Here is a 71595-nt window from a genome sequence, read left to right as displayed (position 1 = left end):
TTCTGCGAGCCGGTGGTCTTCTTTCGGAGCTGCTCAGACATTCCGGGAAGTCTGCTGAAGTATATCCTGGCTAGGGTGTGCTTGTTCTTTACTTTGTGAATGAATACATCTCCGTAAGCCTGAAAAATGCAACGCGTTTTCAAAAATGTTTGACAAAGCGGTAAGCTGACTCGCATCAAGTTGAATTATAATTCTTTGTTACGGCGCCAATGGTTCTCAATAACTACCTGTCTACCCAGATTATGGTGGTTTGTGGTAGAATTTGTTTGTTCTTTACCGGATCAAACGTAACTGGCATGTCAACTCACGGTACAAGAAACAAAAATACAGAATAAAAACGTAGCTTTGCTTGCTTACCTGACGTGTCTTATAGTACCGTACAGAGGTTAGGATACTTCATATATACTTATAGGTTATAGCATTATGTCACAAAACTTTCACATTCGTCTTCAAGACAGCTGACATCAATGCTTACCTCATTGAGGTGATCGAGCCGAGTGTGTGACATAGCTTCATCTTTGGTGAGGAGGATGCAATTCCAAGGGGACCACTCTTCATCTTTATCCCATCGAACCAACACAAGGTCGTAGAGATCATCCCAAGAGCTAAGGATGCTCTGACACCCCCAAACGTTCTCGATAAGATACTGAAGATCTTTCTCCTGCAGTGTTAGGAGATTATTAAATGATCTTTTTCCTGAACATGTAACATTTTCAAATCAGCCCGCTTTTTTATTCCTCTCCACGAAGTTGGTGGGAAGACAACACCGTGACGTTTGATATCTCTTACCTGAACGAGATAGGCGATTTTGCTATTATCGCCGAGAGCTTCCTCGTCGCGACGTAGATCTCGTAGCATGATGCGGTATCGAGAGAAGTCTTGCCTTGCCCGAGCAATGTTGTCAGTCTCTTGAACTCTAAACAATCAAACGCAACATTTGTTTGTAAATTCAACTGTAATTTTTGGTAAGTTATAACATCGACGCTAGATAGGCCTATATTTCTGAGATAGGCCATTGGTTTCCCGTTTCAAATCAGGATGGGTTTGGCCATCACCGCAAACGAAATCAAGTCATTTATTGAATAAGCATCATTACATGTGAAATAACGACCTAAAAACATCACAAACAATGCTCTTATCTGGTTCCGACGTGGCAAGCTATGAGTGACATGAAATCAGGACTGAACTGAAGTTAAACAGAAGGCAATATCTCTAAACGAAAGGTCTTTGGAAAATATTTTCTGCACGGATTGAAAGTAACCTGCCCTATGAAGTAAGTTGCCTTTCAAATTGACAAGACTGACTACAATAACAATAGTTTCATACTTCCTGCACTTTCCAACCGATCTTGAATTGGACATGATTTTGAACTCGGTTGATGGAAGATATTGGTTGGCGCTTGTGCAATAGTAAATGTCCTTGCGGAGTGTACTCGGATCTTGTGGAACCTAAAGTGAAAAAATAGTGCGAAGTTATTGGTTAATTGAAGCGTTGTGAACCCAACCCCCTTCTCTCGCATTGTCCCTAAATACGAGTGCACCCGTCAATTAGCCACTGCCTGGTGTCATCATTATTTGAAAGTAGGCTCACCTCACTATGGAGAGGTCTGTACAGAGAGCATTCGCATTCACAGGCGGTACTCTCTGACAAGCTCCAGTGCAACATATCTGCACTAAACGCCATAAACCAGTGAGCAGGCGGGTGAGCCTCGATGAGGCAAGTCTAGAAAGGCCACAACCCGACTGGCTCAGATGGAGATCCGGTCACGGATGTGCTACCTGACCGATACTTTACACCACGCCACATGACACTCTGTTTACTCGAACTAGAGCATCCACTGGTGACCGCCAGGAGATCGTGTGCAGTACGCAGATACAATTGACTTTCTTAACTTTAATAGCTGCTTTGGAGGTTTTCTCGATATGGTACAAATGGTCAGGGTTTTGGGTTTTCTGCTGAGCGATAGAGTTGTAACCCAAAGCAAGTTTGGTTAATCGTAATAGGCTACAAAAGCTGCCTTCGCGAGAAACCTATCCACAAGTGTTTTTAAAAGTCCAATACCTTGTGACGTTCACACTATTTCGCACCGTTCTATACCACATAGCATTCTTGGATTTTCAGAGAACATGGGGGAGTGCAAGAAACAAGAGTCATGATATTTGAACAGCCTTTTATACCGCGTAGATTGTAAAATTTCGAGGAGCAAATTACTTTCCTCGCTGAATCGGTTGCAAGCTAAAGGCATCAGTACCCTATTTTCTCTGCCGACCTATGGCGCAAACAGTGTCAGAATCTGCCTGGCGCATTGCTCACCTTGAGAAGTCGTGCAGCTTCTGGATTAAACAATGGATTCTTGCAATATTGCAAAAACAAGGTTGATATCCGCTTGCGCAAACCTTCGAGATGCGCTTCAGACACTCCCCGCATCAGAAGATCCGCTTCCCTGTCAATCAATTCAATGATCTCTCTGGTCAGCTTGCAGTCGTGTTCCTGTGTGTGAGAAGAATATGGAGATTGTATAGTTAGTATAGTTGTATAGAGATAGCCTATTATACATACCGCAATGATGACTGAAATTAGTTTGTCTGCAGAGTAGCCTACAACCAAATAAAGCAAAAGATGGTGGTTGTCTGTTTGCGACAACGTTTTAAGGACAAAGCCAACTAACCGACTGATAGGCCTAACCGAATAAAATAGTGATTTTGGCCTGTTAACATTATAGGCTACTGTTGAAACTATTTGAGTAAGATAACTGCTAAATCCTCGGTCAGCTGGCCACAAATGCGTGGAACGGTAGACGTCCTCTGGGTGGTTGAAATTTAGGTAAAATAAATCTAGACACAAATTTTCAAACAAGCGACACTATGAACCACAATGAACGCTGATGTTTCTGAGACTGTGCTGAAAATTATAAACTGCTGCATGTATTAAGCCAAAATAAAGATCTACAAGTGTAAAAAAAGCAACCGCTAAAGCATCAAATCATGTAGTAGCCTAAATGAAATCAGCCAGGTTCAGAATTCAGAAACCTATCCCAGACAGCAAATCAATCGCTTTTTACATTGATTCAGTGTCTGCAGACATTGAATCAATGTAAAAAGCGATTGATTTGACTTGACAAGATTTTCATTGACATTGACAAGACATTGATTTCACAAGATTTGCCGCATATCTGGGATACGTCGCAAATCTTGTCAATAAGCTTTCGGTATCGTTTAAAAGTGATTTCCTCGGGTAACCTTATTCAAATACAATCCGTACTTTGACGGTGTGTTTGAGGCTGAGCAGGACGTCCAACCTCTCATCTTGTGTCAGATACTTCATGTTGATGCTGTTGTAAATATCTTTCATTTCCTTAGCTCTGATGGTATACTGAGTGTCCATCTCAGTGTAGCGACCGTCGTAGGCTTTCCATCGCTTTGGTGCAGCAGCCTGGATAAAAGAGTAAGAAAAAATGCTGATTTTTTTTTAGTTTTAAAAGTGAAAGGCGAGTGAGTTTAAAAACTATACGTGTCAATTTTGCTTTATTTATTATTGTTATCTATTGTTTGTTTTTTCAGTAAATTTTACATCTTAATTTAGTCTGCAACTGTGGTTACCCAGACAGCAAAATCCGTCGTTTTTACCCTCTAAGTCTAAGACATGTAAGCATCGCTTCAAGTTTAAACTATGATTTTAAAAGACAATCTCGTGACCTATCAGTGGACCGATCCGTACCTTGCTGAGGAATCGGTCGATGCCTTTTTCTTTGTTCTCTTTCGAAGCATCAAGTTTATGACGACCGATAGAGGCCAGAAGCTGAGTCTCTTGTTCAAGGAGAGCGCACAGAGCCGCTTTTCTTTCGGGACCATCTAGCTCGGAATTGATGTGGGCCAATTCTTCCAACCTCCACTCTACCAAAAAAATGCAGTGACAAAAATGAAAAAGTGACGTGCAGGGAAAAAGTAAGCCACATTAACAGACTAATTTATAGCAGTATTTCAAATAGCTTCAACTAAATAATCAGACAGAAAAAGGGTGGAGAAAAGCAAGTGCTACCCAGGTCAGGGTACTTTATTTTATAACATTCTCTTCACACTTCTGTCATGAAATTGGAACATTGTTTTCAAGCAAGTGATCGACTCGAGTCGGGTATTAGAAGGTTTTGCATTGAGTGTATAGCAACGTGGCTACCTGGAAACGAGCACTGACACGTAAAACGTTTCAGGCAACACAAGGGTGTAATATCACTATACAATACAGTGAAAAATGGGAAATTTTGCATTTTAACTGTTAGCAACAGTCGGCAAAATAGGACAAATTAAGCAGTATCTTTGCAGCCATGCCAGCAACAGTAGGGTGGTGATTTCTGTTTTCTTTGCCGACGTTATTTCAGCAACCACGCTCACCCAATTTATGACAAACTGGCCCAAAATATTTTTATCAATATCACGCTTTACCGGGTGTCAAACTAGCTGTGCATGGCTCTTACTCAAAGGTTTTATCTACTCGGCGATGCCATAGTCTGGAGATAAAACGTAATAAGTTTTCAAATCAAGACTGTTAAGAATCTTTTCTTTGAGCTTACTTTCCAAAGCCGCGTAAAGAAGATCGAAGTCTTCTTTTGTTTTCGGGCTCATCCTCCTCTCAAACTCTCTCTGAATCCGCATTTCTTTTTCTCTTCTTTTTCTTATTACCTCCTGCGCCTCCCACTCCAGCCTCCTGTCTCGATCTTGTCTCAGCTCTTCGACAACATTTCGAGCATGCCACCGCCGGAAGTAAGATTGGAGGACAATGACCTAGAAAAAAAATTGCGAAAAAAAGATCATCATTAGACCAAACCAAACATGTAATCGTCGTATTAGTTTTTCTCTACATGGTACTGTGAAGCGCAAATGGTGCGAAAAATGCTAAAAAACGTTGTTTTACCATCGACCTTCGTTGTGGGATCACTAAATGAGCAAAATGATTCTACTAGTCACACCGGCCGATGGCAACATTCCGTACTAGGCACCCAGCAAAAATTTGACACAAATTTATTGATTTGTCTTACCGCCTTCCATCTCCGGTCGAAATACTCGTCAAATGTCGTATAAGTTCCAGCAGTGATGACTTTGTCTTCGACGATTGATACGTAACACCCGATCTTTGTCATTTGCGTTGAAGTTGTGTTGGTGGTTTGAGAAGTGCGATTGCGTTCAAATACAGTCTGGAAAAACAGTTTTTAGCACATTTGAAGAAAAGTCTTCAAAGAAAATAAATTGTTCCACTAGCAAGAAGAATTTTGGCTCGTCACATAATCGTCAACCTTCGTAAATTGACAATTAAAAAACCACTTCAAATATCGCACCTGGCAATCTCTGTTGAATCGCTCCACTGTGGATGGTATTTTCGGCTTCTCTTGAGTTTGTGCGCTGGCGTGATGGAACTCAACCCCAGTTAATCTGTGTCGGTAGCCACCCAGATACGGTTTCCTTTTATTAGTTCGTTCAATTTCAACGACAACATCGTCGTATTCATTGTTTTCTAACACAATCAAAAACAAAAATGAAGTTCTCATCAAAATGGCCTCGCACAAGTAAGAAAAACCAGGTTAGTTCGGTTTGTTTCTATTTCTGACCATCACAGCGAAAAACAGTATATGCCAAGCATGGTAGAGATCTAGAAAAGGGCAGAAGCGACAAAACGCGAACGTTATGACGTGCTTGAGACCGAAACACAATAAGAAAATTAAAATTTGGCAGGGTCGTAACACCAAAATATTCATCAAAAGACATTTTTGAACGTGAGGAAATGTATCACTTTTTATTTCTTGTTGTAGAATTTCAAAGCAAGTAAAATGTGAAATTTAAAAACGTGATATTGACTTATACCATCTGACACTTGTCATGGACTTCTAAATAGTAGCACCTGGACTGGACACGCAGTGACCAACATGAGGCCAAACAGTTGGTACAACAGTTGGCCAACAGTGGGCCAACAGGGTTAGTTACTTGGCTGTTGGCCCACTGTTGGTCAACCGTTGTACCAACTGTTTGGCCTCATGTTGGTCACTGCGTGTCCAGTCCAGGTGCTACTATTTAGAAGTCCATGCACTTGTTAACTAATGCAAGTCAGCTTGTATCTTTTTTTGGATCCTTCTCTTGCGGTATGGACCATTCTCTCTTTTTCTTACAAGTGAAATGTGTTTGAATAATTAAATACACCCATATGCTACTTTAACGTTGTTTCAACATCAGCTACTTTTAGTTACCAACCTTTTATCAACCGCACCGTTATGACATCAGATGACCCCAACTCATTTCGAGTTTTCGAACTTCTCAACGGCGCTTCGTCGGGGTTATTAGAGGTCACGTCCAACTGGATCGTTCCGTTCGGTTGAACATTTAACTCTTTGAGTGTCAGTGCATCGGACAAAATTTTACCTAAATAGAATGGAGGCACACTTTAGGGAATGTTTCATGCATGCAATATTCATAGTTAAGAAAATATACAGGCAACATTGTAAGATCAATCATCCATATCGGCTATTAATTATTTATTCTCGACCAATAAAATAGTTGTAAAGATGATCAATTAACAAATAGCTAACATGACCAGAAATGTATCAACTTAACCATCTACCAAAGGCATGCTTCAAACAAATTTCCGAAAGCTTACCATCAAATGCGAACGTTAGGGCAGTAGCAGGCACCTTTAGATCGCCAGCAAGTTGGAGTCTTAGACGATGAATGGACTGGAAGATGGAAGAAGCCACGGTGACAACTTGTTTGCTTGGTAAAAGCAAAAATTTCACTGCGACAAAAACAAAAATCTATCAACGAAATCAATGCGGCAAGTCGGAGTACAGCTACTGATCAAACAATGGCTAAACAAGACCAACATTTTTACGGAAGTTTCTCTTCTTTCGCGAACACAGCAAACAAAATGAAAGCACACACATAGAATCAGTGATCCCTAAATATGGGTAAATATGTTTCACTATCTTAATTTTGTTCATGTATGTACTATGTATGTTGACTTCTGGTCTAGAATAAAAAAATAATAAAACGTAACTGTCGTATAGGCTGAAAAACTAATCAGTCCCTACGTACCACTTGCTGTGGCATCTTTTCCTTCTGAAATTTCAGACTCCGGCTCCTCGTCAGGTTCAATAGGGTCATCAAATCGTGATATATCAGGAAATTCTGTTGAATACACAATATATATCATGAACTTGTGAAAAATGTTTATAAAACGTGGAAAAACATATCAAAACTACTACATGAAAACGCTAAAACGCTAAAACGCTGCAGAAACTTTGAGGATTGCTCATCATCATTTCATTTTATCATTGAAGATGAAAGCGGTAGCCTATAGCTTTCGAAACGTTTGCTGAGCAATGAGTTCAGTTTTTGTATTATAGGAGCTGTGGTTTTTATTAAAAATCTATTTATAAACAAAGCAATCAAAATAACAATGATGTCACATGCAACTTAGATGGTTAAAACAAGAAATGGATTGTTGAAATAGGGATAAAGCGGTAGTGGGTAAAAGGTCTACAAGGCATAGTAGTTCATGCGCTTCTATTTCAGTTGGAAATTGATTTAATTGCATAAGGATATATGTTGCATAAATACTTTGGCCTACAATATACAACAGTATGAACCTGATCTCTCTGTAGACACTGCTTCCGTTATGGTTGATTCGATTACTTTAGCAGTGGTTTCATCTGCACTTTGAGAAATAGATGGCTCTGCATCAGCCACAACTGGATCAACTGTTTCCTTATCTTTACTTTCTTGTGCAGGTTCTTTCTCAGAAGACGCTTTTTCAGCAACTGAATCTTTTTCCGCAACTGAATCTTCTTCAACAGCAGCCTCTTCTATTGGACGAAGTTCTGCAGGTTTTTCGTCACTTTTCTCTGTTGTTGTGTCCAGGGAACTAACAGGGGGTTCTGAAGAGGGCATAGTGTCTGTTGGTCCTGCATCTTGTGGGGCTTCTGTAGTGATGACACTAACTGTTGCACTGTCCGCTCCAATTGTTTCAATTCCTGCTAATGTCTCTGTCGTTTCAATAGCTATAATAACAAAATATGGTTATGAGCATAATGCTACATAGTTTAGGTTAGCTCGCCTAAAAACACCAATAAACACATTAACTGGATTTTTGTATGCAAGCTAGAGCTAGGCTGCTTGACATTTCCTAACTAAATCAAACATCATTACCTTTATTGCATTAATGAAAATAAAGCTTTAGTATATAACTTTCAATGTTTAATATAAAGTTATATGATTGTATTGTTAAATATGCCCTTTATTGTGAGCAGGCCACTACTGTAACTAGCCTACTGTAGTAGTGTAGTAGGCTAGTGTGTGTATAGTCGTACCTGAGGCCTCAGCTTCTGTTGAAGTCAATTGCTCAGAACTTGATATTACATTGTGACTTTCAATTTCAGTTGCTGCTATGTCTGCAAAAGAATTAATCTTTAAACAAGGAACAATCTTTAAACATAAGGTGTCAACTCACTATTAGATCATATAGTCCTCTACCATTGCATAAGAAATAAAGGATAATTGTAATTATGCCAGCAGCATTGCTTTGCAAAACAGGGCTCCTGAAATTTCAACAAACTACAAATGCGCATTTTTGTGTGAAAGTTGCAAAATCGACACTACTAAACGAAGCCTTCAAAATAATTGTAGAAACAATGCAGCTTTACCTGTGCCAGATGCACTTGGCTCTTTGGGCGGGTCCAATTCATCTGTTTTGACCTCTTCAGACATTTAGCACAGTTATTTCACAAAAAAAGATTTTGATGCTGACTAATATGTGTAGATTTTACAAAGAATATAATCTTCATAAAATAGAACAAGTAAGTATTCAACTTCTCCCCAAATGCAGATTAAATTAAATCTACTCCTATAAAATAAGCAAGTATCACAGTTACTGGTTGCGTGGACGAGTAGTGAGAATATCTGCTTGTGTGCTTGATATTTGAAAAAAACACCGAGTTGACACCACTTCCGAGCATGTGGCTGTGTCTCGGCAAGACATGCAATAACATGCCCAAATAATGGAGGCAGCTGACATGATGACTAACTGTTCTGTATGCTGTCTAGTGTCATGTTAAAGCTATAATAATGATAGAAATAGGCTAGTCATCCACACAAAGCATAACTTTTATATGGGAAGACATGAAGGTATAACTTTTAAATGGGAAGACATGTTAAAAATTGAAAAAAAGAAACATTAATTATCCCAATAAAGGTGAAGCAGGCTGTTAAGGTTGTCAGGTGAATGCAACTATATTTGATATAATTTGCTCTGATTGGCATCATAACTATTTTGTAGTATTGATAGTATTTCTTGTAAAATAATATTGTATTGAAATTTCATATTTGACTAAAAACTTGAAAAAGGCTGTTAAAGTTTTTAGGTAAATAGTAGACTAGCTGTATGTAATATAATATTATTTTATTTTAGAAGTGCCAACCTACATTACATTTCATTAAAACTTGTAAAAGTATGGGTGACAAACTGACAGCACTGCATTACAAAAAATGCCACACAATGCAACGATATGATATTCTGACAACGGCCAACAACTGTAAACTGCATACGCAGTACGCAGGGGGACGGGGGTCCATTGAGCAATGGATTTAGTATTTGCTTAGTTTATGACAAGATTGTTATTTGCTTTGACAGCGCTTTCTAAGACATATCAAAGGCCATCTATACTTTGTTAAATTACTGAAAACTTCCTTTAAAATGAGAAGCAAATACCAATGACCCCTGCATATGCCACTGACTATATCACTCTCATCTCACAAAGCAGCCTGAAACAAAAAAGCATAAAGAGATAACTCAAATAGCATTACAGCAGCCATAGATAGTATTGTGCACACAGTAAACAAACGTGTGCAGATTGGCATTGGGCCAAGAGTGTAAGTGATACAGTATCATTCCTTCATTGTGGTCTTACAAAATGGCATCAAGTGGTTGGTAGGCACAACCAAGTCCAATTAGCCTCAAATTTGGTGCATGGCTTTAATAATGGCATGTACAATAATGCGACAAGCGGTCACTGAAATGAGTGACAAAATTTAACTTTGCAACATGGCATCACAGATCAACTGTCTGATTTGCGTTTCTTCTGTGCTGTACAAGTTATTCTGAACCATGTCTTAAACAAAAACTTGATATAACGTTAGAGTAATTAATAGGAAAAAAATATGACTATTCTTAACTTTCAACAACTGGCCGAGTTTGTCTTTTGTTTGCCTGGAACATCTGCACTTCTCTGGTGATAGAAACAATTTTTTAATTATGAAAATTGTGTGGTCTGGTAGTAGTAGTAGTCCAGTTTTAATTCAGTGATGTCCCCGTTACCGAGGGTGGCCGGATTCACCTCCAAATGCCGCAATCGCCTTCACACCCTGCTTCCACATCGATCTGTCTAACGCGTCCTCTCTTGGTAAGCCCACCTTGCTGCTTTCTTCCTCAACTTGCCTTTTCCACGTTTTCTTGGGTCTTCCTTGTTTTCTACGACCCTCCACTTGCAACTCCAGCGCTCTTCTCAAAACATCATCTTCATCCCTTCTCAAAACATGCCCATACCACCTTACTCCATTCGCTTTCGCCAACTTATCAATGTTTTCATTCAACCCAAGCAAGTTCATAAGTTCTTCAGTATTCCTTTTGTCCATCAGCTTCACACCACACATTGCTCTCACCATCGCTCTCTCAGTTCTTCTTAAAATCGCTAATTTGTTTTCCCGTAAGCACCATGTTTCACTTCCGTACAGAACTGCAGATCTCACACAACTAGCACTTATAAATTCTTCCTCTCATTTTCAACGGAAATCTTCTACCACATAACAACTCTCGACACTCTCTGAATTCCACCCAACCAAACCTTACTCTTGCAATCACTGCCGTTTCACAACCACCACTTGTATTCAATCTATCTCCTAGATAGCAAAAGATATTCATGGATTTAACTTCGTCATTCAGCTTTTCAACAGGACCAACCATTCCTTCTTCAATCTTCTTGCATCTTTCACATTCAAAACCATCTCCGGATCTGCATGTCACTCTCTTCATCTTTGCACATCTCCCATGCACCCACTTCCTGCATTTTGTACACTTAACGGAATTTGCCATCACTCTTCTTCCAAATACACCACATGGGTCAATTTTGCTCATTGTGATTTCGCCTTCCGTTCCACTTATTACGACCTTTGTCTTTTTGATGTTCACACACATACCTTTGCATTGAATTTAAAGTGACTCCTTCCACATCTCAAATTTCTCTCTCAGGTCTTCTATTGTGAGATTCTGGTGATAGAAGCAATATGATATATACTAGAACAAAATGTTAAAGGTCTCCTCATATGCACAAGTAACATTGATTCAACATGCAGTGAATACAGAGATATCTAGAGAAGGGGATATGAAGGCTCACAGCGATTGCCTTATTCTCATGACACTACCAGGGCGGTAGTTTGTAGCGCATTAAATATGTGGTTCTTTTTAAAATTGTAGAAAGTTTTGTAGTGCAGCTGGTACAATGAGCTACAAAAGACAGTTAGCAAATGTTACGTGGAGCATATTTAAAGAACACTTGTTTACAAAGACAGTTGAAAAGTTACCAGTAAGCTGTTTTTTTCAACAAAGCCTTTGCAGTAGGCTAAATATAAAGCAAGTATATGGGTAGCTGAATTAACAAGCAACCATGAGCATGTTGTGAATATCCAGGCCTGATGCTAATAGCGCAATGCAAGTTATCATAACAAGATTTATTAAACTACTATTGATGCCAATTGTCATTTTACGATAAACACAGATTATTTACGATAAACAAAAGTCCTTCTATTATCAGACGTAATAAAAGCCTTCGTATCCCCTTCTTTAGATATCCCTGAGTGAATATCATAAAAAACCAAACAATGCATTTTTAATGAAAGTGCTTGGCACAGACAAATATCATTGATTTGTTATTTTAGTTCAGTTTCATTTTTTATTTCCAAACATCAAGGCAAAAAAATATTACTTGTCGCAAAATACACAAGCGTGGAAAAATATAAAAGTGTGCTTGAAACTGAAATGATTTATTAAAAATTAAAATATTTGGCATAGTTGCAAACCTTGCATTGTTGCACAGTTGTATTGTTGATAAACATACCGTACGTACCGTAATTTGTCTTCTTTTTGTTGTAGCCTACTGGTATTTAATAATTACGGTACTGTAATAGATAATTAACAAAAACCTAACTTTATTGCGTGTTAAAAACCCACATGTAGTTCAAAATGTGGTTCAACTATAAATATAGTACAGAACGAATTCAGTTGAGTTTGCACAATATGCCTCCAGATTTGGTATTTTGAATAAAGGCAAGCCTAACCAGTAGTAGACTAAATGGTGACCTGCACAGTTCTAAGATACTAAAACGAAATTTTTTTATTTAAACAAATAGCTAGCCTGCTAGTGCAGTCTTAAGATGAATATTTGTATAATTAAGCAACTCTTTAAATTTAATATGCTATGTTATGTAAAGCTAAAATGATGGCTGAATGAAGCACATAATATGATCGCGAACACTGTCAGGAATACAGGAACTACGTTGCCAAGTTACAGGCTCAAACTGGTGAATATAGCGCCTTGAATCTATAGTGGTAAATTCAATTTATTTTCTTTGTCTTTAAAGATTAATAGCGTTAAATTAAAGGGAGTTGTCTAGTCCAGTCTTGTTCAAAAGTCTGGTCTTTATTGAAAGATCAATTTTGCAACAGCATGTGTATGATAATGTATTGTGTGTTTTATATGGTATGATAATCAGACATGAGTTCCTGGATATGCTTGGGAGGGGGTCTCAGCCCTAAAAATACAAAAAAGTTTGATAATTCTGTGAAAGTTGTAGACCAAACCATTAATATTTCATTGATCCATCGACAAATCAATGTCACTTTCAAAAATCCTGCTTGATTGTGCAGCCTATGTAGGCCATGCCATGTGTGCGGTGGTGAATCTCCAGAAAGCCATTGCCTACTTTTGGATCTTTGTTCAGAGAACTTAATGGCAAAGGTTCAGTCTCTGTTTATGAGCTGTAGGGACCCATGATGAATATTTACTGCTTTCAACCTTGTGCAAAATGTAATTCTCACATAACATTTACGTTTCTTAAAAACTCACTTGTTGTGCACAAATATAGTTGGATAAATAGTTTTCTACCCAGGAACCCAACAGTGAGAATAAATAGTTGCGTTTCTTAAGAAAACTCACTTGTTGTGCACCGGGATAATTTTGATGGATCATTTTTTACTCAAATAACCTACCACCCCCAGCTTTCCCAAGTGAGGCTGTTAAAATGGCCATTTATTGCTTTCAATCTTATTCAGTATACCCGCAGTTCACCTCTGTAATGGAATCTCACTAGCAGGAGTTCACCCTAGTTTGTAATATTGTTGGAATTTGCCAATTTTAAATTACGTAGCCTAACTGTTTGCTTTTTCCTTTTTCTGAAAGTGGTTTATATACCTCTGCACAAAACAATTTTAACAGAGACTCATAATATTACGGAAAATTAACCCAGACTCAGAAGATAACTTTTCAAATTCAAAATCTAAATTCAACTCGAACTCACGAATAAAAGAACTTAAGACTCATTGTGTTATCTTTACGCCATCGAAGCTTTGTTACGCCAGCAGCGGTTCTGCTGTCATCAGGGGAATAAACATTATAATATAAATAAAACCACGAACCCCTGCAGAGCCATTAGAGATAATGAAGAACAATAATTTCACTAAAACTGATATGACACAGCAGTTGGTTTGAACAACTGTCACAGGCCCGGTTACCGATGATTGGCAGGCAGAGTGAAGTTTTCACTTGTAAATTACTCCATTGAATAAGTGCCGCTGAATGAAGACCAGTCCTTGAATTGTTCAACCGTACATCCCGAAGACCGACAAAGCGCCGCTTGATCTTGGTTTCTTCATTCACAAAGTCGAACGCTTAACCAATTACGCAAATTAAAAATAATAATTTTCAAACACTGTTTCAGCGATGCATATTTTAAACCTTTTGGTTTTGCAATCTTCTCCTTTTGTTGGTGCCAAATATGTGTGTTTACTTTATCGTTCTTTTTATTTTCGCGCCAGCAATGTAAAATAAAATTGAATTATCTCCAGTTGCTTTAGGTACGCGGAGCCAACTGGTTCTTTTAAGTTTTAACCAATTCATCTATTTTAAACTGTTGTTACGGCCAATCTCTGTACAAATCAAACGTCATATAAAACCGTTCAGGTCTACTGAATCTTACGTCATAGAAATTCCTAAAAAAATGATACAAGATTGCACCATCGTTCGTAAGACCTGATGAAACATTGCATCACCACCTTTGAACACCTGTTGAGGATGGCTTCATAATGATTATCATTATTACGTCACAGTATGAAAGTTATGCGTTTGAGATATTGAAATCTATTCTCGTCATTTTAAAATTGTTGATTGGAAGGTTGGTCGCATATTTAACTGTTTGCTTGGTGCTTGCCAGCTGGACGAAATATCCGTCTTTATCTAAATAGTTTGGATTGTAGTGACAAGTTTTAGTGGTGTATCGCGTTGCACCGCATTTTCGATAGCCGCGGCTAATTTTACAGGAATACACTTTTTGAATAGACGTTTCAAAAGAGTGTTTCTTTTCGGTCATTACATACAGACGAACGGATCCGGGAATTTTATGTTACAATTTTCCCACGAAGAGATTATGGTTTACCGCTGTGACCAACTGTTAGGCTTAATTTACTTTTATCTGCGTAACCTTAAAATCTGCATCGCATGCACGTTTTAAACTTCTGTGCTTTTGCCACCTTTTCCTTTTGTTGGTTTTGTTCCCGTACACTATTTGTAACTTTATCATTGCTGTTGTTTTCCGACGAAGAAAAAATAAATTGAACAGCCTAGCCCTACATTGAAAAGAGTAGGTTTGATTTCCAGTATGCAATTGACTGCGTCATCACATTTAGCAATAATGCGCTGTGAAATATTTTTCTTATAAAACTGCGCAGCTGCCACAAAGGAGTGTCTTGACTTAATCTCCGTAACATGGACCCACAGAGCGCTGAAAGAAGCTACATCACAATGTAGTTTCTATTCGAACGTGGCAATCAGCAATGGACGTTGTTTCTGGAAAAGTTACACTAAAGTTTCATGAAAAAAAAACGACAAAGAATCACTTCCTGTTCAAGTCTGTAATATACGAAATTGCACAAATCTAGCAAATAAATCACAGCTGCTAGTTGTTGCAGCGCTCATCAGAACATTTGCAAAATAATCCACTGTCACCGGAAATATAATAATACAAACAATAAAAAGCAAACTTTAGGGTTGTGTGTTAAATACCTGGGACTGTTACACGTCTCAGCCTGCAGCATTCAATACAAAACGTTTCGAAATAAGCAAAAACTATTGCATCAAATAAAACAGCAAAAAGCTCTATTTCTGTACCATAGATGAACTTCTGCACTCCCTAGTCACCAAAGAAAATCAGAGTCACGGCAGTTTATTTCAAACCGAAGTGGATCGCTCAATTGCTCATAGTATCCGGTGCATTGGTTTATGGCCATCGACAATCTTAATAGATTGTTATAGCAGAACAAATGGTGTAATTTTTCACTTTGACGGAAAGCTTTTCCATGGAATAGGAAATGTACTAACAAGAGTTTGCAAATGGTGAAAATAAAAACATGTACAGTTGTACACTGTACAGTATGCATAAGGAGTGTAAATTCTTGTACGGGAAGATGTATTCTTTGATGTCACATACATTCTACATCAGTGCGAGAAAGTCGTTTGAAGCCACGAAGGCATTCATATATTGCAAGACAAGAACGTCCAATGGGCGAAGTGCTTTGAGAGTGTAAGTATACTTAGCTCGAGGATTGAGAAGGCAAAACAGGTAGCTGGTGAAATGAGGAAATTGGTAAACAGCTCGATAGATAAATCAATGCGACAGAGAAGGCCGTGATTTGATGTATTTTGTTATACAGTTCAGAAAAATGAACGTTAAAATGAGATATTGGGAGACTTCGCAAGCAAAATGTGGCTGAAGAGGAAAACAGGAAATTGTATTGTCCTAACAAGAAAGTGTTAGAAATGGTGGATGAAAGAAGATAATTGCTGAAGCAAAGAGATCCGGCACACTCTGGCATGTGGGATCACTAAAGATGTAACTGGATGGGACATAAGACGAAGAAGAAGGAAAAGGATGGAGACTTTAGATTTGTGATGATAATTGAAACATAAAAAATTTATATGAAAAGGTTAGTGATGAAAGGGGTTGTGTTGAAATGAACAGGAAAGCAGATGGGAGGATGTGTGGAAAAGAGATCAGCGGACTTTTGCCGCCTGACTTTCTGCTTGACCAAAAATCCAGCAATGACATATTAACCGTTGCCGCCACTAACTGTAGAGATAAGTGAAGAAAAGATGTTACTTATCTCTTATCTCAGTTGAGTTTTCAGATGTAACACTGGTTATTGCATACAGGTCAACTGTGGAGTCATCAATTAACTCAATTCTGAAATATTTAAAATCTACAAAACAGATTGTTACGTAACAAAATCATAATTGATTAAACATCAAAGATTTCATCAAACAATAAATAAGCTACTCACAGCGGTATATTTCTGTACCTCCACTTATTCTTATGCTCGAACATTTATAGTAGATCGCTTTAATTCATTCCTGAATTTTCTATTCACACTAAAAAAAAATTAGCACAACCAAGTGTACATCAGCTTTATAGCGTTATTTCCAACTCAATCGTCTTGCATAATAACGTAGCAGAAACCAACAGAATTCAAGAAATAAAGCGCCAAAGCAAGAAGAATCTTTCGAGAGCTACGTTGATAAACGTTATAAATAATAAAAACAAGCCCCAAAATCAACACATAGCACAATCTCCAGACAACAAATCAGTCGCTTTTTACATTGATTCAACGCCTGCAGACGTTGAATCAATGTAAAAAAACGACTGACTTGCTGTCTGGGGCGACACCACCAGTCAGAAGTTGTAGATTTGCGACCAATCAACGCTACATCATGATATGCTATAACTTGGTCGATTGAAGACATTGATCTCAGCAGCAAAAGATAAACACTAATCTGAACTGAAAACGTAATTCTTATCATTACTGCAGAGTACTTTGGTTGTTTTTACGTCTGTGTACGTTATACCGACCACAAATAACGGTGTAATTATCACGAGGTGGGGTACGGCAATCCACGAGCGGGTCACAGTCCAATATGTTACGTTCTGTTGACAAAATCATATGAAGTAAAAATTAAGCATCAAGCATGTCGTCGTCATCATCGTCATGGTAACTAGCCACTTTTTCCCCACCGACACCGGGCACTCTGGCGGTTCCGGCATGGTTTTTAAGAGGGAGAAGGCCGTCGGCTTCATCGAACGGATTCGACGATGGAGACGGTTTGTGTTTCGGTTTATCGTCTTTTTTACGCGGTTTAGCAGCTTTCTTTTCGGTGCACGTCATCACGGTGATGTCAGGAAGTGAGAAAATGTCATCATCGTCGTTGTCGCTCAAAACAGCGCCCCCGATCGGTGTATTGTTTGACAAGTTACCTAAAACACAATCGAACATTTCTTTTCAGGTAATCGCTTCCTTTGAAGAATTTATCTTGTTCCAAAACACTTAACTTACTGTAAGGTAAAGTTCCAGCAAAGCGAAGCCAGAGAGAACCAAAAATATAAATGAACAGTTTGCATGTGACGATTGAAGCATTCGTTTTAAAAACATGATTTTGTCGCATTGGTGGTAAATCAAAGCTGCCAATTGGAGAAAAAATGTTAAAGTTACCAAGGCCAGTTCTTTCTGTTCTACTTGGACTTAAAAGCGACGTTTCTTCTCTCATGACGACGTCATCATCATCAAACAATGACGTATTCTCGTCCCTCGTACTCCCGCTCTGCAAGTAAAGAACAAGATGACGTAAAGTAATAAACGACTGCGAGGAACTTATAAAATGATAAAAAGTTTCATTCCATGGGTGCAGTGACGTTCGGTGGCTTAAACCGTTGGGAAAGCAACTTGTAAATATGCTGCAGCAAGGTAGTAGGCACGAAGGGCGAAGCCCGAAGGCGTGTTGCCGAATGCAACAGTTCCAGCGGGGGGTCCGGGGGGTGTCCCCCAGAAATTTTTGAAAACCACTTCCAATTTGGTGTGCTCTGAGAGCATTTCCAAAACAAATAAAAAATAAAAATCTGTCAAATTGTGCTTCGCCTATGTCGTGATCATACATCCATTTAATGTTTAGAAGTCATGAACAATCTTAATTTTAACGTTGCAGGACCAAAATCCAGTGTTAGACATGGAATAATAGTTGTCTAAATATTTAATTCGTCATGAATGTTCATTCTCAGATATTCAGTTAGGCCTACACTACAAAAACTAACACTTAGGTCTAAACATTACAACCGCAAGCAATTTGTACAAAAAGCTGGATAAGTTTGCCTCTTGCGTATAGAAGCTTAACAAACTAAATATTGCATCCGCACCTGAACGTTCATTGGCGAAGTAACGTTATATCAACGCTGTAAAAAGGGCAGTGACTATGAAAGCTAGTAGGCTAAAGTACATGGCGAGGAGACATACAAAAAACAGCAACAATTATTTCGGCATTATGATGCTTGTGCTGTGTACCGTGACGAGAGACCATTCTGACGAGTTAGTCTAGCCGCTCTAGCGAATGTATGCATTGACGTCACTGGGAAAGCAAGACTCACCTGGTCTCACCATAACACATCTGATTGGCTAAGCAACTGGTGACGTTTGCAAAACGAATTGGATAAAACGAAGGCGTTTTTTGACATTTTTCAATCTGGGTGAGCAACTTTGATAGTTGCTTCCCTGGAGCCTCAGTGATTGTTTCTGACAGAAGCGTTTGCGTTAATTGGCATTTATAGGCAAGACATGCGGTTTGGTGAGGATTTAGACTACTCACAAGCGTTACGAGTAATTCTAGTCACGAATACAGTAATTTTCAAGTTAAAATAGACATGATAAAAATAATAATAAGTTAAACCTAGAATTCAGTCATTATATTTTGCATAGTTTTCGCTAAGGTAAGCACTGCTTTCCTTGCTTTCCCTCACCGATCGTCACTGCATGGGTGTTGTATTCTACTCTGCCAGCGGTTTTCGTTGTATGTTTTGTTTTCAAACAATCACACATTTGCCTTTAACATTACCTTGATATAGCGATATTGCGCACCGCCTTGCCCGGTGCAGGCCGAACAGAAAACTCGCTTCAGTGTTTGCTTGGCGGCAATTCGGCGCTCTGTTTTCCGCAGATACAAAACGAGAATGCCAACAATCAAGATGGTGAACAAGATGGACAGCACAACAGTGGCAGCAGAGTTGTGCTGAGTATCGATGGTCCTGGAATCAACAACGGACCCTGCGTCGGTGCCCGGGACCGCATTTGGAGGAAGAGTTTGTCTTAAAAATGAAACATCAGTTAGTGGATTAATTTTATTTGTTCTCCAACACAACCTTAATACAGCATGAGGTGAATTTATCTATTAATTAAAACGGGTGGTAAGAATTTAACTGATCGGAAGAGAGAGAGAAATCTTTTTTGTCAACGTTCAAAATGTTAAGTGCCTCTTGCCAAGATACAGTCACTATTCATGGCAGGAGTCGAACAGATGACCCTTGGGTTTTCGGTTGCACGTCTTTATCACTCAGTGCACAGATATAATCACACGCGGGTGTTCATCAAACGACTCAGTGGAAACAACACCCGGCATACAAAAGTGCACATGCAGCGGCATACAGTTTCCCACCTCGACACTGCAGCACACATGAAGTCGGTGTACCACTCGAAGAAGTATCCGCATTCGTTAGATTCGTAGACGAATGTAGGCGTTCCAACGCCACTGAAACGAAACACAACGTGCTTCATTAACACTGAATCGGAGACAAGCACACAGGACGCTACCCATGCCGACCAAAGCGTTAGATCAATATTTGAAGCTCAAGGACCGGGCTTTGATACAAGCTAAGTTTAAAGAGACATTTAAATGCAATAAAGAACCTCTTTGCAATGAATTGTCAACAAAATAATTTCTACAATGGACTTTAGATTAATATCAACTACTTCTGTATAAATTAGATTACGAACTTGTATTCGGCACAGCGCATTGAAACGACGACGTGAGAAGTCTTGCTTTTATCTTTGTGGCAAGTGTCGCTTGAAGTGAAGGTGATCTCCAACGATTCGTCTGTGAAGAAAAAAACATCAACCAGGTGAACGAGAGCCAAATACAACATATATGCGATCTAGAATAGACGTAATTTTATTAGCAGAGCCCTATTTAGAGAATTCAAATAGATTCTATTTGAATAAGGCACTAATGATGCTCTACAGTAGTAGAGCGAAATGCATATGCCATAAATAGGGCTCTGCTGATTCTCCATGCATTTTTAATAAAAAATACTGAACTGATACTTGATGGAGAATCGCTGGCCTGCTGATTCGTAGTCAAGAGATCCCCTAGCCTATCCTTAACCCTTTGAAGGTTGGGGGGGGGCTGTCAATTCAACTTTTTTGTATCAACAGTTGTATTTCTAAAACCACTGAGGTTGCGACTACGAGATTGTTTATTGTTAGATTGTTAGGTGATATAATATGTTTAAGGCTGTTTGAGTATGAAACTCTTTCGCATTGAATTTTACCGATGGTTCACGTCATTTAGGTGCAGACAGACAGTACCTGCCAAATTGGTGCGCGCACTGTGGCGTCAGGATATTTAAGTGCACGGCGCCAGATCATTTACGTTCTGTGACATTCATAATCATTTATCAGAATACTTGATTATGGGACAGTTCTCCCGCTGTGTTACAAAGTAAATTTCAGTTTGAAATATATCAGTGTGCAGTGCCTGACTATGCAAGTACAGCCAAAAACCCACTTAGCAAACTCGTTTGTTTAATGGAAATCAATAAACGTAATTTTATTAGGTTTTTGCAAAAAATGGCTTCAAGGCACAAAAGGAAACATGAGCTGCAATGAATACATGTAACTATGAGATGACTGACATACTAGCACAAAGTCAACAAGAAAGAGCAGGAACCAATCATTTATTGAGTGGAAGACACTTGAATTCCATGGCCACTGCTGCCAAAGGCGGCGTCTTAACATACACCCGAAAGCCTTTGTATCTTTTTTCAACCAGAATGAAACTGAAGGTCTGCGCCTCCCGGATGAAGAAACCAAAGATTGACCTCTCATTGTTGCTCTTTCAGTGTAGTACGGAATGCAATGAAACTCCGGGTGGTTGAGATAAACCTTCAAGCCTAGTGGTTCAAATAGCAACAAACTTTTTCAAATTTTCTACCTAACCTCTGTCCTCTAATTCTGCTACCACCATGCCAGCACTGACCTGCCATAACGTAAGAGGTAGTTGTGGAGTTGTATTCTGCAATCGGGCGCGCAAAGTCTCCTGTGGACTTGTACTGGCATACAGCTGTCTTCCCGGTGCACTTTTCTTGAACGTTCGAATTTAATCCGTCAGTCTTCAACTTGCCAAGGAGATTTATGGCATACAAATATTTGCTGGGTCCAGTCTTCTCTTGTCTTAGGTCACCACGGGCGGTCCATGTTCTACAAAAGTAGAGTAAAATTATCTTTCTCACTATTTTATTTAACAAATTAAACCGCCCATAATACTCCCGACATTAATTTGGTTGAGCAAATGAGCAATCGAAGTTTTTGACTCGGCAAGTGACTAAAAATAGGCTATCACAATGTTACGACGATACAAAAGCGTTAGATTTCAAACTGACGCCAGTTTACTTACTTCTGCAACACTGCTGAAAGATCAATCGTTGCTCCAGACTTTGGTTCGAGAAACTTTCCATTGCGGTCAAGTGTGACCTTCTCTGGTTCGTCCAAACAAGCGATACGTGACTTCCACGTGACGTGGAATACGCAGTTGCCTTGCGTGAGGCTAAAAATCATAACGCCACAAAATAAAAAAATTGGAGAATTTCATAAAAATTCACTATCCCACTGCATGCCTACAATGTCAAAATATGGAGGCCTTAAAATAGGACTCTTCACGAGAGGTAAATACTTCGCAATGAGGGTAACACTTAATGAAAAGATGGATTTTCGTAGCGAGAAACCACAACTGGGTTGAAATAGACATACCTTGCAAACTGTGGGGCTCCGGTGACAGATCGATCACATGTGAAGGAGATTTGTGTCGATGCTGTCATCCCTTTGTCTTCACAAACCTCTTGAGATCCACCAGAATAACTCAGGGTCAAGGTTGTAGGAGAAGTGACTCGCATCTTTTGAGATCTCAACACTCCCAAAGATTGCGTCTGCAGAAGGAAACAAATTGCTGGTCCTCATAAAAACACACAAGGTTTAACTGCAAGTGTACGGAACACTGAACATCTGACCAATAATATCAATGAAAAAATTTTGGCGGCTGAGTGGTGAGTTCGCCTGCACAACGTTCGGAAGGATGTTGGTTCGAGGCCTGTCCAGAGCACTCGGCTGTTGCTTAACTCGACATCCAATACTTGAAGGTGGACATGAAGATTGGATTCCTTACCAACTAGTCTATTTACGGTAAATGTTCAGCCACCAGACACCAACAGTCCAACACGGCTTCGAAACGACAAAGAAAAAATATCTCAGCATCATGTTCATGAAAAAACGCGCTCAGACAGAAAGTCTGGAAAGCAATAGTTGTTCTGGGGAAGTCGGCTGCAAGATTAGTTTTTTCGCAAAGCATTTGACAACTAAAGACTCAAATGTGTAAATTGCAGAATAATTATTGAAATTTGAATCACAAATGACCAATAAAGTAAAAAAGTGCCTGCATTGCAGCTAAAGACACTTAGGTCATCTTAACAAACATACAAATACAAACATATAGCCACCAACCTTTTTTCCTCCCTTCATCACCCTGCACACCGTGGCATCATCTTTGCAACCGCTTATCCAGGAATTGGTGGCAGGAAGGGGCCGGCATATGTTTATAAAGTATCTGCCATGAAAACGATTCGTTAAGCTAGCAGAAATTTCTAGCTTCTAGCCTTAAGCTACAGACACTTTAGCGATAAGTGAAAAGGACTTGAAAAATAAAACGTGCAATTCAAACTGAAAAGTGGTTGAGCGACAAATACAGAACATCACATCCCCTGCATTAGTAGAAGTTTTGTTTGTCATTTTCACACTTGAAGCTCGATGTCTTTTAGCCATGTTTGAAATATACGACCTGGGTCGACACGTTGTCGTCGTGTGGAATTTGTCAGGCAAACAAGGTCATGGAATTCCCATATTTGACTTGACTACAGATGAGCTGCCAGACTATGATTGACCCAACCCCGGCATTACGCCAAAGCTTATATCTTCTGCATTAACCAGGCTCCTTTAAAAAGCAATCGTCGAAACCCAGACAGCAAAACCCGTCATTTTTACATTGATTCAATGTCTGCAGACGTCTTCAGGCGGATTTGTTAAAATAACAAAGTTTTCTGTCTGGAAACCTAAGGAGACAGCAGCCAGGAAGTGTCTGCAGAGGTTGAATAAACGTAAAAAATACGAGTTTTCTGACCAGGAAAGTATGTCACCAAGCGTTCTGTTAAATAATCGAAGCGGTCGACTCACGTGTTGCCGTCTTTGTCGTTGAAGTTCCACGAGTGGGTCAATGAGGACAGGAGGGAGAGATCGTAGGTTGCACCGGTGGAGGGGTACGTTGCAACGCAACTGGTACACAACTCGGTTAAATTAATAACTAACAGGAAGCAAAAAAAATCCAAAATTGCATGCAGCAATACGTAAGCTAGGCCTGTGCAGTGTGTAAGTTATTGGACATATTTTGCTTCGTTAGAGCAGTAAACCTAAGCTGATTGTTGCAATGACATAGTGGTTAGTGTGTCCACCTCTAAATCGGTAGGCATGGGTTTGATACCCTGAGTGTCGGGTCATACCAAAGACTTTTTAAAAATGGTACTAAATCTTTTTTCTGCTTGGCACAGCAATGGAATAGATTCAGTATAATGCACTAGATTACGCCTCTATGCGGCTGCACTGATACTGTCTGCGTTGTAAAGCGCCGAGGAGCAACGTACACCCAAGATGGATGGATATTGGATAGCCTTCAGAGCAGTAAGCCAGCTACAGAGCTATATAAAAACTCACCACTTTGCAAAATCACATTATTGAGAAGCACGACCAACAAAAAGCTACTTGACCACATGAAAATAGAAGACCTATTGACTATAACGAAGCTACACCCAATTGTAGCAATTAAGAAAATCCAAAAATTCTAAAACTGTTCGGCCATACTAAAAGATCAAAATACAGAGTCAGTAATATCTGCATGGAAGGTAAAGTTAACAGAAAGAGAAAAAGAGGCAGATCACCAAGGCGATGGCATAACAACATCCACGCATGGACCGAACTCAATTTGACGACTCTGGGCGACCTAGCTAAAAACTGTGACTCGTGGAAACAGATAACCCATGTTGATGCGCAATCTGCTTCAAGCAAAGATGGCCATTGAATAATAAATATATTATTATGATAAAATTTATGTAAAATGGTTGAAAATGATTCTGATCTCACCTTTCGCTGAGAGGGGGGCATGTGTAAGGTGTTGGCCAGTAAAGGGAGTAGTGGCATTGGTCAAGTTTATTGTATATCATCTGCGGCTTGTTCCCGGTGGCGAACTCTTGATCCCGGATGCAACGGAACAAAATGTCGAGACTTTTTTTCTGAGAAGCTAATGGAAAATAAAAAGCGACTTGCATTAAGTCCAATGGCGTTTTTGGAATACTAAACTTGTCTATGGAAAACATTTACAATCTATATCCGTGTTTCTTAAGCTTTTTAGCTGACGGAATCAAGATTTTAAGTATGATCTTCTTGAATGATCTTCCAAATGCATCCTTTTTCTCAACTGCACTCTTCGCTGATGATTCAAACTTTCATATATCAGATAAATATTTGTCATCTCTCCAAAAAAAATGTCAATAAAGAAATAGAAAAAATTGAGGTGTGGATGAAATCCAATAAGTTATTATTAAATTATAGTAAATCGTAGAATATTATTAATCTTAGAAAGCAGCTTACAGAGGTCTGTGGCATTGCATTTAAGCTAAGATGCATTGCTCCATTAACAATACTACAAGCTTTATATTATGCTTTGTATCAATCCAAAATTCAATACTCGGTTATAAACTGGGGAAAGGGAAAATTCTACACTACTTGCAACTGTTACAGAACAAGTTTGTCTGATCGTGTCTGTTTTTGCCAAGATCAACATGTACATTGTACAACTATTCTTTATCATAAATGTAATGTGATCACAATTGAAGATTTTATTAAATTAGAGATTGCAAAGTTCATGAACAAATATGTGCACAAAATGCTGCCATGGGCCTTTGCTGGCTGCTTTGCGTATGTAAATGAAATTCACCGGTATAGCACCCGTCCAAACAAAGATAATAATTTATATTTGCCATCTATAAAGTCAAACTATGGCAAGAAGATGCTATGTTTCAATGGAGTGTTGCTTTGGAATGAAATACCAAAAGAACTAAAAGAAACATCTTACAGCACCTTTAAATTTAAATATAAATGTTTCTTGAAAAATTTGTGCAGGAATCACTCCTGAAACATATCATCTGCTTATTTCCTTGCGTATAGTTTTTATTTTGCTTTGTTTTGGTTATTTCATTATATTATGTTAAGTACCATGTTCCTTAAATTTTGTGTTTTGCTTATCGGGTGGCAGTTGACTTTGGTGACCTTTTGGTCTTTCGCTGCCATCCTTGCTGTGCCAATTATTTTTGTTTCTTGTGTTACGTATATTTTTGTTTATTTGCCAGCAGAAAAAATAAACTGAAACTGAAAGTAAAATTAAGAACGTCCAATTTAAAAAAATATTTTCAAAAATGTAGCCGGTTGGATCCTTTACAATGTAGATATGATGTCACTACATGAAAAAAAACAACGTTATATTTAGCAGTTGATACTCACAGGAGGGGCATGTCGTTCCGTTAGTGAAAGCTACTTGGACAGGGAAGGTTTGAGAACCAAAGCTTGTTTTTCTTGTGCTTGAAGCTCCGAGTGAAAACGCTCGACCACTGTTGGCTGTAAAGCATCCTGCAGCGTCCTTGCACTCACCGGTGGACACGCTGTCCAGGCAAGGGGACACTTTAAAAGTCCCGGTCGAATCGTGGATCTGCATGAGATTGTTGGTAAGCGGTTTCAGAATTTCGGCGGGAAAAATGATCCAAGAATTTTGCTCAGTTCAAGCAGATCTGATCGAGCAGTTTCACTTTTGAAAAACTATTCAAAAGCTGTGACAGTAAACGAATCAGACTGTTGCAACAATTTAAAATCAATTCACTTTTTTCAAATAGAAGAGTAATCGAGTTTTTGAAAATTGCTTAGCAACGGTTGTTTCGTACAGATGACGTCAATTCAAGTCTGACAAGCTCAGCTGTCTTGTAAGATAATAACGCTTCGACAACTCTTCTCACGTTTTCAGCCATTAAACATCATATTGCTGCAATCGTACCGTGACAGGATCGATCTTGGTGAGGTCAAACACTGCTCCGGTGGAGTCGGTGTAGGAGCATCCCTCTGTGGTCGGTGTGGGAGTGGTAACGGCGGAGGGCTGCGTGGAGCACAAGAGATCGGTCCCCCACTCGAACAGGTACACGCAGTCCGGTGTGATGGCAGTCAAGCGAGGAACACTCTGAAGAAACATACGTCATTTCCGTTTAGCGAAAGATAACTTCAAAAAGAACATCGGAAGGCTTCACGCTTTTCATTGGCACGTGCTCCAAGGTGTGGGATGGTGACATCCGTAATGTTGGGTTGGAGCGTGGCCTACGATATAACACGGCCGGATATCGTGCCGCGAAGAGAAAAAATTAGAGGGGTAACGCTTTGCGTCTGGCAACACTGTCAGTTCAATTTTCACCATTCAATTTCATTCTCTGAAGTTACTAAACTGTAGCCTAAATGTAAAGTGTTGCTGTTGCAGCACAGCTCCTATAAAACCAAAGCTTTTAAAATGGTATCTGTTGCAAGAGTAGACAGCACCAGTAATCATACACCATTTTAACATTTTTGGTCTTGTTAAAAACTTTGCTGTAGCAAGCAGTATCAATTTTGCTGACAAAACAGCAAATGTAATTCGGAGTGGCTATTTTTACCCACATATTGCCATGGTCACAAGCAGGTTTTGCCAGAGTTAGGATTAAAGTTAGGATGGGTTAAGCTAAGGATCTTTTCCCAGGACTAAAAAAATTTCCAAAATACAAGTTCTGTTTTCAACAGCTTTGAACTTTTCTCAAATTAGGGCAGAATTCCTTATCTGGCAATGCTATTGAGCCATATCTAAGCTAGTTTGAATTGCTGATTGGAGCAGCTTGTTTATGCTTGAAGATAAACAATAACAATAATATAGCGATAACTTTTTGCACAGAAAACATTACTTAGCAATAGTGACTAACAGGTTAAGGTTTTAGTGCAGTGATGACACCACAGGGTAGACGTATATTGTGCTGCAGTAGCCTACTAAGTTATGCTCTATGTTATAATCTGCAATAATGGGTAGGCATTACATTATTAGTCATTAGATTATTCAGTTTTGTGATGTGATCTAGGCCGTAGTCAGGATCGAGAGCAGCAATTAAATAGTTTGCTTTTTTTCCAAAAATCCTTTTATTAACATTTAGTAATTTATTGTCGAATTTTTGTAAAATATCCTGGTACAATGCCCAGAAGCAACCAAACTAGAGGAAATTTTGGCTGATATTCCAAAAACCACTTGGTTATAACCAGTATATATTTGTCAAATGTCACAAGGTTGAACAGACATAATCATGCACATTAAAATTTTTCTGTGGAAGTTAAGTGCCTCATTTTCGTCAATATAGCTACAGTCTTGGTTTAGATAGTTTATGTGCTTATACTGTAATTGTACATATTAATTATAAAATATGTTTGTAGCTTAAGCAATATTTGGAATACTGTTAATGTTTATGTGCTTATACTGTAACTGTACATATTAATTATAAAATATGTTTGTAGCTTAAGCAATATTTGGAATACTGTTAATCGGGGTGACTTTGACAGTCAGTGTGACTTTGACATTGGTTATCAAAGTCACACTGAACGTCAAAATTGAACAATGGTGTCCAAAATTCTGTATAGTTGTGTTTTTATGATAGTAAATTTGTATTTTGTTTTGTCTTTGTAGATACTGATTTAGTTTGATAGTATACTGTAACAATTGTGCCACAAGTCTACAAACGGAAAGCTAGGTCGAGGGGGTATCAAACTGCATATACTCAAGTAGACCTAGAAAATGCTGTGCGGCAGGTGCAGAATGGACGATTGATCATTCATGCTGCATCGAAGCAGTTCAAAATACCATACCGTATGGAACGGTTTGGAACAAGACACGTCCAACAGTGAAACATGCAGGAAAACCAGGTGGACAATCAGTGTTATTGGCTGCTAAAAAGACAGCACTCGTAAAAGTCATCAACCACCTGACTGATTGGAAATTTTCATTAGATACATTTCATTAGATGTCAGAAGACGATATCGTCTTCTGACATTCGCTACCTTGTACAAGATTATGTTAATCGACAAGGTAAAACCATAAAAATCTTCCGGGAAAACCTGCCTGGTTGGGACTGGCTAAAAAATTTTAAGGAACGTCAACATCTTACACAACGACTTACTGACAATGTGAAGCCAAGCCATGCTGAAATTAGTTCAACTATCATGAAAGAATATTTCAAAAACATTTATGAGGAGCTAAATGGGGTAGGGCCCCACAATATGTACAATTATGATGAAACCAATGTAACAGACAATCCAGGGGCTAAACAGTGCATTGTGAGAAGAGGACTTCGAAGAGTGTAAAGACATCATACTCCAAGCAAGCCGTGAGCATGATGTTTTGCGGAAATGCAGTGGGAGAGTATCTCCCTCCGATGGTCGTGTATAAATCAAGGAATCTCTATGCTGGTTGGACGGAAGGTGGCCCACCTGGTGCATTATACAATCACTCAGTTAGTGGTTGGTTTGATTCCACTACGTTTGAGGAGTAGTTCAAGTTGTTTCCGGACCATGTAAAGGAGAAGCCTGGGAAGAAAGTGCTTATTGGGGATAATTTGGCATCACATTTCAGTACACAGGTGATAGCTGATTGTGAAGAAAATGATTTCAAGTTTATCAGTTTAGTACCCAATGCAACCATCTACTTCAACCACTGGATGTTGCCGTATTTGGGCCAGTAAAGAAGATGTGGAGAAGGATACTGGAGGACTGGAGAAAGGAGAGCAGAGTGAAGGGCAGCATACCAAAGACCGTGTTTCCATCGCTTTTGAAACGACTGTGTAACCAGATGGAGGAGAAAAAGGATAACCTTGCAGCTGGATTCAAGGCTTGCGGTCTAGTACCTCAGGATGAGCAGCAGGTGCTTAAGCGTCTCCCTGATGCAAACAACAATCCAACTGAGACAGTCCAAGAGGCCCTGGGAGAAGTTGTGGCAAACATGTTGAAGGAGCACCTGTCTCCACCAGCAACAACACGTCAAAAACGTGGCCCCAAAGTAGCAGCAGGGAAGGCATATACGTCTGAAGACATAGCTGCACAGAAAGAAATGTCGAAGATGCCATCTGGAACAGGATCTGGAAGTACCAGTAGTCAGAGAGGCAAGAAACGCAAGGTCATTGAAGTACCATCGAGTTATGAAGAAGAAGATGAAAGTGACAATGACGGTAGCTGTGATACTTTGCCACATCGAATTTTCAAGTTTTGACTGACCAGATTAGCAATTGAAGCAAGCTTATCAGCGTATTATGTTGAATGCTTTATTATGTTGTATTATGTTGAACAATTTTATGTTGAATGCTTTTTAACGCATCATTATGTCTATAAATTGTTCATTAATGTAAAATATTTTGTCTGTTAACCATTGTAAAGCTGTTAGTATATGCAACTTTGCAGAAAAAAGTTACCCCTCTAATTTTTTCTCTTCGCGGCACGATATCCGGCCGTGTTATATCGTAGGCCACGGTTGGAGGAGCGTAATACAAGATTGTACTACAAGATAAGACTGATTTGAAGAAAGGAACTTCAACTTTCATGGAGAAAATTCACGTGAATAACATACGCACAAAAAGAAACATAAACAGATGACGAAAATTGAACGTACACTTTGCGGGCTTGCTCCGGCTACACAAGAAAACACAATGTGCGTGGACACGTTCGTTTTTGACGTTCCGCATGGTCGGCTGCTCGTGTAACGAAGCGTGACGGTGTTTGATTGGTCATCATAGGTCAAGATATCTTCAACAGGATCGATGTAACCAAGAGTCTGCAAATAAGAGTAGACCGTCAGCGACGCCTTCAGTTATCACAGTTATCTAAGCACAGCACAAGCAACAAAAATTTTTGAAGAACATTTGATTCGCACATTCTATGCTCTAACAATGTTTCAACCACGTCGTGAAAACGCTGATCACTAACCAAAGCACTTTCCAGGCTTGCAAGCTCAAGACAGCACATTGTACCTTGGCACCGCGATCGGGTGAGACCTCACACACGGCAGATCCTGCTGGACACGCTATCCCATGGATGGGTTCCAACGGTCGACACACGTTGATGTAGTAGGATGATTTTGTTCCGGATAACTCAGACAGTGCAAGGTAGTGGCCGGACTCCGAGATAAGGGAAGAGAAGTCGATAACGCGAGGAACTAAACGAAATCGAAAACATCAATACAGTAATATATTTGTGTATGGAAATGCTTTACTTTATTAACACACGTCACAAAATAATGTTGCCACATTAAAAATCCAAAACCAACTTGAGACAGTATTTGCCACAATACCAACCTGGGGTAGTCGGTCCGGCGTTGACGACAGCGCATGGTTTCTGTAGCTCGCAGGCGATGTGGGTGTGCCATGAGAAGTAGTGCGTGCATGTGTGAGGGTCATCGCCGATGTAGATCGGTTTAGAGGCGGGAGATGTAGGACCACTCAAAGATTGCGAAGCGGAACGATGGCAGACAAAACTTATCACAGTGGAGTGTCTGAAACGACGGCAAGAATTAGACAAACGTTAAATAAATGTTATGCTTGCGTTATGGAAACCATCAAAGTGAGAGCAGCAAATTGTTATAGCTTACTTATGCTGGGCGTCCGTTTCGCAAACTTTCCCGTATGAGTAATGCAAAGACAAAGCTCCATCTTTGTATGAAAGCTCCCCCGATGCCTCCCCTCCAGAGAAACGCTTATCGCCGTGGTAGACACAGTTTCCTAGGTAAACGTTTGCTCACAACTAATCACATGAAACATTTAACAGCCATATTAATATAATCTTGTGCATCATCTGTTTATGGAATTACTTCTACCCTGAAGCTACAGTGTTTTGTTTACTGAAAATTTAAATGCAGTGAATAAACATTCACAGAAAGTCGCTGCATGGATCAATATTTTGACGGTTAAAAGAACAATAATTGCTGGAAGCAAAGTGAGGTCAAGGCCTTGCTTCAACCGAAAGGTGCAATACCTGTTCCGTCGGCGCAGTTTGTGTCTTTGACTTTCTTGCAGACGTTCAAGTGATAGATGTAGCCATTCTCTCCCTGCACTTCGTGGTATGTCGAGGAGGCGAGAGTAGATAAGTTGAATATGTGACCTGCCGAGGTATTTCATATCACGTTAGTGGCAAGTTTTTGCTTCAACCCAGCTCGCAAAAGTTGTCATTTCTACGTCATGTCAACGTCTGGTAACTATCAGCTGGTTATACCAATTGCCTCATATTGATCTTCAGAATTGTGACGTATTAACCGACTGGACAACGGCAACCAATCTTCTTGTAATCATATCACTCTGTACCAAACTGCGGTCATTCAAGCTATGGCGTGTACACTTCTCATTAGAAAAAGTATCACAAGCACAGAAAATAAAATCGTGAAGATTGCACCAAAAAGGAGAAAGGTTTGGAAGGATATTTCATCTTTTATAGGTGTGCAATCCATCAACATCAATAATAAATAGCGTTCAAAGTCAAGCAAAGCACAAACCACTGACGTGTCAAAGTATTGGCGACGGCACAAGAGGTTCCGGTTTCCGGTTTGATGTTGGAGGAGGGTGGTTGACTTCCAACTGGGCACGCTCTCCTGGTGACCCATAGCATCTCAAGATCACATGAATCTCCTCCTCCTCCAGTCAGGACAGGAGAAGAGCTCAAGGGAGCGTTGATGTCACATTGGAAGGTAATAGTGGTAGAATATTTCTTGGATGTGTCATGGAGACAAGTATCTCCATTGCTGTAGGTCATAGTCAACTTCTTGTCTACAAAGCGAGGCCCGCTGGTGACCTGGCCAAGGTTATAGAACCTGCAAATACAAAACATTAACTTTAAAATAACCACATAAAACGTTCAGTAAACGTACATATTACTTGTTGGAACAGCGGGAATGCACTATTTGTGTAAAGTTACAAGAAATTTCAATCAAAGTTAGGAATTTAACGTTTGAACAAGATTTATAGAATAAACAAAACTAAAACCTGTTCATTGTTTATGATCCAACAAAGTTATTTCTCATGAATTTGTTCCAAAATTATAAAAAAAAAAAAAAAAACTTACTTATTTCCTTGAGTTTTAAAACAAGCGGCTGAATTCGGGGGGCACGTGACCCCTGGCCGGTGCAGAAGGGAACGACAGACGTTGATGTAATAGACGCGTCCGTCAGTATCGCCATGTGTTGAAGCGACATAGTTGTTATCCGCCAGCGACAATGCTGACAAGTCATATTGCTTGCCGCTGGTGTCTCTGTAATGGAAGAGATTTCGTTTCGTAGACTGAGTCAACGGCAAAACCTAACGTTGATAGAGCAAACTCGTGGTATATTAAATGTTTAGAACACAGTCATAACTTGTTGGGAAATGGTCATTTCACAAAACGATATAATTCAGTCCTTTCACAATCTTAAAAAACTTTTGTGGGTTTTATCCTTAAAGCATCAATTAAAATAAAAAAATACATGCAAAAGGTTACTTGAAGAAGTTGATTAAAATTGCAAAACTAACTTAAAATCAACACATGCATAATTGCATATAGTATATAAAATTTTAAAAAAAAATCGATTAAGCGAACAAGTATCTTACTGCGCCAAGCACTCGACCACATTAATAGGGGGGCAGACGTGGGGGGTCGGCCAGTCTACCATGTACGTGCAATCTCCGGTCTCTTTGATAAAACTTGGCTTTTGCTCTTCATGGTGGCAGATGAACCGAAAAGTAGTCGATCGCTCGTACTTGTCCTGATGGCAAGCTTTCCCTAAACAACGTTACCAAGATGTTGTTGGACGGTAATGCAATGAAACAAGCACCAAATATTTACACAACGTTTGAAGAGACGGTTGAAAGATGAAATGGGTATTTGTGTGAGTACGCTTCAAGATGATCATTGACCAAATATGGCGAAGGTACAGCACACACACCCAGTCAACAGTTGTCATTTTTACATTGTTTCAACGTAGCCATATGTAGAAAAAACATACCATTTGCGCTTTCAAGGCTGCAACAAGACCTACCATGCAGATATGAAAGCGTCACCACACCGTCCTCGTACACCAAAGTACTGTTAGCCCTCCCAGCAGTATTCATAGTCGAGGGGTTTGAATGTTTAACCTGAAATAAAAACACAATTCTATTAACTCCTGCTTGTGCTGCTACAACCGTCGACTGGAAAATGGATTTCCAGAGCAAAATACATCATTTTACATGGATTCAACGTCTACAAACCTTCAATCAATGCAAAAATGACGGATTTTTCTGGCTGGGATTGACTCTCCTATTGAGTGGTGTTAAAATACGTTTAGCTAACGTTAAAGTAACGTCGTCACTAGCGACTATGAAGATGAAGCATCGCACCTGACATGAGCCGAAACCTTCACAGTCTCCTGTCGCCTGCTGCAGCTTGGAGCATATATTGACGTCATAATCCCACTCGTCACCTGTCATTTAAAGTATTTAACAATCGGTAGCACTGTTCTTGACACATAACGCAAGGTTACTGTACTCAGTGAGCAAGCCAGTCTCTTTACTTTAATTTAGCGTCTGTGAACGTTATTTCAATGTAAAACGGATAGCATTTCTGAATGAGTAGAAACAAAACAGATCGAAAACGCGATTGTGTCCAGGTGACAGGGTGATGATGATTCAAATTGAGTATCTTGATGTAATGCTTTCGACATTTCTTAGGTATTCCTGGTAGATAAAGAGTTAATATTAAGTGGACGGGAAGGCACGGAAGCCAATCTTCGTGTCCACCTTCAGGCATTCCTTTAAATGTTTACCAAAGACACAGCCGCATGCTCTTGAGCGGCGTCGAACCGGCGCCCTTTTGAGCGTCGTACTAGAGCTCTCACCACTCGGCTATGCAGTAGACCTCCCCAATCCCCGGACTTTTTTTTGTTTTCATCTATATTGTGACTTTTCTGCATGGGTTTTCAATGCTGATTTCAAAAATATGCATAAAATTTTTTTTCGATCAACGTCTGGGAAGTTATTTGCTGTTGCTTAGCAACAACTTTTCATAAAAATTACAAAAATCTCCTTTAAAACCCCTTTACTTTTAACCTAGTATCCTGATATTTAGATTATCTGAAAGCATTTCTTCTGCTGAAGAATTTTAAAAAAAAATATTAAAATTGGACAATCGGTACCAGAGTTATGACCGTTTAAGTACCCAGATTATACAGTCACGCATGACTGATTTTTGTTAATTTATTGCCAAATGATACTAGAAAAATGGTGAAAGTTGCTGTCAAGGGGTTTTTGGGGGTAAGGAGTTCAAAAAATATATTAAAAAGTGTCTCAGAGCAACAGAAAAAAAGTTATTAAAAAATTGATACAAACAGTCATGCATGAATGATTTTGTCGCAGTCGCTTCATTCCTACAACGAGATGTATTCCTTAGGCACCACAAACGTTAAATGCCTGGAGTCATATACAGTATAACGTGGAACCGATCATCTCAATGTAGCTAATATCTGGGTACTCATTGCACTTGATGTTAGAATACACGCTTCATTGCTCGGAAAGAGCTCTGATCAAGTGCAAGATGGTCACAGTCCGCCACAATTTCAATAGCATCTCTTACCCAGCATAATGTAGTCTATGTATCTAAATCATGTGGCAAAAAATGGATTAAGTCAGCTGAACTTAACGATAACCTTCTGTAATGCATTTCAGGTTTCACTATTGATCAGTTAGCATTTTCTACTTGTATCTTGTATGATTATATAACGTATTGTATACACTTCTGCTGTCTAATATTCCGTGTGTATTCATGTATCCATCATGGAGCTGAGGAAGAGTAAAATAAACAATGGTGGTTTGCTTGGTAATTTGCAGCCTTTAAAACATTTTAAGGAAGGACAGTTTAGACCAACTACTGGAGATATTCTTCAGAAATACATATATCATCTTCAATTAAATCCTCGTGACCACCAGAGTGGGAAGCTCGCAGCTTGGGATACAGCAGTACGTCCAGCAAAAGTATGGCAGCCTGCTTGCATTCCACTGATGACAAAACAAAATATCCAAAACAAAATTATTCGTTTGGTTGATGAATACAAGAAATACAAACATGACAAAAAGGGATTTGCTGCCTTAATTAAATTTCGAAAAACTCTGACAACAAGATTTATGATATCTGCTAAGAATGCCGAAAATCTTATTAACAAAAACAAAACATTGCTACCAGAAGATAAGGCAGAAGATATACAGTTTCTTAAATTACTTGAAACAAACCAACCAGCATCTCTTGGACCCCTTGATAGAAAGAGGTTGAAACGCTTCAAGAATTATGCATTGAAGAATCGAATAAAGGTAATAAAGTATGATGTATGTTTATTCCCAGTATGCTTAACAACCCAATGATTTTTAAAGTAACATACCTATTAATTTTTGATACGGATGCATAAACAAGACGTTTTTTACGGATAAATGCAGATTCTCAGCCATCTACCTCAGGACTTAATTTCCTCTCCTCGTCATTTTCCCAATAAATTAAGTCGAATCTGCACTGAGAATCTGCATTTATCTGTAAAAAATGTCTTGTTTATGCATCCGTATCAAAAATTAATAGGTATGTGACTTTAAAAATCATTAGGCTGTTAAGCATACTGGGAATAAACATACATCATACTTTATTACCTTTATTCGATTCTTCAATGCATAATTCTTGAAGCGTTTCAACTTCTTTCTATCAAGGGGTCCAAGAGATGCTGGTTGGTTTGTTTCAAGTAATTTAAGAAACTTTATACCTTCTGCCTTATCTTCTGGTAGCAATGTTTTGTTTTTGTTAATAAGATTTTCGGCATTCTTAGCAGATATCCTAAATCGTGTTGTCAGTGTTTCTCGAAGTTTAATTAAGGCAGCAGATTCCTTTTTGTCATGTTTGTATTTCTTGTATTCATCAACCAAACGAATAATTTTGTTTTGGATATTTTGTTTTGTCATCAGTGGAATGCAAGCAGGCTGCCATACTTTTGCTGGACATACTGCTGGATCCCAAGCTGCGAGCTTCCCACTCTGGTGGTTACGAGGATTTAATTGAAGATGATATATGTATTTCTGAAGAATATCTCCAGTAGTTGGTCTAAATTGTCCTTCCTTAAAATGTTTTAAAGGCTGCAAACTACCAAGCAAACCACCATTGTTTATTTTACTCTTCCTCAGCTCCATGATGGATACATGAATACACACAGAATATTAGACAGCAGAAGTGTATACAATACGCTATATTAATCATACAAGATACAAGTAGAAAATGCTAACTGATCAATAGTGAAACCTGAAATGCATTACAGAAGGTTATTGTTAAGTTCAGCTGACTTAATCCATTTTTTGCCACATGATTTAGATACATAGACTACATTATGCTGGGTGAGAGATGCTATTGAAATTGTGGCGGACTGTGACCATCTTGCACTTGATCAGAGCTCTTTCCGAGCAATGAAGCGTGTATTCCAACATCAACTGCAATGGGTACCCAGATATTAGCTACATTGAGATGATCGGTTCCACGTTATACTGTATATGACTCCAGGCATTTAACGTTTGTGGTGCCTAAGGAATACATCTCATTGTAGGAATGAAGCGACTGCGACAAAATCATTCATGCATGACTGTTTGTATCAATTTTTTAATAACTTTTTTTCTGTTGCTCTGAGACACTTTTTAATATATTTTTTGAACTCCTTACCCCCAAAAACCCCTTGACAGCAACTTTCACCATTTTTCTAGTATCATTTGGCAATAAATTAACAAAAATCAGTCATGCGTGACTGCATAATCTGGGTACTTAAACGGTCATAACTTTGGTACCGATTGTCCAATTTTAATAATTTTTTTTTTTTAATTCTTCAGCAGAAGAAATGCTTTCAGATAATCTAAATATCAGGATACCAGGTTAAAAGTAAAGGGGTTATAAAGGAGATTTTTGTAATTTTTATGAAAAGTTGTTGCTAAGCAACAGCAAATAACTTCCCAGACGTTGATCGAAAAAAATTTTATGCATATTTTTGAAATCAGCATTGAAAACCCATGCAGAAAAGTCACAATATAGATGAAAACAAAAAAAAGTCCGGGGATTGGGGAGGTCTACTATGCAGTCTAAATAAAAGTTTAAAAAAATTGGCCTTTCATGAAAAATTGTCACGCCGAACCTGTAACTATGTGATAGTCTTTGCTTTTAGTGAGTGGTGACAGGTCAAAGGTCATATGATACAATGGGTCAGTGACTACGCAGTTTTGTGATGATGAAGCAGTTTTCTTGGTGGGACAAGCGGCAGGTGTTTGCCAGACAAAATAAAACTCGCACGGGTCAGAGTTGTCATTCTGCAGCACAGGGGCAGCGCCTTCTTCTTGAGAACATTGAAACAATATGCTGCAAATAAGTTATTATTTAAAGTGAAGTGAACTATAATAAACGTAAAATCAACACAAAGTCTACATCTTCATATAGAATACGCCGTGAGACTTTAGTATGATTTACGTTAGTGTAGAAGAGTACTACAGTATACGAAATGCTTCTCAAATACGATCCGAAACCGCATATCATACAATGGACAGGAAATGAAAACATGAAAAAGAACAGAAGACAATATAAAAGTCATGAATGAATATATTTTAATATCAGTCAAAGTCATGAATGAATATATTTTAATATCAGTCAAAGTCATGAATGAATATATTTTAATATCAGTCAAAGTCATGAATGAATATATTTTAATATCAGTTCATTTCTAATTATAAAGCGTTTTTGTTGAACAAATAGAAAAATACGTAACCATGAAAACACAGTGTACACAACTATCGTACGATAGAGGGGAGTAGAATAGAAATGCATGCAATCACAATAGAACAAACAGGCTTCAAACCACTGATGCCACATATACCGCGTTGAATAACGTCTTCCTTTCTCATCAGGACACTTATCGCCTCCCATGTATGTGATGGAGACAGCGGAGCTCTGACTCCCGGACCCACCACTCATTGCTTGGGGGTTGGACTGGATGAGGCCCAGGTTGTGGCCTCGCAAGGTCCCATCTTTGTCGAGTTGGGTGTAGCATGAGCCACTGGCAAGTCCTGGGATAAAAATGCAAATCGTGTGTTGGTTTTGTGATGCAAACTATTTCTGTTCCACAGATAGCAAGTCAACCAATTTTTACATAGATTCGACGTCTGCAAACGTTAAATCTATGTAAAAAAAGGTTGATTTGCTGTCTGCGTGACCTTTTCGCGTTGATTTAACGTTGGAAGACATCGGTTTAAGGTAAAAAACACTTGTGTGATGAGTTCACCTTGACATCCAGCTATAGGAGGCAATGGACGACACACGCTGAGATGGAAACGACGAGTGCGGTCATTCCCAACCACGCTCCATTGTTGGTTGTCAGCTGATAGGGGTGAAAGGTCATACTGATTTCCGTAGTTATCTGCAAACGTTCGAACGCAGTTAGTTTGGTTCCGTCACATTCCATGCACTTGGATCGAGCGTCAAGTGAATGATAAAAATTTGAAAAAGGCGGGAAAGTTTAACTCTAAAAAGGTTTAAATTTAGACATAAAAGCAGTTCCTAAATACAAAATGAAATGTCTCGTGGAACAAAACTAGAAACAAAATTGAACTACTTCCGGTTTCATTTCCCGTTTTTGTGTTAAAACAAAATTTATAAAACAATTGCTATACACAGCCCTACCAGTGACCAGGCAATCCACAGCCTCCGGTTGGCAAGCGAGTGAAGTTTGGAAATCGAATCTGGTGATGTCATCGACAACACTGTTGAACTTAGGTTCGCCCTTCGCGATGGTTCGGTTGCAAATGAAAGATAGTTCGTAGGTGGGGAAGTCACCGCTGGTGGGGTCTCTACAACGAAACGACGGAACATGCATTTTTGCGTCCAATTAACGTAAACAAAATAAAGATTAGGAACATTTCCTGTAGTTACAATCCAATCAGCAAAATTTGCCATCATTCTGTGTGCCAGTGAACGTTTAAACGAAGAATATAGGAGCCCTTGTGAGCCGACAAACTTGTACAATAAAGTAAGTGAGGAATGCTGGACGGCATTACTGTGGTAACTTCTCCCGTAATTTTACCTTTTATCTATTCAAAGATCAGAGAAACTCGTGGTTACATGGCAACATGCAATTTTTTTTTAAAGTGCAAAGATATGCAAATAAGATATTATAATACAGCAAAAGCCACCATAAAGAACTCGAAATGGAGACAAGCAACGGGGTAATATTACCTGGTTTTGGCTTGATAGCTGATAGTCAATCGCCCGTCATCGGAATACACTGGAGCAGAGCCACCGTCCACTCGTTGAAGGTAGCCACCGGACGCTTTCTTGCAACCGGCTGAGTTACTGTGTTGCGAGTCCTCGCAGTCGGTGACCCTCCCGCAAACGTTAATCTGTAGGGAGAAGAGGGTTAAAGGTTATGACAGCGAGACGAAGAAATGCATTTTTTTTTCAGCACAATCTCGTCCCTTATCTTAATTATCTCAAGCTTGGCAAAGGGCACTTTTTCCAAATGAATGCAGCCTATAATTTAACATAAAAACTATTTCGGCCGAATGGTAGTTTATGCTGTGTAAATACCCTGCTTAAAAGTGCTTATCCTACCTCGTAGCTGGAACTGGAAGGACCAGTAATGACGTATGGGTTGTTGGGTAGTCTCTTAAGCGGCAGTAGATTAAAGATGTACTTCGAATTAGCGCCCTCCACCTCACACAGGCTGCTGTTTGCGCCCTGGCTCTGCGCAATAGGACACGCCGCTTCTGTTCGCCATTCGAATGAAACTGAACAATTTCTCCGTTCTAAGAATCTAAGAAGTAGCAAGAGATTGTAATTAAGGTTTTATAAACGTCATGTCAAATCTTATTTCAAGCCAATTCGTAACTGAAACCTTGCTACATGAAAGTGACGACGAAAAATGTTAAGCACAAAACCGCAGCTCTTCCATGTTCATTCGAATCTTATATTTTAATAAGAGTTTGAAAATAATGAAGTGCCAGAAATATATTCCATTTCCATGACAATAAAAATGTAAGAGGTTTCACTTCTCACAGTCCATGTACATAACTTCAACGCTGATGATAGAAGGCAGAAAAACAAAACAAAAAATATTTTTTTATATCTATTCACACACCATCAAGGAAAATGTTTCGCATGGTTAAGTTGAAACAACTTTTCCGGCCAGCGCTAGCATTCAATCTCAAGCAGAGACCACCAGAGATAAACCCTGTGTCACCTGCAATCGTCATGGGAACAGTAATAATTGGAGTGGAATACGAGATACTATCTCTTGGAACTGCAGAGCAAAACCGACGGAGCAAAACATTATCCTTGTAGCCAGGTTCTGCACTCTCTCGCGGTACGGAGTTTCTGGAGGATTACAACTGAGCTTAGGAAGAGAAGATCCGATGATTTTCAGACATGACGGAAAAGTTTTCTCCTCCAACGCATCCATAAAGTGAAGGAGTTTTGAAAGGCACGTGAAGTTTGCACTCACCTTGGTGTGCTCGCCAGTGCTCCTTTCTCGCAGACAAAGTGGATCCTGGTGCTGAAGTTTTTGTTCACTCCATCTTCCGTGCATGGACTGCCACCAGAGTAAGTTAGTATGAGGCGATTTGTTCCTTCCACTTGCGGCCCGGTACTTGGCCGGCCCATGCTGGCAACACTGATACGTTCCTGTTCAATTAACTAATTATCGCAAAAGCACAACACAACACTCTATTTGTGATAATTTTTTAAATAAACAACAACTGTAAAAAGAACTTTAAACATGACAACTAAAATATCAACAAGAGCTATTGTAGTGACTTCTGACGTAGAAATTGAGCAAAAAAAGATGCAAAACAAACTACTGTATAACATGAGCATCCAACCTCTCCAGAAGATGCAACGATTGATGTTTCGCAAGCTCCAGCCAGCGCATCGCAACCAACATCCTTGCTCCCTGAAGACCGGACATCATTGACCGGACGACAAACGTTGAGATAATATTTGCGTTTATCCTAGAAAAAAACGATGCGTTCATTTCAACCTGCTTTGTGAATGTTTGATGGAAGTTGTAAGATAACACTCAAAAAGTTCAACAAACACCTAATCTATGTTTAAATATTCAGACATAAAATTCAATAGTCAGGGTACGACCCGAAGAGATAAAATATTAAATGCTTCTGCAGCAATTTTTGACAGTTAGCCATCGAAGTGTAATGCTCTAATGTTACAAATTCATCCAAAGGCGGGGCTCACATGACCAGGGGTACTCTCCCCCAGAACAGTCCAGTTTTCGTCCTGGTCATCTTCCGACTTGGCTAAACTGGACAGGTCGTATTGGTTCCCGTTGGTATCGGTGACCATGCATTGGGTGGACGCGGCAGGACACACGTGGGAGGTGTACCTGAGAGCGAGCGGATGAATCTGATGATTGCGACTCAATAGTGGAAGAAGTAAAACATATCGTTTCAAGCTGCCACTGATTACAACGGTTGATTAAAAAAACACTAATTGAGCAAAGGGCTGTGGAAAAAGAAGGCACCGTCTTGTCTGATGGTGCTGTTCACAATTACTTCTGCCAGTGTTTATGACATTTCTGACAACCCAATTCTTCATTAGACACGCCATACTGTATATGATTAATTAGCGCAGGGACGCAGCAAAATACCAGTTGAAGACGTAAGTGTGGTTCCCTTCCTTGACAAACTCCGGATGCCCAGAACCTGCCTTCGTGTCACATAGAAACGATATTTGAGTCGATCGGTTAAAAAGATTGCCTCTATACGGGTCGCCACCGGTGTATAAGAGCTTGATGAAGCCGTTGTAGTACAGTAACTTCCCTGCACGAATGGCAATGCTGGTGTTAGTTGTCAATGATCAATCTCAAGAAAATAGTTAAGATGTAAGAAAGCATCGGAATCAGGTAAGTTGAGAAAATCTCAAAAAGAAAATCTAAAATGGTCAACAAAACGTATAGACCGGAAATCTTGGTCATCAATCATCATCATTAATCGATTCGGTTTCTACTTTGCAGACGATTGCTCGAGAATCGTCACTTCGATCCTTGAAAATTAAGGATTGCAGGGTCATGAATCAAAGGATGATCAAAACAAGACTCACTTGACTTCTCCCCCAGCGTGTAGTGATTTTCATCCCCCGCTAACTCGATCTGACAAGCAGATGCTGGTCTGTTGTCATGGTTACATGAGGTGCCTGACAACTTCTCGCACACGTTCAAAAGATACTTGTACTTTGTCGTGGTCACCTGGAAAGGAAACATAGAAATATGGCAACACTGGGAAACGCATTCCAAAGGAAGATGACACAAAGGGAAAATGCTACGTTCTTTCTCAGTTCAAAGCCACCAGTTTATAATGAAACGAAGCAAAGCCGTCTATTCTTAAAAAATATGCCAGCTGAAATAAACAGAAGAGCAAATGGCTGTTATTTTAGCGAGATAAAGCATTATTTTTATCAATCGCTTCAAAAAAAGCGCTTTAATGCGGTTTGAACTAAACTCAAGCGTTAACCTTATTCAAAGTCATGTACAAAATAGTGTACACTGTACAGTCATGCGCTTTATCCAACGCAAAGCGTGCACAGTGGTACCATCAAGATCTTTCAAGCTCTAAATTGAACTGCCTATGAACGACATGGCTTCATAATTGCATATTACAAGTTATACTGAAGAAAAACAATCTTTGTATGCAACTTTCGATGCAGCAGATATCTTACGCTTCAGAGCCATTTTTCTATGAGCGCTTGATGACATTCAGAGGCCGAAAAAAAAACAGTAAACCACCAAGGCTGTTCATCGACAAGCGGTGATACAATCCAGAAGAAATTGAACCAATATCCGCAACTGGATCAACCTTTACCTCGTATTTGTCAGTACCAGACTTAGTGAGGCTCTGCAAGTCGAAGGTGAGACCCGATTCCTCGTCCGACACCATGCAGTTGTCGCCGGTCACCGACTTGACAGGACAGGCGGCGGCAGTGTGCCAGGTTAACGCCAGTTCACATGAATCCGACGACTTATATTTGATCACTGGACTGCTTTCCAAATCGCCTGGTGTTGTATCAGAGAGTAGTTAAGATTTATAACCTATTTACTTTGACAACGCTTGTTTAACGCTGACGCAACGCAAGGCGACATAAGATAAACGGAGGCTGTACGGTTTGTGCGATTACCACATAGTTCCAAAATAGCTGAATGTGAAGACAATTTGCCATAGGAACACAGACGTCAGTTTTGCTGTGTGTTGCATAAAATAGACTCAACTTTTCTAAAAATTAAACCTTTCCTCAATGACGGAAGCTACAAACTTTCGACCAACAAATTGACTAATGTGAAAAGTATATTGAAAATCATGCGTCGATTTGCGTCAACACTGAAACTGGAAGGCTAGAACGTAGCTGACGCAAGTGTCAACAGTTTTGTGATAAACACCGCATGGCGGTGGAAAATACCAATTTGACTTATTCCTACAAAAATGAATTCGTAATTGTTCAATTACCAAGTCGGCAGTAGAATGTGATAGTCGTTGTCTTCTTTCCATTAGGACATGCACTCCCGCCATGGTAAGTCAGTATCAGCTTGTTATTCTGCAAAGCAAATACGGAAAACTGGTCTCAAGCACAAATCTCACTCTCAAAACAACAAATAAGCAAATGTTTCTCGGCAGCCGATTTGTAGCAAGAATTGACAGCGATAGACACGTGTCCATGTCCTCTGCCCTGGCGCCTGCTGGTTTTGTTGGCTCTTTTCTTTCCACAAAGATAAGAGTTAAACTGACTGGCAAAGCGGTGGTCGAATAAATTTGCGGCTAGAATACGGTGCGATACTGATGAGCCCAGCCTCATGGGCGAAACACGTGTCTATCGCTGTCAATTCTTGCTACAAATCGGCTGCCGAGAAACATATTGTTGATTGGATGGTCTGAATGGCTAGCGTGGAAGCTACACCGTTATGGTTGGCGAATCGCAACTGCTCGCTGTACTAGTGAGTGCTCAGCCTTGTGCTGATAGCCGGGAAGAACGCCCCTTTCTTCACAAATAAGCAAATTGTTGGATCATAATGATCTCTTCACCAATTAATTAAACCTCCTGTAGTGACAGGCGGACCTTCAAACACAAAACCTTGAGCTAAAATTTATGACGTAATCTTGGACATAAAAAAGTATTGAAGTGGTGCAAGTGCCCTGGCCATAGGCACACCATCTATATCATACATTTAATACAGTAAATCAAATGCAGCAGAATTTTTTAACTTCACCTCCATGGTGAAATTACTTTCATTTGCCATGAAAATGTTCTGACTGGATCAGAATTGAAAAGACTTGCAACTCCAGCGCTCTTCTCAAAACATCATCTGAGAAGGGATGATGATGTTTTGAGAAGAGCGCTGGAGTTGCAAGTGGAGGGTCATAGAAAACATGGAAGACCCAAGAAAACGTGGAAAAGGCAAGTTGAAGAAGAAAGCAGCAAGGTGGGCTTGACAAAAGAGGACGCGTTAGACAAATCGATGTGGAGGCAGAGTGGGAAGGCGATTGCGGCACTTGGAGGTGAATCTTGCCACCCTCGGCAACGGGGACATCACCGGATTAAAGCTGGACTACTACTACTTGTCATGAAAATGCTGACTGGATCAGAATTGAAGACAAATAATTCGATTACCTTACGAATGAGACTGGAGCTGGCAAACGACCCAAACGAAGTTGGGGTATCTCCATCAACGACACAAACCGAAGAACCAGGGGCGCAAGAAGATGTGAATTCCTTCCGCAACACCTCCCTGCAAAAGGTTGTGAAAGAACAATGGAATGAACATTTTATTTATTGTTTAAACTTTTGGGAAAAAACAACAGTTTAGTCGCCTGAGCTGCCAGGCAGTGGTGTGGGATGGCTATTGGCAAATGTAGCAAAAGTGCAAATCACTGCTGGCTTGCTGCATGTTAGAAGTCAGTGCGTGGACAAGACCACTTACCCACAAATGTTGACAAAGTATCGCGTGGTTTTTGCTGAAGGAGATTTTACTTCACCTTGTGACGTAGCCGCTTGTCCGTTCAAAGCTTCCCAGTTGAGCGCACCGGGGCCTGAAACAAAAAAAGAAATAGAAAAACGAAATTCTAATTTAAAAAAAAACGTCATTTTTTGCAATGATTCAACGTTTGCAGACGTTGTCATTGCAAAAACGTCTGCAGACGTTGAATCCCTACCAAAAAATAATTAATTAGCTGGTTGGGAATGGCTGCCATTTCGAAACCCCAAGACCTTCTTCAAATTGCATGGGAAGATGAAACCTTTTCGTGAGTCATTGCGTGATCCAATCACGCAAATTGCAACCAAAAGAAAAAATCAACGCAAGTTCGTTAAACTCGACTGTTACGTCTCATGTGGAAGTGGGCAATGTTTGCTACGTAGTCACTCAGACCAGATGGAGAAAACAGAACCAAAGCAGCATGATGCTTCAAAACTGGAACAATCTTGCTCGTAGAGTATGACGTACTCTTAATGGGTTGTTATGTCATATTTTATGATGTCAGAAATTCAGTGGGTTTGTAAAAAATTAGAACTCTACGGTGATGGTTCAAACAAACGATTCCCAACCGCAGTTTTGTGTTACGGCATCAGTACAAACCAGCAATTCTTGTGAGAGGTGAAAGGTCATACGTCAGCCCAGCATCATCAGTCACGTGACATTGAGGTGGGGTTAAGCAGGCGTAACTGGTTTGCCAATCAAAGTAATAAGTGCAATGGAGCTCGTGGTTGAACGTCGGTGTTCCCTTTCCTACACAAACAACATAAAAAAGATGTTCACTTCAACATTGAAGCGGATTAGACGACCATAAATTTCAAGCGTTGTAAAAAGGGCAACTTGTGCTAGCTGCAGACCAGGCTGCCACAAGATGTTCAAAATAACGAAATATGTTTCTGCGTTTTGCCATTTCACTGCTAAAGAGATTGATGAAGTCAGTCGTGCTGACTGACGAAACGTCGGAAATAAAGCTGGTTATTATTTTCAATATCTTGTGGCAGCCTCGCGTGCACTTACCAGAAAAACGCAAGAAAATATTTTATAATCAAATGCCTGGTGAAGAGTCTCATGCTGTATTATGCTAGCTGTGAACTCACCTGCTGTTTCATTGCAGTGGAATAAAATGATGGACATTCGCCGAATTCCATTGCTGCATTTTTCACCGTTGGAATAGACAAGTGACAACTGGTCGTCGAAGTACCTCACCTTGTAGTCAACAGTCTCCCCTGCTATGTAGCCCTTCGGGTTTGACTCTAAACATCAGTAACAGCAGAAATCATCACCAGATAGAATGTTGGTTTGAGGAGGCATGATGTTGTCATGGAAATTGTTTATATTTTATTGGAGATAAGTGCAAGTGGGGTTATTTGGAGGCTTCCTATGTTAAATTTCACCCTGACTAGTCCTGTGTTAAAATCAATGCAAAGTTAGTTTACTTTGCTTTACTTAAAACGTATTTTTTGCATTGGTGCTATATTAAGGCTGAGATAAACTAAAAGTTTTCGCATGCCGAATTCAACACTGCTGTCAGCTTGATCAGCAGTTTTCTCTAAAACAAGTGGGTAGATAAATGAGAAAAATTTTCAAAAACGTTACTCCTAATCAAACTTAGATACCAAGCAAATCAATCAATAACGTAGAGCAGACGTCAAGTGATGCATTTGCAATACCTCGCTTTCATCTACTTACTCGTAGTTTGACAAACTGCCGCTGTACGGACCGTTCCATGGTTGGTACCACAATCGACCTCGGTCGCGGCACACACGTTTATGTAAAAACTGGTTTGAGGATCATCATGGGTGGCGATCATGTCTGCGGTTATCAGAAACAACGATAAAAAATTGTGTTGTCATTAGAATATATTGAGTCACCCAAGCGTAACTCTCAGTTGTTGTTTGCTGTAGGCTGCTGGCCTTGGGGTGCTGTGCCGGAGCTTAAATTAGTTTTTTTTATTCCTTATTGAATGTGTGAAGTCAGCACTGATATCTTTCAGTACGTTGAAGAAAAATTGTGTCGGGTATTGTGAAGCAAGATTAATAGCCTACGTTTTTTAATATTACAGCCAAAGCTAATAATTCCTGAGTGCGCAGTTCTGGTCATTTAGTGATGAGGAAACAGCACAGTGACTGTGATAGCAGCGGTTATGCTACAACATACAGTGGTGCTACTATAGCGTGAGGTCCACTGACATATCCCGCCTACACAGACGTAACTTGAAATCTAACGCGTGACCCGCTTCCCACATGTGACCAGACCTGCCCAACACCAAGCAGCCGTGCGATTGGGGTTGGACGCCACAACGAGAATTCTGAAGAAAATATTAATCGTCAGCGAATCCAGTTTCATCTTGGACATCTTGATGATGTGATGGTGATGAGAAAAACTTCCAATGATCTATTAAATCTATTCGTATAAACTATACAAAACTCATGCAACGTAAATCTTACACGGCGGTGTTTTGGTGAGTTGTGACAGATCCAAGTCGATCCCATGACTGGATAAATCCAGACCACACGTTTTGCTGGTGTGGTGATCTTCCGGGCAAGCCGCTTCAGTCCACCATTCGATATTGTACTGGCAGTTCAGCGAGCTTGTCACAATAGGCAACCTATGCAATAATCGCAATTAAAGTGACTTCTGTGTTTGGTCGCGATTTCAAAACAATTGCGCAACTGCTGACGCATGTTTTACTGCAGTTGGCAGTATTGCTCAGCAAATTTTTAGTCATGCGACAAGTTGCATTAGCAAATCCTATTGTCATCCATCAGAAAACAGCCGTTTCATGTGTAAAGGAGGGTTTATAGGTATTACTGCTTTGAAAAATTTTGACACTGATTCACCAAAACTATCGAGAATAAGGGGCAAAAAACTTATGACAAAGAATAGGCATCAAACTCAACAAATACACAACGTGAGTTTCATTACAGATGGTCTGGCTTGTTGATTATAGTTTGATCATTGAAGGACAGAGAAAATACTTCCTTGAGGTGAAGATACGCACGGCAGGCCTTTTTTCAGTGTGATAAAACTATTTGGAATGATAGGTTTAAGCCGTGCCTTTATTTTTCATCGTGTCTATTTAATTACGACAAGACGAAGACATAAAAAAACAGCTTGTAATTTCCTCGTTTTAAAATCTAACCACGTGTCGATTTCCTGCAGCTGCAATACGACGTATTACGTCATGCAACGTTTCGATGAAAACAGTCACATGATTCACCAAGCAAGGTTTAAAATATGCTGACTAAGAGATTTCACGAATACGATGCGTCTTTGCCCAGACAACACATCAGTCGTTTTTTACATAGACTCAACGTCTACAGACGTTAAATCAATGCAAAAAGCGACTGATTTACAAACTGGGTACACTTGAAAAGACTGACAAAGGAACACACATTTTGACCACAACAATAAACACAATCTATGTAGTGGCCGAAGTACCAATGCAACCAATGCTATTGTTTTGAAAGATGTCTTAAATAAACGTTCTACCATTCATGACATCTAAAGAAGATCCTATGATGTTGAACTTACTTGCTGCCGCCTCTTCTGCTTCCAGGACACACAAACGTGATTACAACTCTCGGAGTAAACGAACTACATTCAGGAGGAGTGGAAGCAGAGGAAGATGCCATGTACTCAAGACTTAGCCTGTGCAAAGATTTAAAGTGAAGTTATGATATTGTTTCGTAGAAACTGTTGAAATGTCCAACCAAGTTATACATTATAGACACAGAAGAGCCTCTGCACGCTCGATACTAATTATTTGTTCATTTCAAACTTTTTAGAAAGAAATCGGGATTTTGTATGAAAAAGTTGTCACGGATTTTCTGTAAAAGCGGCGCCACATCACGGGTACTCATTGTGACCTTCAAGTTAGAAAAAGGTTTAAAATTTACTTCCAGCTATAAAAACTTTTACAAATTAAATTGATGTCAAGGCGATGTTAAACCTTTTCTTTTGGATTAAATTTTACTGCAAGTGTTTTTGACATGAGTGTGCACTGTGCAAGGTCGGTAAAAAAGTTGTAACGGGAAAAAAAAACAAGACAATATTTCAAAACAACCTGTGTTAACAGAAGAAAACATCTACAACATATATTGATGATATTCTCTCAGAGTTGAAAGCTTTCAAGGTCATTGTAATAAGTAGTGATTGCATTATTGATCAAAGTGGAAATGGTAACCGTAACAGTGAATCACCTGTCATGGCTGTCAATTGTAAGTGCAGAGTCCAGATTTCCTATCAAGTAGGAATGGCTGTTTTTAACCAAACAAGCCGCTGCCCCATCTGGGCAGCTAAACAATGTGTGAGATTGTATATCTCGACATACGTTGATGTAAACGCCGTCGTGGTCATGGCTTGTGGCTGATGGGTCGGTGACAAAATGTCCACCACTCTGAAAGTTGAAGAACGTATTGGTCACAGTAAATATCAAATTTGTAAAAAAAAATTCCTAAACAAATAGTTGTTTATAAATACTAAAGTGGTCAAAAAGCATTAAACGCAACCATTCAGCTTGTACCGGAATATTGAGCACTTGTCAGCGTTTCACAAATTTGGCCAATAAATTCCTTCAAGCTTAGAAAATTAAATCTCCAAATGGCCGAGTGGTGAGAGCATCTTCAGTTCTTCACGACCCTCAAAATGATGTCTGATCGATCCCGCTCCAAAGAACACGACTGAGTCTCGCCAAGACACTTAAAGGTAACTAGGCAAGCCAAATAATGAGAGTAGCGGACTCAAAAACACAAGGCCTTTTGCTGCTTCTAGTTGTCTATTGTACGTGTTGCACTTCCGATCGCCGGAATGGCCCGTTTCGGTGAGTCCGATCCCTATTCGGTGATTTTTTCAATTTTTTTTTTAAATTATCGGGTACCGTAGCCTAATTATCATTGCCGTTTTAGGGTTAGGGGTTAGGTTTAAGGGTTACAGGTTAGGAACTCACCGAATAGTAGCAGACCCTCCGATCGCAGAGTACTTATGCTGTCGGAATGGACACAAAATGAAACTACAATTTGTTAATTATTACTAAATGATAAAAAGTAGGGCATTAGCAATTCACATACCAGTTCAGTCAAAACTTCCAGATCTCGTTTCAATCCGTTGGAATCATATTGATAGCAACGAACCTCATCTTTCGCGTCGGTTTCATGCGACAAACAAGCGACACTGGTCTCCCATAAGAAGTCTACACTACAATTATCTGAAGATATGACAACAGGAGAACCCTGAAAATGATATTTTGTAAGTTAGTCATCGATAGATCAGTATGAACAGCATAGAAATGGTGGTAGTAGCAACCGCTTTTAGAAAATTCTACGAAATTGGATAAAGTGTATGTACATTTTAAAGTAAAGCGCAACTGCTTGTATTTTTGTGTTTATTCTTATTCAAAGCCTGTTTGATTGATATGTAATGCAACGGTGACATTAGCAATAAGCAAATCTACAGCAGAACGTTAAAACTCTATTTGAATGCTAGAAGAGGGAATTCTCTGCGAAAATGCCTTCACACGCTACTAAAGTGTGGGATTAAGAGCACACCAGGCAATCTTCACAAAACTGAAGACCCATGGCAGCTATTGCTTCCTATCATGTCAATCATATCCTTGTCACGTACGACGTACGTGTACAAGAAGCTATTCAAAGATGGCGATAAAGTGATGGAAGCCTTTCTATATCATAAGCTGCAAATAACCTTTTTAACAACTTTGCTAATGAATTACAGATATTGAACGCCATTGAAAATGCAGGCCTTACAATTCATCTGCAATCTTATAACTACAGAAAGTATTGATGTAAATGTGGAGAAGTAGGATAACTAATTTATTGTTTTCTCTTCAGTTTTTACTTCTTCTGCCACAGGGAATTTGTGAGAAAAACTATTGGCAAGTGTTGTTTTTTAAAAAGCTGGAGTTGACATGTTTATTATTCGTTTGAACTGCATTAACTTGACGACTTTCTGTGCGAACTGCTAATAATGATGTGTAGAGGTTTGCGACATTGACCCAGCTAACTGATAACATTCTCTTTGATCGCTGTCACTTTCAATAAACCAAGGCAAAAAATGAAAATATTATAGATAAGGAGGAAATAAATTTTGACACTTTTTCAGATACCAGGCATGCAAATCAATCACTAAACCACTGCAATGGTTTTGGCTAGTCCAAGTTGTAGCCACCCATAAAGACGTAAACCAATTTGTGATGATGACTAATGTCTTACACACTTCCACATTGGCATTTTAAAGTAACTACTCGTAATAGTCGTAATGTGTCATAATGCCAAACCAACAAAATAGAATTTGTGACGTTAAAAAACAAAAATTTTGTTAATACATACAGTTTTCACATCCACAAACAAATCAATCAGAACTTATATCAATATTACCAAAGTTCTTCCGCATTCAAAAGTAATACTGCTCCGATAATAGTACTTGTCCACACCAGAAGAAGAACACAATTTTGTAGTATTATATTCAAGAAAAAAACTAATTGCAGAAGCACTGGCTGATTTGACTATGGGGAGTTTGTCAACATCCCCAAATGAAAGAGAGTTCTCTGAAATGAAAAAGTAACAACTTTAAACCTGTGGCTCTCAAGTGGTATCCAGTCCATCTCATGAGATTTGAACATTCGAATAGTAATCTAATGTTACCACTTCACTTGCAAACACCCAACAGAATACAAGTTTAATAATAATCAATGGGTTAGCAACTAGCAGGTTTTCTGTAAAAATGTTTTCTATTTTCTAGAAATCAACAAAGACCACAGTGTTTAACAACTAAGAACCTGGACTAATTCTGTAATAGCTATAACAATGAGTTTAGTATCTACATGGTGGGCTCAATATTTTTTGATTAGCTTTGACAATCCTACAGAGCTTAAATTCTGATAGACCACTACAAAACTCTGTTTAATGCAATAACACAAGTGCACACTATGTATTGGTCAATGTTCATGGCCTGTTTCACATTTTCCTGGCTATGCTCAGTTAATTTAATTTTAATGTTTAGTTTGTGAAACTAAAGTAACAACTCCCACAAATGGGGAATAACTTCCATAAGCAAAACCCTGGCAGTTTTGCAAACCATTGCTTTTAAATACAGTACCGTGCTACAAGTTTTGAACAAAATTTTGCATTTTTCAAAATTTAGTATAATTACCTGATGATGAAATTTTGCAAATAGCTTTTCCTTCACAACCAGAAGGTAGAGAGCCACCACATACGTTAACATTGTACATTTCATTAGTTTCACCATTCAGATGGTGAGCTTTCCAAGACCTGCATTCGATACACAATCAAAATAAACTCATTTGTTACAGCCCACTACAACTATTAGCATAATAGAAACTACAACATCATGAATATTATTATGTATCTCAAACTTTAATATTTTGAACAGAATAAACTCAGGCCTCGAAATTTGTACTTTTTTCCGGCGGTCAAGCATGTCCTACCGGACTGGCCCTTTCAGCGGACATTTAATATCTCAACCGGACATATTTTTTACATGTAGATTTTGCACAAAATCACACTACAGTATTGTGTAGTCGTGTTTGTAGAAGAAGATTTTCTACAACAGAATAACTCTGCAATGGTTGATGGCTTAATTAACTGACCCTGAAGTATACTGGAGCAGATTGCTTGCAAATAAATCAGTGCGTTAATGACAGTCGTGTAATCACGCAATAAACACAATTGAAAACAACAATCCAAATTTCCTTATTACAAAAGCAACTACGATCACTTATTCCGTGGTTTTCGCGTTATAGAATCGTTGTGCCAAGCGATTACTGCCGGCGCGGGGTTGTAAATCTCCATGTCAGGACTGTCCAGACAAATGCGCATTAGTGACTCAATAGTGTTAGTGTTAACTAACTAACACAATAGTGTTAGTCTAACACCCTCCCTTCTGTGCAGAAATTCTATTTCTATCAGTATCAGCGTGAATAAGGTCGCTACATTCGCCTAAGCACGTGCGGAACCCAGCTGAGACTTGCTTTCTGTGACGTTTCTTTTTAACAAACGATCAATGTAACGCAATAATCCTCATTGTTAAAATTAGAATACATATCCTGCCGAAAAGTTCAGACAACTTTATTTCAAGGCAACATTGCAAGGCGTTGAAATGATGTAAAAATGGCTACTTTTGCCATCAGCTCGTTAACCACGCCACTCTAATGTGATCTTTAAAGCAATTGCCTGTACTATTATCGTTTCAGCTCCGTATTTGTTCGCGTTAAACAAAAATTGTAACAATTCAAATTTAAAATATATTTTTGCTGCATTAGCTTTATTTTTGTCAAGAATTTTGCGCGGTCATTTATGACCGACCAATGAGTCGGCTTCGGCAGACATTCAAGGTCATTCCGGAGGTCATGTCCGCCATGACCGCCGGAATTTCGAGGCCTGTAAACTGATTAGGAAGGAATAAGAAACCACTTTTTAAGTCAACAACGATTGATTTTTCAGAAAGAAGGATGCAGGTATTGAATTAACAAGCCACTGATTGTACAAGACATAAAAGTCAAAACTTTTAAATCAAACAAACATATATACACATACAGGATCATCAATAAATAATTAACGTTACAAGAGACCCAATTCAATAACTGGCAAAGGAGGCGAACGTGGCCTATGGAACGATGTTCACAGTTCTCAAGAAGGATTTGAAGATGAGCCCATTCAAACACATGAAGTAACAGTTGCTAAATGCCAATACCATTCAGAAACATCTCTCCATAGCCAGAATTCTGCTCTCACGCATTGAAAAAGGAGGCACGCTGTTAAACCTTGTGTTCAGCAATAAGAGATTTGATGTCCAGCATCATTTCAACAGTCAGAATGATTGTGTTTGATCAAGAGATGGTTGCATGGAACCATGGGTAGTCAGTCGGATACAAGGGACAGCATCAGTGATGGTGTGGGCCGCAGTCAACAAATCAGGAAGGAGTCCATTGATTTTTGTGGACCAATGAGTGAAATTGAACCAAAAAAACTACTGAAATGATATTCTCGAGAGTTCATTGTTAACACTTCAAAAAACATAATTCGTCATTCCAACTAGTGTTGGGCGATATATCGAATTTTCGATACGATACGATATCTTTTCAATATCGATATTTATTTCAATATCGTTCGATAACTCGTAACTGCAAACCCCTACAAAAACGTTGCCGAAGCCAAACGGCAAAAGTTGAAATTGCCTCGGCAATTGCTGTGAACGTTTATTACGAAAAAAATTGTACCAAACATGGAAAACGAGAAGCGAAAAATATGCTAGAGTAGTCTTATCACGACCGCACTGTTTAATTTGTTGTGATGTAATAATACCAAAAGTAGCGAGCAACGCGATACGCACGCTGTTACGGTAATTCACGTTGAATAACTCACGGGGAGGAAAAGTAAGTTAATTTTGGGTTGATTCAACGTTCGAGTCAGTACAAATCGATTTAATTTTTCCGGCTGGTCTCGTGGTTATATTGCGTAACAACAATGCCCAATAAGAAATTTACGTTTGTTTTACATTACTTCGACATCTAGTGACGTTGAATTATCATAAAATATCGTTAATTGCTCAACCAAGTACCGGTAACAAATTAATCGCTCCCTGCGAGAAAATTGCCTCGATTTACGTATGCACTAACATAATTTCGGCACAGTTGGGATACTGCGAGCAACACAAAGTCTGTTTGATGAAGAACTAGATGTCAGAATCGGAATCATCAGATGCTGTATCGGAGGATGAGGTTGTTGTGTCATCACTGGAATCGGACACATCAAGAGGCTTATCGCTTGGGTGTAAATCTACACTGTCTTCGCCGTTCGCAATGAAGCGTCCACGTTTTGCCGCTTTCGTGTTTTGATACCCATCCACACGCCTCTTTCGCAGAGCTCCATCAGGGTGTTGACTAAGGAGCAAATCCATGGCTGTGGCATAACGACTGGGAGGAATGTCTAACCCTAACCTTACAAGCGCTCTTGTGGCCTCGGCATTGTTATTGCCGACGCTAATGCGCCATTCATGCATCTGAGTCGGCAATCACCTCGGCAATTGCCAACACTAATTTCGAAAACTGAGAAACTCTTTTCTTAATTAGTACAAAAATATCGAAAAGTATCGAAATATCGAGTATTTTTTCAAATATCGTATCGTTTTGTTTTTTTCAATATCGCCCAACACTAATTCCAACAAGATTCTGCCCTTTCACATTAAGCTAAGAGAACGCAAAACTGGCTTTCAGCCAATGTACCGTTCTTCATTTCCAAGGAAGAATGGCCTCCTTCATCTCCAGACCTGAACCCTTTAGACTTTGGCATCTGGTCTTACCTGGAAAGGAAGGTTTCGACTAAACACCACCAAAGTTTGGAAGCGCTGAAGGCCAATCTAAAAAATGAATGAGCCAAAATACCTCAAAGAGTTATTTGTGACTCTTGCAGGTCCTTTTCGAAGCGTCTCCGACTTGTTATTGACGCAAATGGTGGACACATTGAGTAAAACATGTTTTGGAGCTGGTATACAAGTCCCCCCCCCCCCTTGGTAACTCATGACAAAGACAGGACTCGACCAAACATATAGGGTGAAACTACTTTACCTTTGCTTTACTGTTCACACACTTCAATCCACATGTTTTGGTCAATTCCTCTTTGTCATGAGTTACCAAGGGGGGGGGGGGGACTTGTATACCAGCTCCCATGTTTTTCCTAAATATTTATTTATTTTACAATAACACTACGGTATATGTTTATTACTCAAAATTGTCTACCATTTGTTAAATATATAATATACAGTTGTTAGAAGTTATAATGTTAATTATTGATGACCCTGTATAGTGTATATCGTAACAGAAATAATGCTTACCCTATTAATCGGCTAAGATTTCTTCCATGCACATTGTCGCAACTTACAAAATTAACATCTTCACAAAATGCACATGACAGAAGAGAAAGCAGAACATATCCAGAAAAAAGACATAATTTGCATCTCATGCTTTTAAATATGACAGTCTAACATAAACGAATCCCAATCTGTTAGGCAAATAAATCAATTGCATCCAATGAGTCCATGGTAAAGTTATATATTACCGTACTATAAGTTAAACAAATAATTTCGAATTTACAGCCTATACAGTAGTCCCGCTTATAAAGCCCATCTCGAGACCAGACGATATTAAACAGGGGATAATTGGCTGCCACTCTTGTATGCGTAATTGACTATGGCCGACTGTACTTTGGCTAAAAGTTGCTTAATCAACGACTATACACAAAGATCTGTTTTTTGCAAAAATTGCGTTTTTTGCGAGTTGTTTCAGCAACGAGGCGTGTTTTGCACAACCCAATGATATGATATCCACGTTACATGGTTTGTGATGAAACATTGGAATTAAAAACAGAATTAGCACTAGCAGCACAATGGAGCGCAAAATTGTCAATAAGCAAGACAAAAAATGTGATGCCTTTTTACACAAATTCAAGCAAATATGACTAAAAATTAGGATTATCAAGCAGGGTTTTGGGTTTGTTTATTGTTGAATGAATGAGAGTATTGCCAAACTGGACTAAATTGGGCTTAATAAGTGGGTGGGCCTATTAACCATGGGCTTAATAAGCGAGGACTGCTGTACTGCAATTAAGCTAGTTAGATATTAATATTGAATATAACATATATATACTGTATCCTAAACTCCCCGAGATACAAACAGATAATGTAAGCATAAGTTAGGTACGGTACCATATTTATTCGAGCATCGGTAGCCTATTAGAAGCAGAATTTTATGTCAAATTTTTACTAACAAAGTCAGGGTGCAACTTATTCACACATGATTTTAAATTGTGTCTGTAAAGTAAAGGCACTTCTTAAATGCATTTCAAAAACAAAGTGGCTCTTTTACACACTGGTTGCAGCAAAAAGCATTGTTTTGTAGCAGGTGTTGCCAGGGTTAGGGTTAATGTAAGGGTATTGCTCTCTTGCCAATTTCACAAATCATAAGTTCTTGTCTTTAACGGCTTTTAACTACTCTCAAATTTGAGCAGAATTCTGTACGGTATCTGGTAGGCGGTAGCACACTAGCACTAAAGAGAAATAAACCTATTTCCTTTAACTAAATGACTTTTTCATCATAGTCGTAAATCGTAGACTTTGTCTTAAAGTCATAGACTTTAGAATCGCTGTGAAGCAGGAGTCCAAACAACCAGGTCCTGACCTGGTACACCCAATGCTGCCACAGCAAATTCGGAAAAAGCACAAGATTTAAGAAAAAAAACACAAGATTTGGATACAAAAGCACAAGATTGCAAAATTAAACCTTTGTGACCCATTTTGTGCCAATTTGAAGAATAACATGACTCTGAAATCTACAGTTTAGAGAAGATACATGCTTACTAATCACTGTTCTCTTTCGATTCGTGATCTTTAACATAATTTAATATCACAAATCTCACAAAAGGCTACCAAATCTCACAAAAGGTACATATCAATCAGTTTTGTCTGCTTGTACCGATCTTTTAAAATCAGGATCATTCAACCATTGACGATTAAAAGGCTGTTTATACCACTTTTTCGTTTTGGGACTTGGTGAATGATTGTCATTATTTGATGCTGGTATAAGCAGGGCCGTATTGAGCTGATGGGGGGCCCGGGGCACTTTTAGATCGGGGGCCCCGGTGCAATTTTTTTTGCGCTAACGCGCGAAAAACCACCTCTACGTCTACAGTAGCATTAATTAGTCCAGCACTGCACAGCATTTTACAGAAACTTCAAAGGTTGAAAAAAAAAAAAAACAACTAAAAATCACATTTTTTTCACGTGAGGGGCCCTTTTAAAGTCGGGGGGCCCGGGGCACCTGCACCCTCTGCCCCCCCTAAATCCGGGCCTGGGTGTAGACTACTCTTTCCGCTCCCCTTGTTATCTAGTATCGAGCAACACAACCTCTGAGTCTGACGACGAGCACATATCGTACTCTTTTCAGATCAAGTTTTTAGCTTAATATTGTCATGCTTGATAACTCACTGAGTAAAATTGGTCAATATGCCTAAGTACGGTACCAGAAACCTAGTTACCAAAACCATTTAGTTCCAATCTTTAAGTTCTCTACCAAACTCAAACTATGGTAGCAACGATTAATTTGACTTTGATCAAAAAACACAAGATTTAGCCAAAAATCGATCGGAAAGCACAAGAACACAAGATCAAAGGTAAAAACACAAGATCTTGTGCTAAAACACAAGCCGTGGCACCACTGGGTACACCTCTGGTTTCCTTAAATAGGTAAGCAGAAGCAATGTCAAGTCAGTGTTTCTCAACCTTTTTTACTTCAAGACGCACTCGCAGACCCCTGAAAATGTGATTGCGCATTAGGCGATAGAGATGCAGCAAACCTAAAATTTTTATCCGCACACCGCACCGCAACTGAATCACCTATCCACACACCGCACCGCACACCGCAATTTATCTGGAACTTTGACACTGCACCGCACCGCAAATTACAAAATTTTCAAAAAATGTTTTACGCGTTATTTTTTAGAAAGTCAATTGTGGCAAAAAGCACCCAGGGCATATAACTGGTACCGGTAACCTACCGGTACAGTTGTGCACTATAATAACTAGGCTAACCAGATCATATTCTCTTACCAGCAATGCATCTAAGTTCTAAGACATCACGCTTTTTCAAATAGAATGTTCCTGGATCCAGTATCAGGACTTTTGAACAGTTTTTGTAAGCAATAATGCAATTTTAATGTCAGTGGCTGTATAAACTCAGTCCTCGAAATTAGCGGCGGCACACAGCAAATGCCGTGGTAAATGCCGCCGCAAACGTCATAATAGCCATTCTGCTACGGCAATAAAAATGCCGTCGCAAAATGAGCATTTAATTCAGACAAAAATTGTTTAAAATTTCTTCCTGTTTGATTTACTCGCAGCGTGAGTTTATATCAGCAGAAACATCACACCAAGACCTCACCTCAGACTATTTTACTTGCTGTGAACACTCACACAGTCTTCAAAATTAGCATATTTTTACTTCGCAAAAACGTTGACGAGGCCAAACGGCAAAAGATGAAATTGCCTCGGCAGTTGCTGTGAACGTTTATTATGAAAAAATTGTACCAAAACATGTAAAACGAGAAGAGAAAAAAATAATCGAATAGTCTATCACGACCGCACTGTTTGATTTGTTGTGATGTAATAATACCAAAAGTAGCGATGAAGCGATACGCACGCTGTTACGGTGATTCACGTTATAACTCATTGGGGGAGGGGGGGTAAAGTAAGTTAATTTTGGGTTGATTCAATGTTTGAGTCAGCACTAATCGATTTAATTTTCCCGGCGAGTTATATCGCGTAACAACAATGCCCAATAAGAAATTTACGTTTGTTTACATTAATTCTACGTCTAGCGACGTTAAATAATCATGAAATAACGTTAATTGCTCAATCAGGTACCGATTACAAATCAATACCTCCCTGCGAGAAGATTGCCTCGATTTACGTATACAGTACACTAACATAATTTCGACACAATTAGGATAGCCTACTGCGAGCAACACAAAGTCTGTTGGATAAAGAACTAGTCAGAATCAGAATCATCGGAGGATGAGGTTGTCGCGTCGTCACTGGAATACTTGAAGACGCAAAACTGCCCGTTCATGAACGCGCAATGCCATATGATCGGAAGCATTACTTTTCTTTATTGCCGAAGAACCATTTATCCAATTTTGTACCACTTTTTATATTCGCAACAACACCGGTCAAAAATAAGCATTCGATGAAAGAATAACTTTTTCGTAACAATTAAGCCAGTATTTATAAGGTTGTAAATTTTTTACAGTTCACAAGAGCATTGTCAGCGCATAAACTAGCATGCGTGATGCTCTGGGCTACCGCCGTGTGACATGCGATGAAGAAGAAGCGCATAAAATTTCGTTTGATTAAAGCATACGGCAATTGCCGCCGCAATCCAAGGTTTGTTGATTTGGCGACGGCAATGTTTTTGCCGTCGTAGATGCAAGCTAATTTCGAGGGCTGTGAACTACACACAACACAGACAGACAAGATGTCAAGAGTAAAACTTATAGCCTGAACTCACTAGGCTAACTGTTACAGTAACTAATGCGGTAGTTGCGCTAGGCCTATAGCCTGGTAACTGAGCTTATCAGCTAGGCTATTAACCAAAAACACTCGTACAGTTTCCTCACAAGCCAGCCCCAAAATGGCCAAAAACCCTGTCAACTGCAAGCCATTTGCATAGCTTTGCAGTGTTGCCAGAAATTTTTCAAAAAAAGAGCCCAAAAATGCGTCAAAGCAATCTAAAAGTAGCCCAATTTGACGTCGCGACGTCGACAGCCGAAGGCGCGAGTTTTCTAGGGGCGTCTGCGGGCATGCCCCCTAAGGGGCATGGCAAAAAGAACATCTTTGTTCACTGTAGCGGACGTCGAATTATCTGAACTTCTTCTGAATTATATAGCTGTAACTGTTAAAGCAACATCCCGAGTACAAGCATAGTAGGCTAGTGGGGATGATCTGAAAATGATACCTTAGTTTTCTGCTAGTATGAGTTTATTGCAAAGTAAAAACAAACTTCCTGATCGAAAACTTTGCAGCCAAATAATGCTTTGATAACAAACAGAATACAATGAACTGAATCGAAATCACTAAACTACAACCATAACTGAACTGACACTGTGACTTTCAAGAAAAGACTGAAATTAACACACCACCCTATGACTGAGCAAAAGCCAGACTGATTTTAGTTTAATGCTGTCACCAAACTTTTTTCTCTGAGGGCCGGATTGCTGCGAGATTAACAGCTGCGGGCCGGATGTAAATTGCGAAAAGATATACGACTATTTAAAATCTCCATTGACTTGAATTGAGCACAATAAATAACAAAGTCAGCGGTGGAATAGCAAAGTTGTGATGAAAATTGAAAGGTTGCTGGAAAAGTTATCCCCTGCTGTGATACACTAGAGGGCATCGTTCTCTTGAAAAAACATTACATTTTTCCAAATTTGGCCTAGGCTGTTCCCATTTGTGGTGGCCTAACGATAAAAACAAAACACGTCACTCCTTTACAAAAAGATTGGTAACTTTTTTCCTTAACAGTTGTAGTGCAGCTGTAATTTCCGCAGCACGTGGCGGGCCAGATGAAATGAGTTCGCGGCCGGTTCTGGCCCGCAGGCCGTAGCTTGGTGACCCCTGTGCTAGACGGTTGATTTAAACAAAGAAAACTCAGTGTGATTAGAGTGCTTCAAACAATGCAGCATGCGGCAGATGTAGGCTACAGCGCTAAAAAAATGTAAGACTACGTAGATGTGGATCAAACTACCGATTGCAAGAGAACGCACAATTACTGTTAGTGTTTCAAATTACTAACAAACGCAGATTTCACAACGGCAGTATGACGCAAGGACACTCAAGAAAAGCAGCAGGCGTAAGGTTACTTTTGGTCAGCACGTTACAACAATGATAGCGTAACAATACATCAATTATTCGACTTGTTATAATTTAGGCTGTGGCTATTCTTACAACATATTGTAAAAATAGCCTCAGAGGCTATTCTTACAAGCACCACTCAAGCATTACGTTTGACATCAATATGCGCTCATGCGTGATCTGGAACTGGTATACAAGTCGCCACCCTGGTTAAAAAGGCGATGACGTCACACAGGAGGAATCCACCATAAAATGGTGGAAAAGTGGGGTGAAAATAGTCAACCATGACAAAAAAAAGCATGCAAGTGTCCGCTTTTACCTAATAGCTATGTAACACAGGCCCGAAAAACACCACATATCTCCTTAGAAAAGAGTTAAACTTGACCAAGTTTAACTATTTATCCGAAGAATACTTCTAAAGATACCAGCATTTAATCAATAATATATCTTTGTCGTTTCTGCTTCGATTTTTACAATTAAACCATTGCTGGAAAGCGCAAGCTATCGTTTATCCAAATGAAGGTCAGCCAGACTCTAAAAGTTAAAAATATTTCTTAGGTAAAGAGTTGAACTTGACCGACTTTAACCATTTATCCCAAAAATACTTGTAAAGATACCAGCATTTAATAAACGCTAATCTAAAGAACATATCTCTGTCTATTGACAAGCAAAAGTTGAGGTTGATAGCTTTTTCACAAAGCGAGCAACCGGGCTTCAAACACAAGCAAATAGCGCCCGATGACTCGTTGCATTTCCGAATCGAAGCAAGTATACAAGTCTCCCCGGTCTGCGATCATTATATGTCTTTATTAAATTAGTTGTAAGTTGCTTGTTTCTGCTTCGATTTTAACAATTGAACCATTGCTGGAAAGCACAAGCTATCATCTATCCAAATTAAGGTCAGCCAGACTCTAAAAGTTAAAAATATTTCTTAGGTAAAGAGTTGAACTTGACCGACTTTAACCATTTATCCCACAAATATTTTTAAAGATAACAGCATTTAATAAACGCTAATCTAAACAACATATCTCTGTCTATTGACAAGCAAAAGTTGAGGTTGATAGCTTTTTCACAAAGCGAGCAACCGGGCTTCAAACACAAGCAAATAGCGCCAGATGACTCGTTGCATTTCCGAAAAGCTAGGCTATTTACAAAAAGTGAATACCGCACATGTTAAACAAAAACTGTACATATTTTGAGCACAGCACAGTAACTGTTTGGCCAGATCATCACCCATGTGTCCCTCCTCTCCTTGCCTAGATGAGACCTGCCATTTGTCCTCGCAACCCTTTTTGTTTCCCGACCAAACTGAGAAGTTTAGAGTTTCGTTATTTGTTGGATGCAAATAGACGCATGCTTACATTTTTGACCACCTTAAAACACTAAACCAGTTTCTGCTCGACATAGCCTACAGTGTTCAATTTTTGTCCCAGGAATCAACTCTTCAAGCAATACTTTCCCTACTTTGTGTGCACTAACATCCTAATTTATATGCCATTGTTAACAATTGCGATATTCGTGAATTCATTTGAGGCTTTGGGTACCGGAATTAATATACTTATTTGAACTAGCAAATTCAATCCACAACACTTTCCACTAGGCTGTTACTTAACACTAAGCACGCATATGCGCTGCGATTTGTGGCCGTGTTAGCAACTGAAAAAAAGCCTTGGTGTGAAGATCACAGAATTGTTCAAAATGTGAGCTCAGTAGCCTATTACTGTGCTTGCAACTGCATGGTGCTATCAACGTGCAAAACAACTCGGCTCCAGGTCCCCTGCGGTCACAGACACGCATATTATCCCTGAATAGGGGGGTATCGCGTTTGCCATTCGCTCATTGTCGCCTGGTTTGATTGCAAACAAGTCTGTTCTATGTAGTTGCTTTCCTCATTGCGTCCAGTATGTCAGCACAATTGCTTTATCATCGCGAACGCCATTGTCACTTTTCCTCATCCACCTTTCCCAGGCTTGTTCGCGATGAAAGGCACAGAGTAACACGTAGCAATCTGCGGAACAAGAAGTCGTGGGCACTGAGTGGTAAAGTACAGTAGCAACTTAACAGTGACGACACAAATGCATGAGCAATGGAGACAGCACACAAGCAACGAAAATGTTAATGCAATTCACTAACTTGAAAAAACGCTTTCGATGGCCTTGATTTCCGCCTCACATTTATCGGTCATGAAAAACGAAGGGTTCCAGTTTTCTGACCACCCTTTTACAACAGAAAGTGCTTCTGCTATGTCCGAAGCTTGTTCATTTTGGATAATAAACGTAGCAACAACCTGGTAACCAACATTCGTTCTGACGCAAAGAAAAAATAGAGGAAGGGAATACTTGGACGTCTTGTAAGTTGCATCCAAGAGGCAAATGCCTTGGCCGCAACGATGCAACAATCGTATTATCTTCATCTAAGATGAGTTACAATCAACTAAATTTTCATCTTATGATAGTAGCCTACAGAAATAATATACGGTACTGTACGTAACATTGAAAACCACCAAGCCTACTACGTGAATATGGTAAAAAATAAATTGTCTCAAAAAGATTAGTTGTGACCCAAACCCTGCCTTTGGTTACCGCTGGACATGTCACTTGGTCCAATCAATAACACCACATAGGCGTATGGATTTGGCACACTAGATGGAAAAAATACAAAAGAGGTCAGTGAAGTAGGCTAGGCTACTCTGAATCAACAAAGCTTTTACACCTGAAAACTGAGTGTCTTTAAGAAACGAGATGCAAAGTTGATGAAACAGAACACATTTACATATGTTTATAGCATTTTTTGCAGTTAGTAAACCGTTTCCTCTTTTATGATGCCTAACCTCCACTTTGGTGAAAACACTGTGCTTTGCAGAAACCTTTTCAGAATCTTTGTCAACAAAGAAAAGGCTTATTATTGTAGTATGAATATCAACACTTAGTACACTAGTGAATTACAATGACAGGATGTTAAAAATCAACATTAACATGGCACCGTATGCTCGTTTCTGAACAACAACAAGCTTCGTTCCTGCTTTTGCTTCGTACTCTTCAATGGATCTCATGGCATCTTCAACTGAAGCCAACCACTTTCAACAATAAACAATTGATTTTTTACTGTTATAAACTTATGGATCTTCATCACCCATTTTTTGCCATAAGAAATCAAAGCATTTATGCCATAGCCTAAGATTACAGTGAAGAAATGTAAATACTACACACATGCAACAAATCTGGATTTAGCGAGTATAAGGTAGCTGATAGTTTGAAGCTCCAGTTTTTCTTCTTTCCTTCTACTATAAGTACTTCACCACATTTAGGTTTGTTTTATTCTGATGACAGCTCCTGATGAGTCAGTCAAAAAAAAAACTGCAGCTTCGAGCTACCTTTTACTTGCTATTTTCAAGTTCTGTACCACCATTTGCTATGAAAGAGTTCAACATACGTATACTAATTGTGTTAAGTTGGAAACAGTAAAATAGTTGAATATTGATGAACTGTTGAAGGTCTTGTTGGACCGTAGTATATTGCAGCAACTACATTACAAACCTGTACTAGTCCATGACTTTCAGCCAACTCTCCCAAAGAATGTTAAATGTCCTAAATGCATCAGAACTTTTAATGCCAGGATTGGACTCATTAGTCATTCAAGAACACATCGTTAGCGTTTTATGTGAGGACCATTGAAGAAACGATTTTTATCAAATGTTACAAGTTTCAAGCATAACGCGTCAAGGCCAATAAGTCTTTTCGTAGTTCACGGTTTACATAACCTTGGTTTAATTGACAAAGCGAGATTGCAGTATCACCTGAACATTCAATGTCACTTCTCCATAAGGTTGCATTTCCTGCATAACCAAGACTTCGTTTTTGGCGGCATTGTTCTACCAAGACATCTCAGATGGTGCCAATCCAGACACGAGTCGCACATGATGCTGTCGCCTGCATCAAGATCTAAATAACAGGAGATGCACAACCAGCGGCCTTTATTTCGCAAAGTGGTCAGTAGGTTCTCCATCAACGTCCAACCGTCAAAAGAAAAATGTCTTCGCACAGAAGCAATGGCAATGTTTTCATCTAAACACTTCATTGGAATTCTTTCGGGCAACGTTTCAATTTCATTTTCTTCGATCAGTCGATCGCTGAATGGACGCAAGACCTCTTCTACTACCTCAGAATCGACAAACCAACTGAGTATTGCTGAAAAATATGACCATGGGTGACTTTGTTTGATGTAGCCTACGTACGCTTTGACGTAGCCTATCGGCTAGGCAGACCCACAGAAGTCAAAGTGTAGTTTTTTAAACTAACGTAGGCTATAACAAAAATGAAGTCACACAAACATAAATGCAACAAACCTGCTTCTTTCTGAAAAGACGACTTCAGTCTGAATGAAATTGGTCCGCTCTTTTTTTGTCTCTTGCGTGGTAACCCAATGACTGTCAATCCAGCTCCTTTTGGCCTGCCACGTTTCATCATCTTCGGTGGAAATTTAATTGATCCTGCATCATCTGTTAATAAACACAACGAGAATCGAATATAGGCTACAACGTAGAAAACATCACTATTTCAACGTTTTTATTAAAAAATTAATAAACATAATGCATTATGCAATGCAAGAAAAAACAACTAATCAGAAATGAATGTTTCAGAAACAGCACATACTTGTAAAAGACTGAATAGAACTGGACGGTGTCTGCATCATAATCGCACTGGTATCAACGGTCGACAAGACGTCACCGGGTGTGTGCTGTAAAGTACTGTTTGAGACCGTAGGAAATACAATTCCAGGATCATTGCTGGAAGATGTTGCAGCAGCACTTCCAGTATCAGTGCCTGAAAAGGATCATGCAGTTGTTCACAAAAGCAGAATTACTGAGCATCTGCAACCTTGTATAATCGTAAATTAGTGCGCAACTGCGCATGCAGTACATATTAGCCCACATATTGGATAGCTCAACGCCATAAAAATCATTGCTCAAAAAAAAATTGACTGCAAAATCACGACGCAAGTTGCAGTAACTAACCCATATCTCTTCAGATATTTGAAAAAGTAGGCTAGTTTTTCTGATTTAGTAAATAGTGCTAGCATATAGGCCTACCTTTCTGAGTTTGACCCAAAAAGTTCACAACTTGGAATTTCTTTCCTTCCTGCAAGAACTCTGCAATTTGTCGTAAATTATCCAGGTTGTATTGGAATTCATCCATTCCTTGTTCAGATATCATTAACGCAATCTTCTGGGAAATATCTTGAACACGGCGATACTTTTGCTGTTCTGATAAAACACATCTTCTTTGAGGCTTGTTAAGAATCTCAACAGCTGGTAATGTGGATGCAGGACCGTTGTCCAGTGAGTTTCTTGTCAGGCGATGGGATTTAAGAAAATATTGCATTGTCCACCGTTCTGAACAAAGATTGGGATTGTACTCTGACATATGGAGCTGCCTTCTAACTGCCAAGACATGCCTACAAGGTAGCAGCATTGATGATGTGAATCCACAAGGACATGCTGTTGTTGTGACTGCCAATTCCCCATGGACACGAGATTTTACTATGGCAGAATCATTCAAAATCTCTGACATGACAACCTTTTCCGCTAACTTGAATTGTTGTTGCACATGAATATATGCAAATGGTGTCAGTAGCTGTTGGTATTGTCTCTCCGCCACACTTGAAATCGCATCAATTGGAACCTTAAGGAAAGCATTTGACGCTTTGTGGTCACGTTCGGTGGAAAGAGATTGGATACATGCCATCAGATCTTTAAAAAACATGGTCATTCCTGAGTATCTTGTTATGACACTTTTCAACTTTCCATTGATGGATTCCAGTCGATTATTAGTTCTGTTCAAAAAATTAGCTTTCAAGTTGCTCAGTCCATCCACCCATTGATGTCGAATAGCATGCCAGTTATCGTTATAATATGTTGTGACAGCAATTGGGACTGTGTCAACGAATTGGTTATACAGTAAATTATAAGCTGACTCATTTTTGGCATTTGCCAGTTTTCCTAAAATTTCCAGTGATACCTGCCTTTGGGCTGAAGAAATGCCTAATTTTTCCATGGAAACTTCTCTACGAAAAGTGCGAAGGGTATGAAAATAGCAAATTAAAATTTCTGCAGTAGGCAGCATTTTCATCATGGCATCCCGCTCTGCCATGTCTTTGTCAGCCATTACAACCTCCACTTTATCCCAAGCTGGATTGTGGAGTTTAAACTGAGTTAACAGCTTGCTGATGGTCAGTTTGTCTTCAGTGGCTACAAGCCACAGACACACAATTTCACTCTGACCTAAGCCATCAACATTCAGCATCACATATAATGGCATTCTCAAGTCATTAAGTTTGTAGGTTGCATCAATCAGCAGCATTTCGGGATATGCCGCAAAGGTTTCCCGCATGTCTTTCGTTTGAAAGTATATCGCCTGCAATTGTTTGTCATCATCTGCAAACACATCTACTGCAGCACCTAAAATGAAAATAAACTGAGGATTAGTATACCCTACAAAGCAAGAATCTTGACAATCCTGGGCCAGACTAAAATAGCGCAAAACAATTAGGCCTATTAGGCACTCCATCAGATTTAAAAGCAAAAACATCAACTTTTAGTGAAATTTGTTTTCTATTCTATGTTATTTTAATTATTGGCCAGAGGAAGGATGTTTAGGCCTTTGGTAATATTTACATCATATAATCAATGTTCCAACTGAGCGGTTGTATACCACTCTCACCCCATTCTCTAAAAGATGCCACATTGCAATGCTTAGGGTCCGTTAAAAGGATCCATTAGGAGTAAACTTTTACGTAGATTTCAAATTTAGCAATGTTTTCTATTTCTATCCACTCAAAGTAGAATTGTTTCAAGATATTGAAGACCTTTGATTGAATTCCTTGATCCCGCTTTCAATCTTACAATCCCCATAGCGCCTTATGTTGCAACAAAAATCTTTGGAGCATGAGTTTGGGAAAGTAGAATGAATTCTTGTGAAGAAAATGAAGCAAAAAATACTCTCAATTGACCCTTTATAGCTCAATGTTGCAAATTTTCCACACGTTGTAGGGTACTGCTAATGTTCTGTGTTGGTTATACTAGACAAACGTTTTCTGAATAGAAAAACGTCTGAAAATTAGATATTTTTCTTGTGTAGCCTACTATGATGTGCGTACTGGTAATCCGCAGTTTGCTGCAGTAGACGGAGTCTATTGACCGGTAAACCAGGCGGTCAACACTTTAAATTGAACTGGCAATGGTGAGATTGAACCCACGTCATCGAAATAATTCATCTGCAGTCTAAACCATTACGGCAAGAGGTCAATCGCGAATTGCTTAATTGACATTATATCTGAAATGGTTCAAGAAGAATGCTCACAATATCATGTGACACTCAATCTGCAGCAGCGACCTGTAGATTGCAAATACGCCTACGGTGTTGACCAATGTTACAGGCAACCTGGTAGCCTATTCTTGCATTGCTGCAGTACTACAATGATGCAAAAAATTAGATTTTTCCAAGGTCATGACCCTGACCACAGCTTGCACACACACATCCGGCTCTAGGCCGGAGTCACATCACCTCCAGTACGAAGCCAGAATTTGACCGGAACCGGAGCTCATTCTATCACTACTTATCATACTGCACATAGAAATTAGAAAGTCATCTCTACTATTTAGCATGAACATATCTTGTACTGTATAACAGACAAAAAAGTTTTGTCTGTCGACTAACCTTTTTCTTTGTTCATTTCATTAATAAGTTCATCATAGGTGTTTTCATACAAAGGTCTCTGTTTTGCGGCAATATTATGCAGATCTTTAAGAATAACTGTTTTTCCTGTAGAAGCTGGAATGTGCTTTTGTACCAACTTTTTATTTGCTTTGGTGGCAAGCATTTCTCCGATCACACTGCTTTCTGTTTCATTTAATCTTCGTTGTTTAGGCATCAAATTAAATGCATTCTGAAAAATAATTTATATGCACATAATCAAGAAAACGACATATCTTTTGACAGGTGTCCAACCCACAGAGATGGGCAAGATCACCAGGTTTGGTGAATCGGCGGCTTGAATATGACCAGTTTCGCACAAACTGGTCATATTCAGCATGTGCGTAGTCATGCGCGCAAAGTGAAATGACCACTTTACCATGTCTTACGATGAAGTCAAGATCAGAAAAACTGTCTTGCAACATTCTTAACGTGTTTTAGTACAGTAGCAAACAATATTTGAACTTCAAGTGTCATAATCAAAATGCAATTATACACGAAAAGTAATTTTTTGGATAGAGGGGGTTTTGGACGGAAATTTCAATTTTTTTTACTAGTGATCTTAGAATGTACTGTTGTATCCTAAAACCTGGGTTAAAATTGAATTTGAAAAAAAAGCCGATTAACCCCCCCCCCCCCCTAATGTTATTGCTCTTTTTTATCCTTCACATAATTTCTGATGAAAGCCTCCTTATCATATACAGGGCTAGTGTGACCATAGCTCAAAGGCTATGACTACTACAAAGGGTTATTTCCACTTACTTCATTGAAATCATGATTATGATCATTGACATTACTAATCTCAGTGATGCATAGCGCTTTTCCATCTGACGTTGCATTTACTTTGATTCCAAATGGACAACCTTTGATAAAAGTACTGAAAAACAACAAAGATGAGGTGACATAGGCCGTGTTGAATCACCCATAAGTACACCTGAATTAGCCATAACTCACGTTAAAGTAGCCATACAGCAAGTCATGTCAAATTGCCCATAAGTTGCATCCAATTACCGATAAGCCCACCTGAATTACCCATAAAGTCACGTTGAATTACCACAAGTTCAGCCGAGCATTCTCATAAATCTAGTCGATTTACCCATAAGTGACGTCAAATTGCCAAAAAGCTGCGTTGAAGTACCCATAAGGCATGTCTTTATGGATAATTTCATGAGACTTACGGGTAATTCGACGAATTGTGCTGATGAGCAATTCGACGTAACATATGGGTAAATTGACAAAACTAATGGGTAATTCAATGCAACTTAGGAATAATTCTGGGCATGACAATTCAATGGAAATTACAATAGACAGCATGCGGGAATGGTTCAGCAGAATATATGCATTTTGCTAAGTTCTAAGCATTCATAAGGAATGTAGGCAATTTGCACTTATGCAAAACTCAATCTATTAGCAAAACTTATTACAATAGACAGCATGCGGGAATGGTTCAGTAGAATATATGCATTTTGCTAAGTTCTTAGCATTCATAAGGAATGTAGGCAATTTGCACTTATGCAAAACTCAATCTATTAGCAAAACTTATGCATATAGGCTACATGAGTAGCTCAACCTATGGGCACCAAGGACAAAACCATCATTACTTACCTTTGATTTGGTCTTTTTCCTTGACTACATGATTTGGGTGTTCTTCCTCCATGCACACAAGCATACTGTATTGTATTGACAAAGTTTTCTTTTTCCCATTGTTTAATAGCCGAAGAAAGTGTCTCAAAACTGTAATATAAT

The 71595-nt window shown here is 39.3% G+C and overlaps 4 protein-coding genes and 1 pseudogene across 5 annotated transcripts in view; 1 reads left to right on the top strand and 4 right to left on the bottom strand.

Annotated features, from left to right (window-relative positions):
* The window catches only part of LOC145776609 (IQ motif and ubiquitin-like domain-containing protein), a 9109-nt gene extending 241 nt beyond the window's left edge, over positions 1-8868 (bottom strand). The window contains exons 1-16 of the mRNA XM_082587837.1: positions 8681-8868; positions 8348-8428; positions 7628-8038; positions 7074-7166; positions 6640-6774; positions 6237-6404; positions 5330-5505; positions 5033-5188; positions 4568-4778; positions 3718-3893; positions 3262-3432; positions 2314-2490; positions 1327-1448; positions 790-916; positions 476-661; positions 1-119 (exon numbers count right to left, since the gene is read on the bottom strand). The exon at positions 1-119 is cut by the window's left edge and continues 241 nt beyond it. Of these exons, the coding sequence (XP_082443963.1) occupies positions 1-119; positions 476-661; positions 790-916; positions 1327-1448; positions 2314-2490; positions 3262-3432; positions 3718-3893; positions 4568-4778; positions 5033-5188; positions 5330-5505; positions 6237-6404; positions 6640-6774; positions 7074-7166; positions 7628-8038; positions 8348-8428; positions 8681-8744 (2573 nt within the window). The 5' untranslated portion in view covers positions 8745-8868. The remainder of the gene's footprint in view (positions 120-475; positions 662-789; positions 917-1326; positions 1449-2313; positions 2491-3261; positions 3433-3717; positions 3894-4567; positions 4779-5032; positions 5189-5329; positions 5506-6236; positions 6405-6639; positions 6775-7073; positions 7167-7627; positions 8039-8347; positions 8429-8680) is intronic.
* A 6326-nt stretch (positions 8869-15194) lies between these two features.
* Positions 15195-56660, bottom strand: LOC145776693 (cation-independent mannose-6-phosphate receptor-like). The gene is made up of 48 exons (XM_082587924.1): positions 56528-56660; positions 52829-52947; positions 52054-52223; positions 50731-50892; positions 49864-50060; positions 49196-49312; positions 48109-48269; positions 47351-47473; positions 46759-46914; positions 46265-46414; positions 45611-45719; positions 45301-45418; positions 44142-44229; positions 43503-43693; positions 42745-42889; positions 42293-42464; positions 41881-42028; positions 41511-41639; positions 41135-41313; positions 40246-40447; positions 39871-40034; positions 39319-39485; positions 38921-39055; positions 38516-38705; positions 37784-38004; positions 33981-34063; positions 33641-33737; positions 33213-33384; positions 32692-32877; positions 32133-32440; positions 31612-31737; positions 31229-31358; positions 30936-31132; positions 30612-30796; positions 30254-30415; positions 26591-26770; positions 26047-26251; positions 24631-24787; positions 23671-23769; positions 22945-23047; positions 22198-22373; positions 21845-21994; positions 21428-21648; positions 20167-20266; positions 19829-19921; positions 19232-19481; positions 17842-17950; positions 15195-17606 (listed from the first exon to the last, which is right to left on the bottom strand). The coding sequence occupies exons 1-48, from the start codon at positions 56653-56655 to the stop codon at positions 17308-17310; spliced, it is 7629 nt and encodes a 2542-aa protein (XP_082444050.1). The 5' UTR covers positions 56656-56660; the 3' UTR covers positions 15195-17307.
* Positions 28901-29875, top strand: LOC145777136 (uncharacterized; annotated as a pseudogene).
* A 7223-nt stretch (positions 56661-63883) lies between the features above and the next one.
* Positions 63884-65912, bottom strand: LOC145777459 (uncharacterized). Of its 2 annotated transcripts, XM_082588833.1 has the most exons (4): positions 65895-65912; positions 65635-65685; positions 64232-65174; positions 63884-64106 (listed from the first exon to the last, which is right to left on the bottom strand). In XM_082588833.1, the coding sequence occupies exons 3-4, from the start codon at positions 64509-64511 to the stop codon at positions 63988-63990; spliced, it is 399 nt and encodes a 132-aa protein (XP_082444959.1). In that variant the 5' UTR covers positions 64512-65174; positions 65635-65685; positions 65895-65912; the 3' UTR covers positions 63884-63987. The 2 variants fall into 2 exon arrangements, with proteins under 2 accessions (XP_082444959.1, XP_082444958.1); XM_082588832.1 differs by having other exon boundaries at positions 65635-65907.
* On the bottom strand, positions 65909-70998 carry LOC145776692 (zinc finger SWIM domain-containing protein 3-like). The gene is made up of 7 exons (XM_082587922.1): positions 70946-70998; positions 70612-70726; positions 69814-70042; positions 67188-68555; positions 66751-66921; positions 66444-66596; positions 65909-66285 (listed from the first exon to the last, which is right to left on the bottom strand). The coding sequence occupies exons 1-7, from the start codon at positions 70996-70998 to the stop codon at positions 65909-65911; spliced, it is 2466 nt and encodes an 821-aa protein (XP_082444048.1).
* Between the last annotated feature and the right edge of the window lie 597 nt (positions 70999-71595).

The sequence above is a fragment of the Aplidium turbinatum genome, chromosome 9 (genome assembly GCF_918807975.1).
Source record: "Aplidium turbinatum chromosome 9, kaAplTurb1.1, whole genome shotgun sequence".
Lineage (NCBI taxonomy): Eukaryota > Metazoa > Chordata > Ascidiacea > Aplousobranchia > Polyclinidae > Aplidium > Aplidium turbinatum.
This window is presented reverse-complemented; position numbering and strand designations above follow the sequence as displayed.

Bases quoted from the DNA above. Each gene is read 5' to 3' on its own strand.
- LOC145777459 (XM_082588833.1), bottom strand. From the start codon at position 64,511: ATGAAGATAATACGATTGTTGCATCGTTGCGGCCAAGGCATTTGCCTC. The intron at 64,107-64,231 runs GTTAGTGAATTG...CTTGTTCCGCAG, and splicing joins CATCGAAAGCGTTTTTTCAA to ATTGCTACGTGTTACTCTGT.
- LOC145776692 (XM_082587922.1), bottom strand. From the start codon at position 70,998: ATGCCTTATGGGTACTTCAACGCAGCTTTTTGGCAATTTGACGTCACT. The intron at 70,727-70,945 runs GTAAATCGACTA...GTTGTTTTTCAG, and splicing joins CAATTTGACGTCACTTATGG to TACTTTTATCAAAGGTTGTC. The intron at 70,043-70,611 runs GTAAGTGGAAAT...ATTATTTTTCAG, and splicing joins ATAATCATGATTTCAATGAA to AATGCATTTAATTTGATGCC.
- LOC145776693 (XM_082587924.1), bottom strand. From the start codon at position 56,655: ATGAGATGCAAATTATGTCTTTTTTCTGGATATGTTCTGCTTTCTCTT. The intron at 33,385-33,640 runs GTAGGTCTTGTT...AACGTTGTTTAG, and splicing joins GACGCTTTCATATCTGCATG to GGAAAGCTTGCCATCAGGAC. The intron at 26,252-26,590 runs GTACGATTGCAG...AATCTCATGCAG, and splicing joins CCAAGATCGATCCTGTCACG to ATCCACGATTCGACCGGGAC.